Source organism: Quercus robur, chromosome 3 (assembly GCF_932294415.1).
Source record: "Quercus robur chromosome 3, dhQueRobu3.1, whole genome shotgun sequence".
Lineage (NCBI taxonomy): Eukaryota > Viridiplantae > Streptophyta > Magnoliopsida > Fagales > Fagaceae > Quercus > Quercus robur.
This window is the reverse complement of record NC_065536.1, coordinates 60,411,377-60,477,935: the sequence shown is the minus strand read 5'-3', so window position 1 is coordinate 60,477,935 and position 66,559 is coordinate 60,411,377. Positions and strand designations below refer to the sequence as shown.

Sequence of the window (66,559 nt, the reverse complement as noted above, 5' to 3'; positions counted from 1 at the left end):
GGGTTGTATACCCCAAACTTGAACGAGGTGATGGCTGAATGCTCGATGCCGACCTGAAAATGGGTTGTATACCCCAAACTTGAACGAGATGATGGTTGAATGCTCGATGCCATGTAGGAAGTAATCATCCGAGGATATATAACCCAAAATGTACAGCCCCTGTAGGTCGCTGAGTAATAAGGCGTTTCGCCATCTTCCTAATAACTTTCACAGCCTTAACATTTTCTAGTATTTGGTCCGAGGACTGGGCGACTTAGAATTCTTCTTAAGTAACTGACTTCTCCATAGGTTTGAGTCCGAGAACCATGCGATACCTTGGTTCTGTCCAAAACTTGATATTTAAATAATTGGCTTCCCCATAGGTTTGAGTCCGAGGACCATGCAATACCTTAGTTACCTTAGTTCTGTCCAAAACTTGATATCTAAGTAGTTGGTTTCCCCATAGGTTTGAGTCTGAGGACCATGCAATACCTTGGTTCTGTCAAAAACTTGATATTTAAGTAGTTGGTTTCCTCATAGGTTTGAGTCCGAGGACCATGCAATACCTTGGTTCTGTCCAAAACTTGATTTTTAAGTAGTTGGTTTCCCCATAGGTTTAAGTCCGAGGACCATGCAATACCTTGGTTCTGTCCAAAACTTGATTTTTAAGTAGTTGGTTTCCCCATAGGTTTGAGTCCGAGGACCATGCAATACCTTGATTCTGTCCAAAACTTGATATTTAAGTAGTTGGTTTCCCCATAGGTTTGAGTTCGAGGACCATGCAATACCTTGGTTCTGTCCAAAACTTGATATTTAAGTAGTTGGTTTCCCCATAGGTTTGAGTTCGAGGACCATGCAATACCTTGGTTCTGTCCAAAACTTGATTTTTAAGTAATTGGTTTCCCCATAGGTTTGAGTCCGAGGACCATGCAATACCTTGGTTCTTTTCAAAACTCAGTTTTTAAGTAGTTGATTTCCCCATAGGTTTGAGTCCGAGGACCATGCAATACCTTGGTTCTGTCCAAAACTTGATTTTTAAGTAGTTGGTTTCCCCATAGGTTTGAGTCCGAGGACCATGCAATACCTTGGTTCTGTCCAAAACTCAGTTTTTAAGTAGTTGGTTTCCCCATAGGTTTGAGTCCGAGGACCATGCAATACCTTGGTTCTGTCCAAAACTTGATTTTTAAGTAGTTGGTTTCCTCATAGGTTTGAGTCCGAGAACTATGCAATACCTTGGTTCTGTCCAAAACTCGATTTTTAAGTAGTTGGTTTCCCAATAGGTTTGAGTCCGAGGACCATGCAATACCTTGGTTCTGTCAAAAACTCAGTTTTTAAGTAGTTGGTTTCCCCATAGGTTTGAGTCCGAGGACCATGCAATACCTTGGTTCTGTCCAAAACTTGATTTCTAAGTAGTTGGGGGAATTGACCCCTCGGTTATGGCGTGGGACCTTGGTTTAGGGGGATTAGCTCCTCGGCCAAGCTCCTAGAACCATCCGTGCTGCTGACGCTACGGAGCGCAGCCCCTAGTGAAGAAACATAGCCCCTAGTGGAACTTTACGCTAGAACACTACATCCGGCTGTTGGAAATGATGTGAGGGATTGTCTCAACCCACTACCTGTGCCAAGACACAAGCCTTTCCCACAGACGGCGCCAATTGTAAGGACACAATTTGTAACAACCCCAAGATAATATTGGGCTCATACGTAAAAAGGCCCAAACAATATCATTTGTAGAGCGTGGGTTTGAAAGGCTAGGCCTTGGTCACCGGACGGTAGTTTTTCGTGGTGTTCATACATAATTAAATCGTGTTCGCTCTAAGAGTCTTTCTCCTGAAGGCGGGTTGGGAGGCTCTGGTTTTTGGCCATTTTTCCCAGCCGCCCTCTCTCGGATTGCTTGTCCCTCTTTTTATATTAGCCTGTGTTCTTTATCCTTCGTCCACGTGTAGGATCAACTTTTCCAAGACTGATACTTGTCCCATCAACCCATACCCAGAGTGGTTGGGGGTGGTTGTGAAAGTTTAAGGGCATGGCTCTGTCATATGCAGAATGCTTTATTGCAGTTTTGGCAACCTTTTACTTGTGCTGTTCCCACACTGTGATCACTTTTCCTTTTAGGGGCATTTATGGCATGCCGAGCAGGAGCTCGTCCTCGGCCATTTCCTTAGGCCGTCCATGACTCTCATGATGCGTCCTCGGCCCTGTATCTCCTCGGCGCAGGCCTTGGGCCTTAACATGCGTCCTCGGCCCTGTATCAGAGATATTACAAATTTTAACTAGATGATTGGGCCTGTTTGGTTTACTCTTAACTCAAAACTCAAAACTTAAAACTCAATTCTCATTTCTCTTCACTCAAACTCAGTTTTTATAACTCTCATCTCTGATCCGGTTTGGATTGCGCGTTTGCGTCTAGCGTCTGGCATTTTGCTTCTCTTTTCTTTCTTTTTTTCTTTTTTTTCAAGCCACTTATGTTGACTTTCAAAGACAAATTTTATTGTTCATAAACAGTGCATGCACTGTTCACATATTTAAAAATATTAAAAATGGGTCCCATAGTACTATTTACACATTTAAAAATTATTTTGCTACAATGTTTTCAGTTTTCAATTTTCAGTTTCAGAAAAAATAAGTTCAATCCAAACGTACCCTCAGTCTCTACTTTTTCCTTAACTCTATCTTATTTTTGTTTGGTTTCAAATCTGAGTGAGCTTAACTCAAAATTTTGACAAAGTGGTAGAGCTCATGTACTGTGCAGATTAGAACGGTAACATGTCTCTCTCCTCCATCTCTTTCATTTGTTTTTTCCTCTCCTATTTCACGAAGCCTAAAACATTGAAACCTTTCTCCTCCCATTTTCAGCCTCTACCACCTCCAACAACCCACCAATCGCAATTCTCAAAAACCCAACCCACCGCCATTGTTTTGCATCCACCATCGTACAAATCACCAAAAGTCAAACCCATCCACCATAGCAAATCCACCAACACCTTCAACATCACAGCAAATTCTTTTACATATATATAATGAAAAAAAAAAAAAAAATACCATAAAAAATTACCCCACAAAATCCACAACTCCAAGCCCAAAAGCACACCTTAAACCGATTAAAACGTAAATCACAACTAAAATCGAAGTCCTATGCCATCATCGCGTGAAGAAAAAGAAAGAATGAAGAAGAATAATAACAAGCTGAGAAAAGAAACCAGAGTGAAGAAGAAAAAAGAATGGCGCTGTGAAGAAACAACCCATCAGGAAAAGACCATAATAACCCAGAAAAAAAAATGGTGCTAGCCAAAAATGCCTAGAAAATATCGGTGTGAAGAAAGAAAGAAAAAAATCAGTGTGAAGAGATGAAGAAAAAAGAAGAAGCAGCAGCTGTGAAGAAACAAAGAAAGAAAAGAGAAGAGAAGAATGGCACTAGAGTGAAGAAGGAAGAAAGAAAAAGAAAAAAATAAAAAAGAAAAAGAAAAAGAAAAAAAGAAAGAAAGAGAGAACCAGGTGTGTGACTCGAAGAAGAAAGGAAGAAAGAAAGAAAAATAAGAAAGAGAATTGATGTGACAAGATTTTTTATGGGTCCCATTATTTTTATGTATTTACTAAAATGCCATGTAACTCATAACTTGAAAATCTGAAAACACCAAAATTGTGTTTTCAGTTTCCATCATCCAAACTCAAAATTTTAAGTTTTTTAGTGATGGAAACAATTATCCAAAACCAAGCCAAATACTTCATCATTTGTGAGGCCCACTCATTTTGGATGATAGATCATGAAAACTAAGTGATATCACTCCATTTTCATGCTATCCGAAGAAGAAAGAAAGAAAAATAAGAAAGAGAATTGATGTGGCAAGACTTTAGGTGGGTCCCATTATTTTTATGTATTTACTAAAATGTCATGTAACTCATAACTTAGAAATGTGAAAATACCAAAATTGTGTTTTCAGTTTCCATCATCCAAACTCAAAATTTTGAGTTTTTGAGTGATGGAAACAGTTATCCAAAACCAAGCTAAATACTTCATCATCTGTGGGACCCACTCATTTTGGATGATGGATCATGAAAACTGAGTGATATCACTCAGTTTTCATGCTATCCAAACATGCTATCTGTAGGGTCGGGGAGCTTATGATCCGGCCCACGCTTTATTCGGGCTCAAGGCCCGTGCTGAGGAGGTAGTGTGCCGAGGACGAGTGATCAAAGACCGAGGTGTTAAGGGGAACAACTGTGGACGACCCTATCCTCAGCACTCCAGGACTTCGGTGAGAAGAGCAACGTCTTGGTGAAGGATATCCCCAAACAGCCCCTTGAAGGGGATGTGAGCGGAATAGGGCCCACGTGGAGGTACAGTGCAAAATTGGTGTAAAGGAAAATACGTCCCCTCCGCATTAAATGCACCTGCCAGCATCCTGATCATATTAATGAGAAAAGACGCTTGGACGGTGTAACTTCGATCATCGCAACTAACAGAAAGTAAGATGGGACAGCTGATGGGACGGGTACAGAAGTAAGCACCTGCCTGACCAACAAGTGGAGGGCTAAGATCAACCAAGAAGGACTATATAATGTAAAAGTTAGTGCGCCAAAGAGGAGGTTGGAAAAAATGGCCAAAAACCAGAGCCTCCCAGCCCGCCTCCAGGAGAAAGACTCCTAAGGCGAAAACGACTTAATCATGTATGAACACCACGAGAGACCCACCGTCTGATAACTAAGGCCTAACCTTTCAAATCCACGCTCTACAAATGATATTGTTTGGGCCTTTTTATGTGCAAACCCAACACTGTTACGGTTCGTTACGAATCGTGTCCTTACACTATCCAAAGAAGAAAGGAAGAAAGAAAGAAAAATAAGAAAGAGAATTGATGTGACAAGACTTTAGGTGGGTCCCATTATTTTTATGTATTTACTAAAATGTCATGTAACTCATAACTTGAAAATGTGAAAACACCAAAATTATATTTTCAGTTTTCATCATCCAAACTCAAAATTTTGAATTTTTGAGTGATGGAAACAGTTATCTAAAACCAAGCCAAATACTTTGTCATATGTGAGACCCACTCATTTTGGATGATGGATCACGAAAATTGAGTGATATCACTCAGTTTTCGCGCTATCCAAACATGCTCTGAAGTTTTTTTTCTTTTTCTTTTTTCTATCTTATCTTGTTGGAATCATATTTATGTTTTGTTTAGTTGCTGAGAAAAAAAGAAAGTTATTTTGTGGTTGTATATTTCTATAGCCAAATTGAGGATTTTGTTATTGATGATGTTTTCTATGATGATTGATATATGCATGATTTTGGATTTATTTGATTATAGTATTGTGTTCTATATCTTTTGCTAATTCTTATGTTATTCAAGATTCACTACGTGGAAAGAATTAGTTATTGTTTTCTCTTAAGATGGCAAAGCATCTTCACACGATAGTTATCGCAACATTATTTTTCACATATTCTACCGAATGCTTTTCATTCACTTTTAAATATCATGTTATCAAAACATGATTTTAAAAACCTTTATTTTTCAAAACAAGTATTTTCACTACCATGCACCCTTGATGCGGTGGTCACTTTACAAGTATAAGTGTTTGTGAGGTGTGAGAAGCAATGGCCGAGATTCAAGTCTCTAGGAGGGAGCTGCACATATATGTATACTTAGATTAAAGTAGAAATTATACCTTAAAAAAAAAAAATAATAATAAAAAAAAAAAAAAAGTATTTTCAAATAGCTGACCATGAGGACACATTGCGTGTTTTCAAGCTATCATTGACCCACGCTGACAAATTCTCCATACACTCGAATCTTTTGAAGTTATTCACACCTTCAGCGAGATTTCTCCTTAATTTCATGCACCTTCGTGAACACATGCTTATACCAATGATGACATGATTAATACTAAACCATCAAATATATTAGATCAAAAAACCTCTGCTAATAATTATCCAATAGAATTATTTTAGCAAGCCTAGGAAGAGAAACTAAAAGCAGCAGGGGAAACAAAATAACAAAACCTTACATTGCTTGAATGCAGAAGAGCGTGCATATATATATATATATATATATATTTTACAACATAACCTTCGGTGAATACCACTGAGTATCATCAGAATCAGCTTCCTAGGAACCAAACAGGAACTTTATTGATGGGGGCACGAGTGCTGTTATGAGTTATGACTCCCCATCATGGCAAATAAGAGCATGTTCTTAGAGCTTTCTCAATTTAACTGTATGGATTGCCAGTACTTAACACAACAGAGTAAGATGTGTAACCTGTGACAATTTATTCCTGAATGCTTTGAGGTCGCATATGAAGCAGCATGAATCATAATTTACAGAATAGTTGTGCATTCATACGAACAAAATTGTAATGCGCCCCATGATGCTTTTCATGATGCTCGTTTTGTGAAGTCCTGTGCCACTGATGCACCAAAAACAAAAAGAGAAAAGGTAAGGCAAAAAGGTATTAGGAAATGGAAATGAGCAATAAAAAATAAAAAATAAAAATACAAAGAGTTCGCTGTAGGCCTGTAGCCCTTATAGCTGGTGAAGATGAAAGAATTAGATAATACAAGTCAAGTCATAGTTATCTCGGTGATATTATGAAAGTAATAGAGATGCAACATCTAATATCTTGATACAATCAAGAGGATCAAAATAGTAAGAATAAACTCTCATGAAATTATATTTTTGATAATGTTTATGTCATTCGATGAACCGCATTGGAAATCCTCCAAACTCACCAATAGTACAGCTCCACATACTTAGCAATATGGTCCCTCCCAACAAACTCTTGATCATTCAAATATGTTGGAAATTGCAGGTATTCTAGAGGAATGGGATAGAACCTCCAAACCAACCATATCTTTCACACCTAACGGTTACTTTCTTTTGCTAGCCTTCATTGTATAGTTATTCTCTCTATATCTATAAAACTCCTCCTAATGTAAAAATAGAAATAAGGATTGAACAAAAAAACTTTGGGTACCGATCAAAATTCAAAAGCTACGCAAGTAGATCACATGGTAATGATCATTTGATATAGAAAGCAATCTTGCCAGAGAGTGATAATTGCTCCAGTTCTGTAACAACCATTTACCATAATTAATATCCTTAATTTCCACCTTTATAAATCTTTGTACATTCCTTGTATAACCTTAATCTTCATCCATAGCTTCCCAGTATCCTTCAGCAGTCTTATCACTTATGACCACATCTTCCTAGTATGCAACAGATGACCAATGACTGAAATGAAGAGGACAATCAGAGATTCAAATGATCCCTCTAAGCACACGTGCATTTCAAATTCAATATTTAATCTACAATCATGGTTTTGATCACTCTACAATGAGCTTCACAAAGCATGGTTGTGCTATTTTTGAATCACTTTTAAGTGCCATTTGCTTGATAATAAAACATAGGGAATCAGATCAGAGCAAAGGTAATCATACAACTAGCACCCCATCCCATAATATGCCGAATCATGATTCTTGCATCCTCAACAGCCAAAGTTTCTTCGTTTTTTTTTTTTTTTTTTTCCCCCTTTTTTCCTTTTGTTTTGGTTGTTTTGTTGGGGTGGGGTGGTTGGTGGGTTGGTGTGGAAAGTTGCCATTTGAGCCAGAACTCATTAGCCAAAAAAAAGGGGGGCACAAAAATGTGTACTGTGATGCTCAACAGGTCTACTAACCTACTTAGCATACTACAAACTGATTGAGTATTCTACTTATTTAGTATTTACTCAATACAAAAGAAAAAGATTCATATCATTTATCTGTTCGATAACCACTTCCACAACCTAAATCAAGATTCAAAGCCAGTCAAGAAATCTATTAACCCTTTAATCCATCGATGCGCTAATTATCACAAAATTGATTTAAAATATAAGAAAGATCAAAACAACTGAAGGTTAAAACTTAAAACTCACCTGTTGATGAAGCTAGAACCAAAACAACATGCATAGTTGTATTGAGGAAGCTGCAATCGAAGGGGATAAAGCTTTCCATTCAAGGGACTTCGAGGTCACACAATAATACCTTCCAAACCCGTCTCTTCCTCCAATTTATGAGTCAATTCCTCAACCCCATTACCCCTGAAAGTAAAAGAATACCCCTCCACAACTTCATCATCCACTTCACCATTATCTTCAGCCACATGATAGAATATAGTCCTCCCCTCTGACCTTGGTGATGCTGCACTCACATCATTCGAACAACTAGACAGCAAACCAAAACACAAAAAAACAAAAACAAAAAACTTTTACAGCAAAACCAAAGATTTCAATTTAAAAAGTAACAAAAACAAAACAAATACAGAAAACAAAAAACAACTCAGAACCCCCATAGAATTCTGGTGTGATGGTGGGTGTGAGTTTTGACTCGGAGACTGAGCTTGAATCTCGACAATATCAACATCCCAGAGAATATAATTCTGAGAAGAGTCCCTGAAAGGAATGTCATGGGTGATAGAGTTTCTCCAAGGTGGCATACCACCATTGGCTCTCAAGAACTTGCCGAACCGGGTCTTTAGCTTGACCCGGGACCCTTCGTTGATGGGTTCCCACTCGTGCGAGGAGTCGAGCCTCTGAGGCAGAGATTGCACCACCTTGTGACCCGTCGCGCCCAAAAAGAAGGGGTGGTTCGAGGCAGTGAGGTACATGTTGTAACAGCTCTTGAGTCGGATTACGGACTGTGTGCCTTTGACAAACTCGACGGTCCACCAGGCTTTCTTGCTGGAGGTGGAGGATCCGTTTCGCTCTTGGGTCACGGACACTTGGTCTTCCTCGGCTACAAGGTACTTGTCATGGTGGCTACGGAGGCGGACCGCTTTGGCGTTGCGGAAGAGGTCCATTACTCTAAACAAAAAACTTTGTTGTTGGAATTTTTCAGAGTTTAGACAAGAAATGTTTTAATCCCCATGCATGTGAATGATCGGCCCTGAAGAGAATGGTAAAGTGAATGATGAATTTGAGCTGTTGTGCAACTGGTACTTTCTATTTAAAATGATCGCTGGTAGCTAAATGCTAAAAACATGACGGCAATATTCTTTTTCTCTATCCTCGTACATGTCGGGTCTCTTATTTTGTGGTTGAAAATTAAAGTAAGAGAGGTGAGGTGGAGTGTATCGTCGAATGTTATCTTATGATAGATAAATTAACTTTTTGATATGTTAAAATATAATTTTTTTTTTAAAACAACTATTGCTAATTATCTAACTGTGCTAAAGTAGTTGATTACAATTTTTAGAACATGAAAGCTTAGAAATTGACTTGCCGACGTCGAGAGACCCAAATGGGTCATGTGATTTGCATGTGATTGAGTTTTCCATCTAAGATAATAGAAGAATTGATGTCGGGTGAAAAGTTTAACATTGATATATTTAATAGTTCATGAAGATAAGTGATAACTGCGTATTCTGAAGATTATCGTGCAGAGTAATTCTACGGTACCCCCAAAAAAGGGGTACTAGTAAGTAACCTGCTATACCAAGTTACTGTTTTCTCACATTTGACAGTTCTATTATCACATTATATAGTTCTAACATCACATGTAACAGTTTTTTTCTCACATTTGATAGTTTCCTTACTTTTTTCACACATTTGACGGTTCCATCCTCACATTGTGCAGTTCCAACATCACATGTGACAGTTCTTTTCTCACATTTGGTGGTTCCCTTACTTTTTTTTCTCACATTTGATGGTTTCATCCTCACATTGTGCGGTTCCAACATCACATATGATAGTTCTTTTGTCACATTGAGTGGTTCTCTTATTTTTTTTCTCATACTTGATGGTTCCATCCTCACATTGTGCAGTTTCAACATCACATGTGACAGTTCTTTTCTCACATTTGGTGGTTCTCTTACTTTTTTCTCACATTTGACGGTTCTATCCTCACATTGTGCAGTTCCAATATCACATGTGACAGTTCTTTTCTCACATTTGGTGGTTCTTTTTTTTTTTCTCACATTTGACGGACAAAATGGGCTTCTGTCCTTTTCTAGCAAATTAATTAGTTTTTTGCCCTTTTTCCCAAACTAAATAGGGAAATGCCCCTCTTTTGAAAATCGACTTTCTCAGAATCGAGTTAAAAAAAAAAAAAAAAAATTCTGGAGCCCTATAGTGACGTTTTAAGAACCTATAGTGACGTTTTATAACTTGATATCCATAGTGCAATTCCATTCTCACATTGTGCAGTTCCAACATCATATGTGACAGTTCTTTTCTCACGTTGTGTGGTTCCCTTACTTTTTTCTAAAATTTGACGGTTTCATCCTCACGTTGTGCAGTTCCAATATCACATTTGACAGTTTTTTTTTTTACATATAGTGGTTCCTTTATTTATTTATTTTTTTTCAAATTTGATAGTTCCATTGTTATATTAAACAGTACCAACATCGCATTTGTTCTATTTTTGTTACATGTGACAATTCTTTTGTTACTACACCAGGTTTTATATTTTTTAGGCATTTTCATTAGATCCATGTGTACGGAAGTGTCAAATGACTATGTCCGACATGAGTATAACCACCCCAACTAAAGTGTCTACGCAGTTTTGTTTCATAAAATTATTATTATGTTCAACTCTACCTCATAAACAGGTGGCCATATTGCAAATTTAATCAGGTCAATATTGTTTTGGATTCCCATCTCATCAATACATATGATCCGTTGTCATGCAAATTAGACTAGCCTTGCAATGAAGTAATTGGTAAATAAATGAATATAGCTTTCTTCTGCAGCATTGCACAAGGGGCATTTATTCTCCCCCAAATTCCATTTTTGCTTTTAAAAGACCCAAACTATTTGGATTGACCCATTTGAGACGTGTACAATGTAATATGTAATTTTTTTAATAATAAAAAGGTTGTCACATCACTTAAAAAAATGTTATGTCAATGTCCTGTTAAACACATAGGCAATAAAATTAATGGAAGGACCAAATGTGCTCATTTTTTAAATTTCAAAGATTAAAAGGGCTTAGCAAACAAACTTTAAAAACCAATATTATATTTTTGCCAAAAAGTAACTTACCTCAAAACCCACTTTTTATGGATTATGGTAAATGTCAATTCCCTTTTCACTTCACTTTCTTTGAGAATATATTTTCTTCAAGTAACTTTTTTCAGCATGCAGTGAAATTACAAACCAAACAAAGCCCAAAAGAGCTGTGGCTAACTTGTACAAGAATAGTAAGAGATAGAGACGATGCAGGTTTTATCTGTTACAAAATTGGTTATTTTCTATGATTTAGTATATTATACACACCTGTAATGGCAAAACCATGTCAATTACACTACAAAGCCAAAAAGCAAGAGGCTAGGCTAGGGAGATGCTCATCTGAAATATGAAAAGATACAGAACCACTGCCATTGCCAAATGAATGGTTCTATATTGAATGTTAAAAAATGGATACAATGAAATGATGTTATCTATGGTTACAAATTGGATTGAGGACCGGAGTATAGAAAACACTGGGCCTCCTAAAGCCACCCCCATGTTTTAGATCTGGAGACCATTTATTGAAAGCTCATGTGCTATCAGCATCTTCAATTTTTGCAATCAAAAATGAATTTTTAAGGTTTAGTTGGTCGGGAAAATAAGAGGTGGAGTTGCTAAATCAAAAATGGAACTGAAATTAATCACTGTAATAAATTGTGGAGGATCATCAATACTTGATGAGCCCAGAACAACTTCCCTCTTCAATTTAGTTGTAAGCTTGTGACAAACTCTAAGTTGAGGATCAATAAATTTTATGAGTACAAATAATCCAGAAAGACAATTGTCGAAACTATACAAAATGCATAAAAAATTTCATACCTCAGATCTAGTAGCTCCACCAATGATGAATACAAAAATCCGTTGGCCCATCTTCTAGAAATCGCTAGATGCATGTCTTAGAATTGAATCACTATAGACCAGGGAAAAAAAAACATTATGACGATGAGAATCTACAGAAAGATATTAGAAAAGGCTCCTATCAATCTATGTCAGTTCCACCAATGCCTACCAGTCCTCTAAGTAAGTATCTACATAGATCAAGATAACATAAAAATATAAGGCATCACTTTGTTAAGACAAACAACATATAGAAGATAACTATCGACATATTGGGGAAAGAGAAAGAAAGGAAGGGGTGGAAGGCTTGTATAATGCAGGCTATTATTGAGTTTATTGGACTACTCAAACCCATGTGAGGGAAGCATGAAAATAGCACCTTGAATACCCATCATTAGAGTTCCGAGGCCGAGCCCATTTATGTGTCTGCTTTGATTGAGCTGGATTAGCAATTGAAGCATGATTTATTGCAGCAGTCTGAGACGTCCCATGAAAAGTTTGACTCGGGTCATTCAAACATGGGTAATCATCTTTTGACAGTTCACCTTTGTGAAGTTTTTCAATAAGTTCCTGAAAGATGTCAAGAATTTGGGCCTAGTAAGCCATTGATTCCATATAGCTTTAATTCAAAGTTACAGGATAACTAAATTGATCACATTATGACAATGTAGAAAAGATATTGGTCACACATAAGTCCTCCATTGCCACGATACTCTCAAGGTAGCAAGATATATTTAAGACATGCAAACGTCAACTAATATGGTTTTTCTCTCAGGTCTTAAATCACTAACAAAAACAAACAACCTTAAGCAGATATAATTGTGGGAGCAAATTGTAAACATCACCATTAGCCAAAACAAAGACCACAAAGGTACTCCCAAATACAGGATATCTACTGATAACAGGCATGTCCTATATACATAGAACCATCTGAAAGGAAGTTAGTGTTTATTTTACCTCAATCGTGGGGTAAAAACGTGATAGTTGCCATGTTTCTTCTTCACCAGTACGGTCTTTCTAGCACCACGCTTTTTCTGACATTCAAAAAGTTCAGTTAGGCAAAAATCATCAACCAAGCTGCATTCAAAACTAACATAAAGCAATTACCTTATGCATATCAAACTTCAAAGAGAAACTTCCACAAGAGGGACTAAGAAGTAATAAAACAGAATCTATATTAATGTTTGCAATATATTATAGCGTTTGCTAGTTCATCTTGAATCAACAGAAGCCCAAATAGATGAATATGGTCCCTACTAATGAGAGAAATGAAAAAAGTAGGCCATATTATCAATAATCAAAAAGATTGAACAAGATACAATACAAGCAGCGCTGGAAATAGTGTAAAATGCCAATGACCCAATTGGTCTAAAGCTTAAGAGATTTCTAACCATTTCAAAAAATAATAATAGGGGAAAACTTTCATCTGCCTTCATTTTCATTTCCCCCTTCCCATTCTCTATCTTTCAAGTTTCAAATAGGAATTGTTTTTCTCCTAAATGTAAGTTTCAACAAACTAATTTCTCAATAAATAAATATAGTTTATATAATCCACAGAATTACTCTAAAAATTATAGCGGATTTTATTCCATAATTCTAAAGCTTGGGGCACATCATGAGCCAGAAATTATACCCCCTGAAATGGACAATCATCTTCCTTGATTTCCTTTTCTAATGGCTTTAATTTTTGTGAATAGCCATTATAGAGGTTTTGGTTTTTGTTAAAATAATGGCAAGCAAATCATTGTCACAGAAACCACTATTGTACTTTGTAAACTTGGAGTGCAGCAGCTAGGTATTTTGAGTTTTCTGACTAATTTGTTTCATTTTGTTTAGTTACTATTTAACTTTATAGTTTATTTTGGTCACTTTTTCCCTTATTCTCCTCTCTTTTACTCTCCCATCCTTCGAACATAGAGCTCGGGTGAATGGGAAGCCCAACAAACTTAAAAACACTAACAATAAACATTGAAAGTAACTGTAGGCAGTGCTCTCCTCTCTTTTACTCACCTTTGTTTATACCAGAAGATAAACCCCTTCACACTCTAATGACCAAGAATACATATATTCTTCTTTTCAATACGCCTACACACTTATGTTTATACCATAACATAAACCCCCTTCACACTCTAATGACCAGGGTCAAAGCAAGGCACTTCACTGCTTCAACTGATAATTTGGCCCAAAGGTTATCAATATATATATACACACACATATATTTTATTTTTTTTCTTCTTTTCAGTAAGCAATTTAAATTTGATTGTAAGCGGTTTACCCAAAGAAATTATCCAACTCCTGCCAAGCCAGAGAAAAAAACCCAAATTGTTCAACCCAACTAGAAAAACCTATGATAAATAACCCAAATAGTATAAAAGGCAATACTAACAAACCCAGCCAGACAAAATAAAGAAAGATAAACCAAATTGAAATCAGTATTAAACATATAATTAGAAGTTTTACTAAAGAAAGAATTGTTACTAAAACTTATAATAAATTGTAACAAATCTCTCTCCCTATTGTGGAGCTCTTCCTCTCGCTCCAGTGCGAGTTCTTTCTCCCTTGGCTGTGTGCGAAGGGTAATTGGTCAGTGATAACCTAATGGAGGATGCTGTGTGTGATACGCTGGATAAGATGAAGTTGACTACAGAAGAAGAAGAAACTATAGCCATCTCGGATGACGGAAGATTGGAAGCTATTGAGAGTTGCAGTTTGAGTTTGATAGGAAAATTCCTTACATGTAAGTCATTCAACAAAGTTGCAGCAAAGAATACGATTCGGCGCGCGTGGGGATTGAATGACTCTATGCAAATCCTTGAAGTAGGGCCAAATCTATTCCAATTCAAATTTCAATCTGAGTTTGATTTGGAGAGGATCATGAGAGGAGGCCCTTGGTCCTTTGATAATCAGCTACTATTACTTCAACGGTGGAAAAAGGGTATGACGGTGGGAAATATTCGATTCGAGTCAGCATCCCTATGGATTCAAATATGGGATGCACCTTTCGACATGATTTCACCTCATGTAGCAAGGGAAGTGGGGAGCCGGTTGGGAAAGGTTGAGGAGGTGGAATGGAGGAAACGGAAAGATGATATAAGTATGTTTATGAGAGTCCGGGTAGCCCTTCCAATTGCAAAACCTATTCGACGGGGAGGGTTTATTGCTGGTTCGGATGGTGTCAAAACGTGGGTAGCTTTCAAGTATGAGAGATTACCCATCTTCTGCCACTACTGTGGACTTTTAGGCCATGATTTGAGGCACTGTGCAGGCCATTATGCAGTGGAGAAAAAGGGTGAAAGAGTTGAGTATCAATATGGGGACTTTCTCAGAGCGGTAGGTGGTCGCTCTAAAACACTTTCTGCTAAAGCTTCAGGTCAGTCGGCAGACACAGAGGAGGTAACGGATTATGCAGCAGAGACGAGATCGAAAGACGGTATGCAGAAGGGTCCGATGAGTACAACGGCGGCGGAGGTAAACTTGGATGATGATAGAAACCCTAGCGCCGTTGAAAACCCTAGAAGAGTGCTTAATGATGAGGTCGTGAACCCTGGAACAGTTGCTGAAATCACGCTCAATAATATTCAGCATATCCACTCCCATGCAAACGTACAGGGCGCTAAATTAACTGCTAAAGTAACGGGTCAGAAAAATAAAGAGAAGGGACAGGTCAGCATGGATGTAAACGGAATTGATGAGAACGTGGGGGCTAGTTTGAAATCCAAGGAGGACAACTTGGTGGATGTTGTGATCCAAACTCAAGGGCAGGGGCTGGACGCTTCTGCATTAAGCCCGGGTATGAATGGGCCAGCTAATGTTAAGCCCAAAGGTTCTTGGACCCGTGTGAATAGAATGGACTTTGGCTTGGGAGATTTCAGCAATACTCCTATGCTACCTAGATTGGGAAAGAGAGGTCCATGTGAATATTTTGAAGAGCCGGCTGAGAAGCAGACTTGCAAGAAAGGAAAATTGAATTGTGGTGATGAAAATAATGACCATGGATCGGCGAGGGTGGAAAGCCACCCTTGCCGGGAGCAATGAAGCTTATAAGTTGGAACTGCCAAGGGCTTGGGAACCCTTGGACAGGTCGAAGCCTTCGCAAGATTGTGAGGGAGCAAGTTCCCACGGTATGTTTCTTGATGGAAACTAGACTTGATAAGGAGGGTTTTGAAAATTTGTATGGAAACTTACCGTTTCAGAATAAAATTATAGTCAAACATCCGGATTCTGGAGGAGGATTGGCTTTCTTGTGGAAGAATGATGTAGGATTGGAGGTTATTAATTTCACGGCTAACCATGTCTTAGCTAAAGTAACTGAAGAGGATGGCTTTGTTTGGTATCTGACAGGATTTTATGGATGGCCGAATGCACAGCAAAAGGAAAATTCATGGAGATTGTTAAAACACTTACAGACATTCGTTGTGGGTCCATGGGTGGTGATTGGAGATTTTAATGCGTATCTACATGCATCTGAAAAGATGAGTGCAAGACAACCGCAATTTTCTCAGATCGAAGCATTTAGGGAGGCATTGAGCTCTTGTCAACTGCATGATCTTGGCTTTAAGGGATATCCCTACACTTGGAGTAATAAGAGGCCTGGAGAAGCTAATACTAAGATTCGGCTGGATAGGGGGGTTGCCAATAAAGAATGGACTGACAGATTTCAGATGAGTAGAGTTGTGCACTTGTCATCTCATGCATCAGATCACCTTCCACTTTTATTGCATGTTCAATCCTTTTCACAACCAAGGCAGCACCGTGGGAGAAGTTTCAGGTTTGAGGAGTCATGGCTGCTGCGGGATGAATGTGCAGATGTTATCAGGGAGGCTTGGGGGAATGGAGATGTGAATAGGGATGGGTTGGCTGCAGTACATGAAAAAATAAAGGCTTGTGGGGTGGATCTTATGGCTTGGGGTTCTTCCATAACTGACCCGGATACAGGAGCTATTAAGGAAACTCAGAAGCAACTGGACAGGTTGAATGAGACTGAACTTACTGAAGCTTCTAAAGCTGAATTTTTGAGTCTGAGCAAAAAGATGGATGACCTTTTGCAAAAGCAAGAAATTTACTGGGCTCAGCGGTCTAGAATAAATTGGATGAGACATGGTGATCGAAATACAAAATTTTTTCATGCCAAAGCTTCACAAAGAAGAAGGAAAAATTTTATTAGAGGCATCCGGAATTCACAAGGGCAGTGGGTGGAGAATTTGGAGGAGGTGGTACAGGTAGCTTCAGATTACTTTGATAATCTGTTTTAGGCAGGTGCAGGGGATCAGATGGAGGAGTGTTTAGATGCAGTGGATACTAAAGTGACTGAGGACATGCGGGAATTTTTGTCCACTCAATTTACTGCTGAAGAAGTGCAAGCGGCCTTATTTCAGATGGGACCAACAAAAGCTCCAGGACCTGATGGTATGAATGCCCTTTTCTATCAAAAATTCTGGCATATTGTGGGTGATTCTGTTGTTTTAGCTGTTTTGGATTTTTTAAATAATGGTAACATGCTCCCTGAAATTAATCATACAAATATTGTGCTTATTCCTAAAGTACAAAACCCGGAGAGAATGTCTGAATTCAGGCCTATAAGTTTATGTAATGTTATTTATAAAATTATTTCCAAGGTGCTGGCAAACAGGTTGAAACAGGTACTGCCACAGATAATTTCATCCACACAGAGTGCCTTTGTACCAGGGCGATTGATCACTGATAATGTATTGGTGGCCTATGAGACACTTCATACAATGCATGCCAGGAAAAAAGGGAAAAAGGGCGCTATGGCTTTGAAGCTTGATATTAGCAAGGCTTATGATCGGGTTGAGTGGCACTTCCTGCAAAGTATTATGGAGAAAATGGGATTCCCAGCTGGTTGGATAGAAAGGGTGATGAGCTGTGTCACAACTCCATCCTTCTCTATTTTAGTGAATGGAAAACCTTATGGGATGATTCAGCCATCTAGAGGAATTCGTCAAGGGGATCCAATATCACCATACTTATTTCTTTTGTGTGCTGAAGGCCTTACTGCTTTGTTAAATAAAGCAGAATCGAATGGGAGGATTACGAGAGTGTCTATCTGTAGAGGTGCACCAAAGATTACGAATCTGATGTTTGCAGATGATTCATTACTGTTTTGTCAGGCTACTCGGGCTGAGGGAGAAACCATAGCAGAAATCCTCCAAGTTTATGAGAGAGCTTCTGGGCAAAATATCAATCTAGAAAAGTCTTCAGCTTATTTCAGTACTAATACTTCGGAAACGCAGAAGGGACAGATTTTGGAGATTTTGGGAGTAAAGGAAGTGGACCGGTTTGTTAAATATTTGGGTCTACCAACTTTAATTGGCCGGGCTAAGTATAATACCTTCTCTGAGTTGAAGGACAGAGTTTGGAAGAAACTCCAAGGGTGGAAAGGAATGTTGTTGTCTAGGGCTGGCAAGGAAATTCTCATCAAAGCTGTGGTTCAAGCTATACCCACATACACTATGAGTGTATTCCAAATCCCTTTGAAATTATGCTCTGAACTTGAAGGGTTGTGTGCAAGATTTTGGTGGGGTCAAGTTGGCAATGAACGAAAAATTCATTGGAAGAGTTGGGACAAGTTAACGGCTCCAAAGAAAGAGGGGGGAATGGGATTTAAAGACTTGAGAGCCTTCAACTTGGCTATGTTGGCCAAGCAAGGGTGGAGGCTGGTCCAAGGCATTGATTCACTGCTATATCGATGTTTTAAGGCAAGATACTTTCCGAGATCTTCATTCCTAGAGGCTAAAGAATCTCCTAATTGTTCTTTTGTGTGGAGGAGTTTGATGGCAGCACAACCAATTCTTCAAGCAGGCTATTGTTGGAGGGTTGGGAATGGATATTCAATCAATGCTATGAAGGATAGATGGTTGCCTAACTTCCCAACTAACAAAGTCCTCAATTCGGTCCAGAGAGATGGGAGTGAGATGCTGGTAGCAGAGTTGATTAACCCGGATTTGAACATCTGGAATTATGAGGAAATCAGGGCAATATTCCATAGGGATGAAGCTGAAGCAATTTGCCAAATCCCATTGAGTCGAAGACATGTACCTGACTCTATTTTTTGGCTGTATGATCCAAGGGGACTGTTTAGTGTTAAGTCCGCTTATCATGTAGCAAGAAGGGTCCTATCTGATGCTAACCGAGGAGGAACATCAATGGAAGATGCTGCAAAAAATATATGGAGTGCCATATGGAAGCTTCGGCTCCCAAATAAAGTGAAAATCATTGCATGGAGAGCTTGCCATGAAATACTCCCAACTGCTGTGAACCTGACCACAAGGAAGATTATTCAGGAGGATAAACGCTTGATTTGTACAAGGGAATCAGAATCCATTGTTCACGCCCTATGGGATTGTGCTGCGGTCCAAGACATATGGTCTGGTAGCTCTAGAAAGTTGCAGAAAGCTAGACATGGTCAGGCGGACATGGTGCAATTGATGGAGGAGTTGCTGGAGTGCCTTAATCATGATGAGCTTGACTTATTTTGGACCCAAGCTTGGCTCGTGTGGTGTCAACGTAACAGCTTGCTGCATGGTGGTCGACTGAAGGTGCCAAGTAGTTTAAATCTTCGGGCAGAGGAGTATATCACAGAATTTAGAAGTGCGCAAAACCGGCTGGTTGTGCAACGAACTCAGCAATCAATCAGTGATATCTGGCAGCCACCGCCACCTGGAGAATTTAAACTGAACTTTGATGCTGCTGTGTTTTCCGACTTAGGAAGAACAGGGTATGGAGCAATTATTCGAAATGAAACAGGGGAAGTAATGGCTGCTATGTCTGCTAGCGGTCCGATGGTGCGCAACAGTGATGAAGCTGAATTTCTTGCTTGCCGAAAAGCTATAGAGTTTGGAGTGGATGCTGGATTTTCGAGGTTGATAGTTGAAGGGGACAATATCAATGTTACTCGGGCTATCTCTTCTTCTTTGGAAAACACTTCTCCATTTGGCATTGTTTTGGATGACATTCGTCATTTGTTACAGAGCTTGCAATGGGTTAGTGTTGGCTGTACTAGGAGGGGTGGGAATCAAGTAGCACATGTTTTGGCCCAATATGCCAGAAACTCTTTAGAGGAGGATGTTTACTGGATGGAGGACTCTCCCCCACCAGCAGTTGAAGCCTTGTATCGTGATTTCTCTCTTATTTAATTGAATGAATATCCCCATTTCAAAAAAAAAAAAAAAAAAGTTTTACTAATTCAAGTATATACAACATATAGTTTCCAAAAAATATTTTCTAAATTATTTAATTTTCCTATATTTGGTAATGACTTTACATTAAGTTGGAAAACTATCTTTCTACTTTCTTTATTTAGCTTGGAGTGAGATAGAGTTGATTTCCAAAAAAAATTAGTGATAAAAACAATTCTATCTCACGCTGAGCTAAATAAAAGAAGTTAGATAGTTTTTCTTTGATTTTTTTTATTCTTTTTTATACTTCCAAACATAGGAAAATGCAAAAACTATTTTCATATAAGGTTTTTTTTATTTTTTATTTTTTATTAAAACTTAACAATATAATAAATGAATGTTTGACTTACTTTTTATGATTCTTGATACTACAGTTTGTACTAAAAACTACATTAATATTCTCAAAAAAAAAAAAAAAAAAGCTACATAAATATTTCATATTTTAAAATTGTAAGGACACGATTCGTGACAAACCACAACAGTGTTGGGTTCGCACGTAAAAAGGCCCAAACAATATCATTTGTAGAGCGTGGGTTTGAAAGGCTAGGCCTTAGTCACCAGGCGGTGAGTCTTTCGTGGTGTTTATACATGGTTAGGTCATTTTCGCCCTAGGAGTCTTTCTCCAGGAGGCGGGCTGGGAGGCTCTGGTTTTTGGCCATTTTTCCCAGCCCCCCTTATGAATTACTTTCTTTTCCTTTTATACTAGTCGGTGTTTTTCTATCCTTCGTCCACGTGTAGGATCGACATTCCAAGACTGATACTTGTCCCATCAGCCCATACCAGAGTGGTTGGGGGTGGTTGAAAAAGCTGGAGAGTATGGCTCTGTCAGGTGCAGAGTATTGAATGGCAGTAAGGGCAGCTTTCCTCGGTCGTTTACACTTTCCAGCATACCCTTTTCTGTTGGCACAGATATTTTAGATTTTTTCCCAAGTTGTTTCTATACCATTTTTGCCCTTTCTTCCGAGGAGACTTTGGATTGGCCGAGGACTGAATCGTCCTCGACTGTATCCCAATGCTATTTTGTACTTGCATTACAGTGTCTGGGCCATGACCTTCCTCGGCTTGGGCCTTTGGGCCCCAACGAATAAATGGAGCTGGCCCAAAAATTGCTGGGCCCCACAAAAATCAAACTCTAAAATTTTTAAATTATTTTAATTGAAATTGCCAATCAAACTTTCCTTTTCTCTAAATATCAAGCCAATTTCCTTTTCTCTCTCCTCTTACATGTCAGGTCTCTTATTTTGTGGTTGAAAATTGAGGTGGAGTACTGTATCGTCGAATGTTATATACTTATATTATAATAGTTAAATTAACTTTTTGATACGTTAAAATATGATTTTTTTTTTTTAAACCAGTTAATGCTAGTTCTCTAACTATGCTAGAGTTAACTACAATATTTAGAACATGAAAGCTCCTTTTGGATACAGCTTATTTAGCTGAAAATTGAAAACATTGTAGTAAAATAATTTTTGAATGTATAAATAGTGCCGTGGTACCCATTTTTAATATTTTTTTTTCTTGAATAAAGTGGTTGTGGGTCCCGTGAATAGTGCATGAACAGTTCACTTTGTCTCCTGCACAGTGAATCTATGTGCATGAATAGTGCAGTTACTATTCATACGTGCTAAAAAGGAAACGTAAAACTCTAAACGCAAATGCGCAATAAGCCCAATCCAAATGGGCATGAATGCTTAGAAATTGACTTGCCGACACCGTGAATTGGTCTATATTAGAAGAAATTACATTTAACCACTATGAACTATATCCTAAATTAAATTTTGCATCATACACTTTCAAAATACAAAATGCACAATTAGCACTATAAATTATAACTTATGTTATACTTTGCATCCTGACGTAAATTTTGCCATTATCTTGGATAGAAAACCTAATCACATGTAAATCGCATGAATGTTGCTTAAGTGGCACAAGGTCAAGTGATTCACACGTGATTGAGTTTTCCATCTAAGATAATAGAAGAATTGACATTGGGGTGAAAACTATAATATTGGTAAATTAATAGTCCATGAAGATAAGTGATAACTACGTATTTTGAAGTTTAGAGTATAAAGTATAATTTGGAATATAGTTTAAAGTGTAAAATGTAATTTCCACTTGATATTACTTTAAGTTTGTTTGTTTCAACATTAACATTTTCTTGAAAATGAATTTAGTTTCCAAATAATATTTTCTAGAAAATTATTTAATTTTCCTATGTTTGGTAACGTCTTTACAATGAGTTGGAAAACTATCTTTTTACTTTCCTTATCTAGCTTGAAGTGAGATAGAGTTGGTTTCTAGAAAAAATTAGCGATAAAAACAATTCTATCTCATGTTGAGAACACTAGAAATAGTAAAGCTAAATAGCTATATTGCAATTTTAGTTTCACCAAAATACAAAAATTGCTCTACAATATTGAAGGTATAGCTAAAAATTTTAGCTTTAGAGCTACAGTAGGTAGCTATTTTTGGTTGCATACTGTAGCCGAAGCTAAATAGAAATTTTTTTTTTTTTATTCCAATTAGCATTAAAATAATATTTCTTCTCTTTCTTTATTTAATTCTTTTTCTATTTCTTTTCTTTCTTCCGATTCCCATCATCCTCGTCACAAACTCTCACCGATTCACATCATCCTCGTGGTTGTGCTTGCTCGTGGGTTTCAGTTTTGGGTTGCTGGAAAGAATTAGTTATTGTTTTCTCATGCAGTTGGTATCATTGTTAACCTCTGTAACTCAGTTTGGTTCAATAATACATGATATTAAATCGCATCTCTTAAGATGGCAAAGCAGATTCACACGATAGTTTTCGCAACATTATTTTTCACAGATTCTACCGAATGCTTTTCATTCACTTTTAAATATCATGTTATCAAAACGTGATTTTAAAATCCTTTTTCTAAACAAGTATTTTCAAATAGCTGACCATAAGGACACATTGCGTGTTTTCAAGTTATCTTTGAACCTACGGGATTTCTCAATCACTGACAAATTCTCCATACACTCAAATCTTTTGAAGTTGTTCACACCTTCAGCGGGATTTTCTCCTCAATTTCATGCACCTTCGTGAAACACTTGTTTATACCAATGATGACATGATTAATACTAAACCATCAAATATATTAGATCAAAAAACCTCTGCCAATAATTGTACAATAGAATTATTTTAGCAAGCCTAGGAAGAGAAACTAAAAGCAGCAGGGGAAACAAAATCACAAAACCTTTTTTTTTTTTTTTTTGAGAAGCAAATCACAAAACCTTACATTGCTTGAATGCAGAAGAGTGTGCATGTATATATTTTACAACATAAACTTTGATGAATACCACAGGAGTATCATCAGAATCAGCTTCCTAGAAGAACCAAACAGGAACTTTATTGATGGGGCACGAGTGCCGATATGAGTTATGACTCCCCATCATGGCAAATAAAAGCATGTGCTTAGAGCTTTCTCGATTTAACTGTATGGATTGCCAGTACTTAACACAACAGAGTAAGATGTGTAACCTGTGACAATTTATTCCTGAATGCTTTGAGGTGGCATATGAAGCAGCATGAATCATAATTTACAGAATAGTTGTGAATTCATATGAACAAAATTGTAATGCGCCCCAGGATGCTTTTCATGACGCTCGTTTTGTGAAGTCCTGTGCCACTGATGCACCAAAAACAAAAAGAGAAAAGGTAAGGCAAAAAGGTATTAGGAAATGGAAATGAGCAATTAAAAATAAAAAATAAGAACACAAAGAGTTCGCTATAGCCCTTAAAGCTGGTGAAGATGAAAGAATTAGATAATACAAGTCAAGTCATAGTTATCTCAGTGATATTATGAAAGTAATAGAGATGCAACATCTAATATCTTGATACAATCAAGAGGATCAAAATAGTAAGAATAAACTCTCATGAAATTACATTTTTGATAATGTTTATGTCATTTGATGAACTGCATTGGAAATCCTCCAAACTCACCAATAGTACAGCTCCACATACTAGCACTATGGTCCCTCCCAACAAACTCTTGATCTTACAAATATGTTGGTAATTGCAGGTATTCTAGAGGAATGGGATAGAACCTCCAAACCAACCATATCTTTGACAACTAATGGCTAACGGTTACTTTCTTTTGCTAGCCTTCATTGTATAGTTATTCTCTCTATATCTATAAAACTCCTACTAACGTAAAAATAGAATTAAGGATTGAACAAAAAAACTTTGGGTACCTTTCAAAATTCAAAAGCTATGCGAGTAGATCACATGGTAATGATCATTTGATATAGAAAGCAATCTTGCCAGAGAGTGATAATTGCTCCAGCTAAGTAACAACCATTTACCATAATTAACATCCTTAATTTCCACCTTTACAAATCTTTGTACATTCCTTGTATAACCTTAATCTTCATCCATAATTTCCCAGTATCCTTCAACAGTCTTATCACTTATGACCACATCTTCCTAGTATGCAATAGATGACCAATGACTGAAATGAAGAGGACAATCAGAGACTCAAATGATCCCTCCAAGCACACATGTGCATTTCAAATTCAATATTTAATCTACAATCATGGTTTTGATCACTCTACAATGAGCTTCACAAAGCATGGTTGTGCTATTATTGAATCACTTTTAAGTGCCATTTGCTTGATAATAAAACATAGGGAATCAGATCAGAGCAAAGGTAATCATACAATTAGCACCCCATCCCATAATATGCCGAATCATGATTCTTGCATTCTCAACAGCCAAAGTTTCTTCGTTTTTTTTTTCATTTTTCCTTTTCTTTTGGTTGTTTTGTTGGGGTGGGGTGGTTGGTGGGGTTGGTGTGGAAAGTTGCCATTTGAGCCAGAACTCATTAGCACAAAAAAAGGGGGGACAAAAATGTGTACTGTGATGCTAAACAGGTCTACTAACCTACTTAGCATACTACAAACTGATTGAGTATTCTACTTATTTAGTATTTACTCAATACAAAAGAAAAAGATTCATATTATTTATCTGTTCGATAACCACTTCCACAACCTAAATCAAGATTCAAAGCCAGTCAAGAAATCTATTAACCCTTTAATCCATCGATGCACTAATTATCACAAAATCGATTTAAAATTTAAGAAAGACCAAACCAACTGAAGGTTAAAACTTAAAACTCACCTGTTGATGAAGCTAGAACCAAAACAACATGCATAGTTGTATTGTTTGGAGGAAGCTGCAACCGAAGGGGATAAAGATTTCCATTCAAGGGACTTCGAGAACACACAATTATACCTTCCAAACCCGTCTCTTCCTCCAATTTACGAGTCAATTCCTCAACCCCATTACCCTTGAAAGTAAAAGAATACCCCTCCACAACTCCATCATCCACTTCACCATTATCTTCAGCCACATGATAGTATATAGTCCTCCCTTCCGTTTTTGGTGGTGAACTCTGATTCGATTCACTAGACTGCAGAGCAAGAAAAGCATAAAAAGTAAAAAACTTTTACAACTAAACCACACAAGATTGATAATAACTTCTACAAAGATTCAATTTTTATATAAAAAAAAATCTCAAACCTCTTGTCTAGAAAACTTCTCGGATTTGATTGAACCCGAAGAGGGTGAATTGGGATCGTAATCCAAAGAATCCTGATGTGAAAGTGGTTGAGATGGGGGCCGCTGTGAGATCTGTCTCGGAGACTGGACTTGAATCTCGATAATATCAACATCCCAGAGAATCCAATCCTGAGTGGCGGTCCTGTGAGGAACATCATGGGTGATAGAGTTTCTCCAAGGTGGTACACCACCATTGGCTCTCAAGAAGTTACCATACCGAGTCTTGAGCTTGACTTGGGACCCTTCTTTAACGGGTTCCCACTCGAGCGAAGAGTCGAGCCTCCGAGGCAGAGATTGGATCGCTTTTCGACCAGTCATCCCAAGCAAAAAGGGCTGGTTCGAGGCAGTGAGGTACTTGTTGTAGCAACTCTTGAGCCGGATTATGCTATCTGTGCCTTCGACAAACTCCACAGTCCACCTTGCGTTTTTGGAAGACCCGTTTCGATCTTGGGTCACCGACTCTTCATCTTCATCAGCTAGAAGGTACTTGTCATGGTGGCTACGGAGACGCACCGCCTTGGCGTTGTAGAAAAGGTCCATTCCTGAGCGAAACATGTTGGATTTGCTCTGTGTGTGCGTAAGAAAGTTTGAAACTTTTAGTTTTGTGTTCAGACTTCAGACAAGAGTTTAATGTTATGCAAAAATATTGAAAAGTCAGTGATTCAAGAGTTGTACTTGGTATATTTATTATGTAAGAAAGTGTAACAGACTAGCGGATGTGAAAACTGGAAAAAGTATTAGTATAATATTTACCGACGAGAAATGCCAGGGTCACAAATAAAATCACAATTTTTTGCACAATTCAGTATCACAAATTATGAACGATGAAAATGTAAACTGTAAACACTAATGAATTTACTATTTTTTTTTTCACTCACGTGATAAATTAACTTAATTATCACACGCAATAAAACGCGGCAAAAATTGTGCTTTTTTTTTTTTTTTTTTGGTGTTGCTGCCATTTCTTTAGCTAGAAAGAAATCAAATTGAATGTGTAACAGTCAAAGCAATGAAAGCAGCCAAGTTGTCACAAGTCACAACACGGTTTGATACACGTATATCCATCTCTTTTTTGGTTCCTTACTTGTGTGGACAATCAACAATGTGATATACACGCCTCAATGCCTCATTCCTCATGACTCTTTGACACGGGTCTAAGTTTCTATATAATAACACCAAAAGTCCTGTCTAACTAGGTGTCCTAGAATTATCACATGTCAATAGTTTCTAGTTTCTTCTAGAGTATTTCGTTTCTACACAAAAATTTACCCTGTTTTTTTCTGCCGAAAGGCCAAGTAAAACAAGGAAAACAAAACAAAAGGAAACTTTGATTATTGATTTTTATGGAGGATGGTAGGGGTATAAGTTGAAATCTGTAAAATGTTTTTTGTTTTATACTTTTGTAACGTTTTGTTTATAATTTAGCAAATAAATATAGGAAAAAAAAAAAGCCAAGTGGTATTATCAAGGAGATAAAACGTAGGTCTTTGGTCATTCCTTAGCCGAATAGGAACTTTTGGATATACCTCATCTTTTTATTTTGTCGATTTCAAGTGGTGAGGTTAGGCCATGTCAATTTCTTTTTCTTTTTCTTTTTTTTATGAGAGAAAAAATACATTTTGAGATTGCCACATCACTTAAAATAGACAAAACAGTGGATGATACAAAAACGTCAATTTCTTTTTAAATGCGGCTGATGTTCAACATTTTTTTTAAAATATATATATATAATAAAATGGAAAGAAATCATAGTCTCATAGACTTTATTAATATTTTTTGTGAAGCCAACTGAAGATGGGATAAAAGAATAAACGGCACTCTACGTCTTCAATGATGAATAAATTAGAAAGAGAAAAGATGTAAAGCAATTCTTATATTGACAGGTAAAACTTGAAAACAAACAAAAAATAATAAAAGCAAAAACAAAAACCGTCTGATACAAAATCATAGTAAAGTTTATTATATTATTTTCACCAGAAGAAGAGGATAAAAAAGATTAAATTTTTTAAAAAACCCAATAAATCCAATTATTAAGAAGTAATCTTAGATTCTTAATTTCACCAAAAAAATCTTAGATTCTTAATCCCCATAAATCCCACACCTATACATGTCGAGTGTGACACCTATACAAGGAAGATAAATTATTAATTTGACAACAAGACAAAATAGTGATTCTATTTTTTTATTCTCTTTTTCTTTTTTAATAAGCAAATAAATCAACAAGGATACCAGTTACCAAAACCATGTGATATGCATGATCCATTTGGCCATTTCATAAATTTTTAGGCAAATTGTTGGCCTATTGGCCATTTCTTATAAGGAAAAATTCGAAGGCAAAAAATTGAGGATACAACTGTACTTTTCTTTTGATCTATCTGTTTATCATGCAGACGTATAACAGCCAAGGAGACTTTATTTCTTTTTGGGTCTCAAAATAAATCACTACCCCCAATACCATATAATGTACAGAGTACTAAAAAACCATTAAATCACACAACTCTATTAAATACCACAAGGAGTGCACGATTGACCAAAGTTTACAGTGAGAACTTTAAACTAGTGCGGAAGGTTTGGTGGACATGTATGATTTATCTTTAGCTAGAACAGCATAGCAGATTCATTCATTCATAATTTTGTTCTGGACTGATTGAAGCCAGGCGTGAAAGTTTGGAAAGTGATCCAACTCAATCACCATTAAATTACATTAAAGTGGCTTTCGCTATGTTTACAAGATTTTTTAATGGTCCAGGCATGCCCATTTGGCCATGACCACTAGTGACCATCTATTACTATTTCTTGAGTTGACCAAAGTAGTTACTTTTTTTATTTGAGCAATTTCCTCGGTGCTCAATTATTGTTTTACTGTTTTTGAAATGACACATTGCATGCTAAAAGTTTTATAGTTCCATTAATTAGTTAACAATTTACGCGCTTTTTTTTCTTTTTAATTTTATTGTTAAAATTCCCACTTTCGTAGATAGTGCCACACCTACAATTTCTGTCCTCTAGAAAAGATAATCTAACATTTCCTACCCATTGCTAAAATATGTATTAAAAACCATAATTTTAGACTTTTAGCCATGAAAAAAAAAAAATAACAATTTTATGAATACATTCTGGTAAGATTTGATGATGATGTACTTTTATGATTGTCATAACGCCAGCATGAACATATTCTAAATTCCAAAGAGAGACCTTTCTCGACAAAAACATACACTAAAAATCAATTTTACCAATCACTATACACCAAAATGATCCCCATGGATTCACACCAAGATTAAAAAGAAGGCTTATCTTATCCTTTCCATGTCGAAAAGATTGCAATTCAGAACATTTCTGAATCATTTTTCAGTCCTAGAAGATAACACTATTTTAACTTTTAAACCCTACCATAAGTCTTCTCCTATCGTTAACAACAAGCTTTGTCACATGGAATTAAAATAGAAAACGAGCTTATTAATCATAAACCAAAACAACCACACAAAACTAATACCAGATATATGAATTATTATCACAAACATGAATTAAAAAGTTAAAAAAACATACCAGCTTATTATTAGAAATCGACTTCGGCGAAATCGAGGAAATAACAGACATAGGCGAGCCGGGTTCAGAACCAAAAACATCATCGGACAAAGAAGACAAACTCGACTTCGTATGGAGAAAATCGATAACCAAGTCAGTCCCAGAGACCTCGACAGCCTCGACATCCCAGAGAACCCAGTTCTGAGTCGACGAGGTATGTGGGTCATCGTGCGTGATCGAGTTCCGCCACGGTGGCGTGCCACCATTGGCTCTAAGGTAGGTACCGCACCAAGTCCTGAACTTGACCTGAAAGCCGTCTCGAATCGGCTCCCACTCGTACTTCCACTCGTACCCACGATCTGGCACGGTCTGCAACACCTTGTTCCCAGTCATGCCTAGCAAGAACGGCAAATCAGTTGCCGTTAGGTACATGCCGTTCCAGCTTTTCAACCGGATAGCGTGGCTCTTCCCTTCCACTAGTTCTACGAACCACCTGGCCTTCCTCGATGTGCCGTTTCGGCTCTGCCGGACCGTTTTGTTGTCGTCGTCGGCAACTAGGTACTTGTCAAGGTGGCTCTTGAGAGTCACAGCTTGTACTTTGTTGAATTTCTCCATGAAACCCCTATTCCAAAGTCTTTCTTTAGAGTCTAGACTGACCAGGAAGAACTAAAACTAAAGCCCCACTTGCTTGTTGTTTTAGTTTTTGGTTTTTACTTTTTAGAGAGACGGGCCTTGAATATTCAAAGGATTTATATGAGTGAAGACTGAAGAGACTGTATAGTGTGAACGCAGAATAGATTATTATTATTATTATTATTATTATTTTAATTTTTAATGATTGAAAAAAAGGTTAATTGTGTTGGGTTTTGCTTGTTTATGTTGAATTGCTTTATGTATTATTTGGATTCTTTTGGTTAGGCGTATTATTTGTTTTCTTAATTGACAAGATCTTGAAAAGTATCAAATACACAGTGCCATAAACTTTTGCAACTTTTTAAGAGTAATATAAGGGAAATAATTTGTTTCACAATAATGGATATTACTAGTTTATTGTAATTGAAACAATATTACTTTTTATCTGAGTCCATTACTAATGATACTTTCATTATCTTACACACACCTTTGGGGCACTGTGGCGAGCTAAGGCTTTATAGGAAGATGTTAGTTTTGCATGGAATGTAGGTATACATAAGTGATGCAGAATTCAAATGTGACTCCAAAATAGTTTCAAACACATAATCGGGCTATAGTAATCCACCTGTGGCTATTGATAATGTTATTGTAAGGGTTTGTCAAAAGTTACTAGAGTTTAAATTGGCACAGATTTCACATGCAAAGCGATAATGTAATCATTCAGCACATATCTTGGTATAATACGTCAAGGAGTAGTAATAGCTATTACTAATATCTTGAGATGGGAGACAAAGCATACTAATTCAAAAACAATAAACATCTAACGACAATAAAAAATCTAATAAATAATGTATTTTTTAATCAAAATCATTGATGATATTACTTTTTTCTTATTAATGGTATATAATAAAAACAGCGTCCTCCAAATGATTTTGCACCCGTCACAACTTACAACTTAAGAAGGTATTGAAGCAAGTGGTGAAATTTAGTGTCTCAACTCTCGAGCATTATTCGTTGAGAAATAAAATGCACATGCCACTAGTTTAAAGGTAGCAAACTTATGAGCGCTCTCACTTTCCTAAGAAGTGGTCTAATTAGGTGTCAATGATAGGTCATGTGAAAACAATGTTACTTTAATTAAAATTTATAACATTATTAAAAAAAAAATACTTATCTAATTGGGTTTAATTTATCTCCAGTACTTTTTTTAATTGGAATTTCCTTTTGTTTTAAGAGAAATTGCCACATCATCCAATAACTAAATAAAAGATGGAGACTTGTCATTGTATATTTAAAACAAAAGGACATATCCAATTAGAAAAGTACTAGAAATAAGCCAAACCTTATCTAATTATTTCCACCAACTTAGATTTGATTATGTTTCCATTGTCGTCAAAGTAATTAAACTTGAGCAATAATACCACAATTCCTAATAAATTGTCTCAATTTTGTTTCCACTGTTGTCAAAGTAACTAAATTTGTGCAATAAAACCATAAATCCTAATCAATTAATTCTCAATTATCTTTTAGAAATATATATATATATATATATATATATAACTTTATTTTACATAGATAATTACTCCTATAGCCTTAGTTCAAATTATACATGTTGCATTTTATTATGCTTGCAAAATAGAGATGGCAATGGGGCGCAGCGGAGTTGAAGGATGGGGTTTTCGTCTTTGTCCCCGCCTCCCATGGTTTTGTTTTGCCCCATGCCCGCCCCACCTCGCATGACGAGGAAAATTTTCTCACCACATCCCTACCTTTTGGGGCCCCGTGAACCCCTGCCTCACCCCGTAAAACTCTACCTTTTGTTAATTTGCCCTACAACTAGTACAATTTTTTTTAATGAAACCTATTTCATTAATAAAAATATACTTAAAATTACAACTAAATTAATCCCGTCGAATCAAATCAATTTTTAGAAAAATTGAATAATATATCCAAGTGTTTAACAAGACAATTATAAAATAAAATAAAAAATAAAAAAAATCTCATAGTATAACACATAACAAAATAAAGGCAGAGAACTACATTGAGTAAAATAAAATAAGTTAATATTAATATATTTGTTTAGATAGTAGGGTTTTAGGGTATGAAAAAATTACAATTATAACCCTTAGCAGCGTGGGGCGGGCAGGGATGAGGAGGGGCAGGGGTGGGGCGGGTCTAAAAAGTTTAAACCCATCCCTGTCCCGCTCCGTGGTACGGGGCTAAAATATTGCCCCATCCCCACCCCACCACCTTTGCGGGGCGGGGAAAACTTGCGTGGGGTGAAGCGGGGTGGGGAAAATTGTCATTCTTATTGCAAAATATTAAGGTGATAAACTATCAATAATTATTTTCTTTGCAAAGTATTTAAATTATAGGTTTTTTATATTTTATACTAAAAACAAAACGTGAGGTTACTAATTAACGGTAAATAATCTATGATTAACACAAAAATTTGGCATGTATGTCAAGGACAATGAAAATGTGTTATCCAAACAGTATTAATTTGTTTTTAAATTTGGTTTGAATAATTGAAAAAATAATCTTTAAATAATTTCTAATGTTACAAATATGAAACAAATGTTGCTTTTGGAGAGTTAAAGACAATTTTCAAATAATAATGGACAAAAAGACTAAAATGACTGTATTGTTAGAGCTAACGAACTAACACAAAAACTTTAAATTAGTGGACTAAAATAAAAATTCACCAAACTTTGAAATAAATGCTAAATTTTGATAAGGTGGAAGTTTAAATGTAAAGGATCTCATAAAATGCACTACAGTATTCTCAAAAAGAAAAAATAGTAGGTTAATTCCACATTAGAAAATGAGTGTGAGTTAAAGAGATTTAAAGTTTATGTTGTGTATCAAAGAGTTAGGCCCTTTTAAATATATCCTACTGTCAGTCTCTTTAAGACCTTCTTCCCTCTCCCTGTGTGTGTATGTGAAAATATTTAATATTCTAAAAAAGAAAAAATGGTGGGTTAATCCCATATTGGAAAACGAGTGTGAGTTAAAGAGGTTTAAAGTCTGTACTGTGTATCCAATAGTTAGGCCCTTTTGAATATACATCACTGTCAGTTTCTTTAAAACCTTCTTCCCCCTCCCCGAGTGTGTATGTGTCTTAAAATATTTAGTATTCTCTAAAAGAAAAAATTGTGGGTTAATCCTACATTAGAAAATGAATGTAAATTAAAGATGTTTAAAACCTATGCTGTGTATCTAAGAGTTAGGTCATTTTGAATATACACCACTGTCAATTTTTTTAAGACATTTTCCCCTCTCCCCATGTGTGTATTAAAATATTTAGTATTCTTAAAATATATATATATATATATATATATATATATATATATATATATATTTGATGAGTAATGTGATTTAATAATGGTTTACATACCGTTTTGGTCCCCAACGTTTATTCTACGAGTCAAAATGATCAATAATGTTTCAAATGTATAAGTTTAATCCCTAACTTTTTGGTACTGTGTTAAAACAATCTTTGACATTAAGAAATAGATTCAAAAAGCTAATGAACAAACAGTGTTACTAAAAATATTATTTTTTGGACAAATTTTAGCTTCAAACATGTTTGAAACCTTGGGATGTAGTTATTAGTAAAAAGATGACATTAGTCATTGCCATGTGCAATGCATATGACTCACTTGACTCAACCAACCAAGATTTGCATTGCACAAGACGAGACACATGTTATCTTCCTATTGGCGGTTGGAGTCAAAGGCTCTAAACATTTTTGGAACAAAGCATTATTCCTGCCATATGATCTTAATAAAAAGAGAAATGTTGCATCCACAACAATTTCATAACAAATCTTAAGTGATAAGTCGTTAATGACTATTATTGGTGGGCAAAAAAATAATATTAGTAGTGGACCCATATTAAAATTAGTAATAACTTGTCACATAGAATTTGTTGTAAAATTATTATGAAAATATTGTGGACATTGTATTTTTCTAGTAAAAAAAAAAATAAACTAAGCTAATATCTCTAAATATAATCGATTTGGGATTAAAAACCCTGAGATATTTTAGATAGTGTTGAAATCCATTAGGGTTATTTATTTATTAAATTATATATATATATATATATATATATATATATGCACACACACACACAATTGTGGAACCCCACAAGATTTTTTGGGTTAGAGTTGTGACATCCCTCATATTTGGGGATTGAAATCCAATTGAGAAAATGAGAGAGTTGTGAAATCTTTTAGAAGAGGAAATAAAAAAAATAAAAAATAAAAAAGGAAAGAGAGAAAAAGTGAGAAAACTTACCCTAAGGGAGAGAAAGTGCAAAAAAATTATGTTTTCCACAACTATAAACGAAGATAATATTTATAGGAGATGCAACGCGTGAGAGAGAAATTGTTTTCCAAAAAACAATTTTGGAAAACAACCTATAGAAAATAAGCCTTATTTTTATTAGGGTTTTCCATTGATCAAAGATAGTTTTCCATTGACAATGTTTTTTTTATGTTACCAAACACTGAAAAATGTGAAAAACTATCTTTACAGAAGATTTTCCAATGAAATGAACAAAGCACAAAAGAAAAGTGGGCAGAACTTGAAGTTTGAAGAGAGAAAAAAGTATAGACTAAGCTAACACATTTGAAATGTTAGAGACTTTTTAAATACAAATAATGAATATTAGAGACCAAAATGATAATTAAAACTTTAATATTTAATACACATAAATGATTTTATAAATTGTCATCTATTATCTCAGAGAAAATTTTTTCAATTCAGAAGAAAATTTTATCCATTTAATAAATAAATAAAAAATTCTTTTTCTGGGTAGGTATAAAAGAAAATGAAGAGAGTAGGAAATGGGAAGGAAATGTCCAATGACTAATTAATTGATCTTTCCTGGAATGATCGGAAAGTCTAAAAGTGACGCGTAGGCTTAGTCTCGTGGGGCACGAAGGTCACCATCTAGAAGGTGCGAGCGCTTAGACTAACATACGTTGGAACTTGGAAATGTTCTTCTAAATTTTGTGATAATTTCCTGGAAGTTGGTTATTGGTTACATTTATGTATGCAGTCAATTGTGAAAGGTGAGAATACGAGAATTTTTTTTGACCAGCTGCCAAGGCAACAGGAATCGTTGGTCCAATCTATTGGATTTAAATGCAATTTATGTATATAGGAAAATGTTAAAAGTTAGTTGTTATTAATAAATTAAAATATGATGTTAATAGTGGCTGTATACATAACTAATAATAATTTTTCATATCATAAATTTGTAAATGTAAAATAGTTTTGTTCATGTAGTATTACTTTAGACAAAAAGACTTTTTGGTGTTTGATAACCCCATGCATTTTGATAACTTTTTTTATTTTTCCTTTTTTGCTGAGAACATGTATTTTGATTTTTGACAACTTTAGAGTTCATTTGAGAACAATTTATTTAGTTGTAATTGAAAACTTTTTATTGAAAATATTGTAGATAAAGGTAAAAGATAGCTGAAATAGTATAATGGAACTCATGAATAGTATTAAAAAGTGGATCTCACTATATTATTTCAACTATTTTTTATTTTTTAGCTTTATCTACTGTATTTTCAACAAAAAAAATTTTAGTTTCAACTAAATAAATTGTTCCAAACATACTCTTAGTTATTAAATTTTGACAAACACGGTTTGTCTAAACACCTTGTTGTTTAGTCCTTTATGAATCTGGCATTATTACCAAAAACAAAACAAAAACTATGCTGTAATATGCAAGGAAAGGTTCAAAAGTAGGAATGGTGAAATTCCTTCTATTGAAATTCCTACACGGTTTGTCTAAATACCTTGTTGTGATTGATCATCATGGATAGTCTTCTGATTGACTGACCACATAATAGGTTGGAAGAAATTCCTTTAAAAGGATTTGAACATTTGTTCTCCAATCCAATCTACTATTGGATTGTACAAAGTCCCAAACGTTCCTAATATAACCTTAAAATTTATAAACCAAAAAATAATTGTCCTTTAAGTCAAGTTGAAGTTGTGAAGCAAATGAGTATTAGTAGTAATAGTACCTGAAGATTAGAGAACTTCCCAAGCAAGCCAGACCCAGCTGCCATTAGCTGATTACGAGCCCAGTTTTTCCCTTCCACCAATTCCTCCTTGTCTCCTTTATCACCAAATTTCTTCAATGCTCCCAATGGACATTTTGGCATATCCTTCAAGGGCCTATTTTTTTTTTTTTTTTTGTAAAAAGGAATATATTACTAGAACTAAACAGCCAGAATAGGCTCAGTACAAAGTCTATTTAAGTACAAGCCTTCAAGGGCCTATTATTATTACAACATAATATTCCAAATTCAATTACAACCAAAAGAGAAAAAAAGAAGTAATAATTCATCTTTGAAACATACTTAATTGTTCTTAATGTTTTCTCTTATTCCACAGATGATTTCGTATTTCAAGAAATTCCCTTTCATCTTAGCTGTCCTTTGATTAATATTGCTAAAATGATCTGAATTTTGCTGATGACAATTATACCTTGCAGAATTCTAAGTTGCTGCCGAAATTGAAGCCTTATGATGGCTTGTCACTTGTGTTTGTAGTTGCTTTCAAGTCACGGACCCTGAAGAAATTGTAGATGGATCCAGTCATGGAAACAGCAGCCATCATAATTCCCCCATTCACAACTTCTTTGACAAGGTACGTGTATTAGATTTCCTTAGCATTTTCCAATTGTTACTAGAGGAACTCTTTCTGCCTTTTTTAAGCAGAGTTTATGATAAGTTCTCGTCATCAACATCAATATGAGAGAGAGAGAGAGAGAGAGAGAGAGAGATCCAAAGTGACCACTCTTAAGAATTACCACATTTCAATTTTTGTCTATTTTCGCTTACAGCATAACTGGAATAACTTATCTATAAGTACAACCTATAGATAACATTTTAATACCATGTATAAAATATAGGGGCCATTTGATATGGTAGTTTAAGCAACACTTTTTAGTTTTTAAACAACATTACACGTATTTTTACACATTTTTTCATCCACACATATTTTCAAAAAATACAAACAACGTTACTAGAACAACGTTATCAAATGACCCCTGCCAGAATACAAGGTCGTCTAAGAGGGTGTTTGTGTTTGGATAGGATTTATTGGAAAAAGAAAAGAATGGAAAGGAAGGAAAGCTGTGAGTTATTTCTAATTTGGAGTTTTGGGCATGCAATGGACAAGGATATTAAGGAAATGACATGTTGGACAGTAACATCATACTGTAATAATGTTTCAATGCCTCTCATGTTAAGGGGATTGAGAAGAAGAAAGAAAATCTGTCATGAAAGTGGTAGAATGCTCTTGGTACAGTCTACTAACCACACAATTTAGCACACGAATCCCATGCCTATATACAAAAAACTCCAACTACTGCCCATTAATTTATTTTTATGGCAATAGAACAGCAGCACATGGAAACAAGGTTGAACAGAACACAAAATTGTGGCTTGGCTAGAAGACGCATGTCATGATGAATACTAGAATGTGAAAAAGCCATCTTTCTAAACTTGTAAGCAAAAATCTCAATGGCACAATCAATTTCACAAAAACTAGCAATCACTGAGGTTTAGACAACCCATCGGGTGCTTTCAGAACTAATTGAAATGCAAAGGACCACAAAACCTATAATAAGGTCAGATAGCCACTTGAAACAATCTCTATTAAATTCGTCAACCTATACTAACTGTGTTTTCCATCAAAGTATATGAAATTTAATTTGTAACATTACCCAGTGGTAGGGACCTTCACTGGCCAAAAGTGACCAAGTCTTTGTGAATTTCCCACACCAAAGCAAGCAATAGGCAATAGCTGAGATGCTATTGCAGAAAAATCTACTAGCTCTCACTCTACATAGATTAATAACAAAACCTCCCCCGAAATTCTATCACAATTCCGATGCATAACAAAAATCAATAATTTACTGATCCTTGGAGAGGAATAAAAAATTGAAATTCAACAGAGGCATCATCCATAAAGGATGCAATATCATCTTCTCTGAATTACATAACATTATTGCTAAGGATAGATTAAAAAAATAAAAAATAGTTTATGGTATACAAATAATTAGGAGCACAATAACTCTAAAACACATTTCCACCATTTAATGAAACTAGGCTCTCCACATAGAGCCGAGCATGGAGTGAGCGAAATGAGTTTGGAAGCCCTGAATGTTGAAAATTCTTAATTTCTTGAGAACCAGTGTTATACAAGGCTATTGTTTGATCTTCATCGTCACAAAGTAGAATAAGCTCTTCATTCTTCACAAATCCTAGTGGTTTCTGAATTCCTTCGAGGGGTCCTACAACCAGTTGTTTGGTCCAAGAATCCTCGACCCCATATTCACGCATCACCCATATATTGAAGTATTTCTTTGGTATGGTACGGTTAACAATAAAAGCAAGGCAATCATCTAACAAAGCAAGCGTTTCCATAAAACCTGAATTATGCAAGGGACACAACTTTTGGCATAACTTTGTGTCACAACTCGCTATATGACGAGTTATGATTGATAAGAGTATGTCAGTGGGCCATGTGAGGACACACCCTTATCAATCACAACTCGTTAGCAAGTTGTGGCACAAAGTTGTGCCAAAAGTTGTGTCCCTAACATAATTCATAAAACCTACAAGCCTGTCCTGCTGTGGGAGACTTTGTTTATTAAACACCTCACTTGGATACCTCATTAATCCACACACCTCACGGCTCATGCCAAAGGATATGATTACCTTAGTAAACTTACGATTTCCATCGTCGTCAGTGACAAAGATGGAACCACACCAATGATGAACTCCATTTAAGTATGCAAATTTTAAAAAATCTGGTATTATAATGTTTGAATGATCAATAGGAGTGTTCGTTATTTGCCTCCAGGAACCTGTACTTAGGGAGTAGACATGAACAAGATTGCGGCTTTGTTGGTTTCTCTCAGATGCACCCTTATAATTGACAATTCCAAGCACCTTATAGTCATTAGAATTGTGATCATGACCAAATGCATATCTGGCAATAGGGTTGGCTGGAGAAGGTTTTATTGCAAGATGGGCAGGAGATTTAGGGAGTTTGGGATGAGGAACAACCTTAGATTCTGCAATTGCCGGATTCCATAAGAAAAAGCCGGAGAAACCACTATAGAATAGAAGTAACCACCAACGCAAATTAGGGCGTTGATGCAAGCAAACATGTCCATCCTATGAAGTTCGGCCACACGGCCCACACCCGTGATCTCCTGCATGTCCACACTGCATGCGTACTCCTTGATGAGAATCAACATTTTCACTTTTCAGAATGAGAGTGCAGAGACAGTGCCCAAACCCAAGGCTCAAAGTCAAGGTTCGCGACAACAAGATCTGGATTTGTTTGGGAACGGTGGCGCTGGTGTTTGGCGATCGATGAAACTCGGGTTTTGGAAGAAAATAGCAGTGGACCATGACTTTTTTACGCACTTAAAACGTGCTAGAGATTTCACTGGAAGCCATGACAGTATCTCTTCCAACATGTCTTCTGTTAAATAGGGTGTCAACCTCGATGACCTCTTGGATTACGATGATTTGAAACATGTTAGAGATTTCGGCTGAAAACATGTTAGTCGAAAAAGTACTAAAAGTAAGTCAAACTATTTCTAAAAAAGAGAGGAAGGCATCTATCCCTTACTACTTTTTTTTTTTTTTTTTTTTTTTTCCTAAGCCAACCCAAGGCCTAGGCCTAAGACCCTCACCAAAAAAAGAAAAAAAAAAAAAAAAAAAAAAAAAAAGCTAGGAAAAAAGACCCCTCTCCAATGGTAAAAGGCCCAAAATTTTTATAAAATTACAAATATTTAATGGTTGTGCATTTTTTTTTATTAGTGATGTTAAAAATACCACAAATTTTATTATAAGTATAAAAATTAACATGTTACCAATCACAAAAAAGTAATTTAAACATTCATTAATTAGGTGGTTGAAATTCATCATAGTCATTGTCACATCATATTGTAAATATTTTGTAATACCTTTAGTGCATTTCCATTTTCATTTCTATCGTGACTTCCAAAATATATGACCAATAGAAATCTAACCCAATTGAAACCCTAAAATATTTCAAAAAAATTGTTGTAAATGTGTTAAATCATCAATTATAGATTAATTTCCCCTAATAGTTTGATACTTTAATTTTTATAAACCGATACTACAAAGCTACACATCAAATAATCTCTCTCTCTCTCTCTCTCTCTCTCTCTCTCTCTCTCTCTCTCTTACAAACAAGATATAAAATAAAAAATTAGATTACAACTTTACTTATCTATGCATCATAATATATCCAAAATAAAGTATATTTTTTAATCATAATATATTTTAATTAAAATTCATGGATCAACTATGATATTCAATTCTCTATATGAGATTAAGATTAATTTAGCTGATATTATTCATCAAATTATGTATTTAATGTATCAAATTAACTTTGATTTGATTAATATTAAATAATTTTATTTAATTAGTACTTATATATAACATTCACAGAAAGAGCATTCACAACCAAAAATGCCATCCTATTCTATTTTACCATATCAAAAAGTTACTTTATTAATTATGCCATACCATTTTACAATACGCCCAACATCCCAATTTTTATTTTACAATACAACACATTAAAATAATATAAATTATACAATAAAATAAATTATTAATTTTTTTTTTTTTTACTATTTCTCTCTCACCACCAAACAATGGCCAAACAACCATAACAACACAGTGAACATACTGCCACCCCCCATATATCCCAGCACCACCACCAAATCATCAAACCAAAAGCAAAACCACTAACAGAGCCACCATCAAAGCCAACAACAGAGCCACACACACAGCTCCATGCTGATTTTCCACAGCCACCACAACTCCACACTGATTCCCACCACAACCCACCTGACCCACGCCAAACAAACCCACCACCTGAACCACGCCACCAGAGAAACCCACGCCAAAATAACCCACGCCTCCAAAGAAACCCACCACCGATTTGCCATGCTCTCCACCACTAACCCACCACAAACTCACTCAATCTTCAACCACAAACACAACAAATACCCACCAATGCAAGACCCACCACCACCATAAGATTTAACACCACCAAATAAAGCATATAGTACTCACCACCACAACCACAGCGAGATCAGCCTCCACCTGGTTTGTGAGCATCGCACAGCCTAGAGGAATTTTGGTACTAGATTGAAGAGAGAGGCTGAGAGTTTGGGGTTGGAAAGATTAACCACCAGTCATGATCCTCCACGAACAACCCATCAACAAACTTCCATACCACGCCGATCGCCATGAGAGACCCATCAAACCATTCCGGGTGAGACAGTGGCCAATGACGGCCTGGGCTTGGGCGTCGCTAGGTGAGATGTGGCCTGGGCTTGGCATTGCTAGGCAATGGTGGCCAATGGTGGCCTAAGGAGAGCAAAGGGAGATGGAGAAATCACTGAGAGAGAGCAAAGGGAGAGGGAGAAATCTGAGAGAGAAAGAGAGAGAGAAGTGGGAGACAGAGTGGGAGAGTCAGGGAGACAGTTGAGAGAGAAAAAGAATAAAATAATATTTTTTTGTTTTACAATTGAGCACAGTGCGATTCTACATTTAGAATCGCATTGTAGCACAATTGCAAATTTTTTTGCAATAGTCAGATTTTGCAAGACTAATTGTTGGGGGGTTTTAAGGCTTAGACTCTAAATACTACCAACATATGACATATGCCATCTCTAAGAGCATTAGCATTCCAATGCTAATGCCAAATTTAAGGACAATTTGGCATTTTAAATCTCAAAATGCTTTGCATCAGAGAATGGTAAACCCAACTATTGCAAATTTTTTTGCAATACTACTACAATACAATTCTAAAGTTAGAATTGTACTGTAGCAGTATTCTAAAAAAAAAAAAAATTTATTCACTTTTTCCCCCGAAATTTCTCTCTCTTTTATCTCATTATTTCAGTTCTCTTATCTCTCTTTCTTCTCTGTTTCTCCATCTGCTCTCTCCTCTCTTCAGACCTAAACACCATTCTCCTCCCAACATCAACATCACACATCATAGTGGCTCATTTTTTCTGGTGGGTTACAATTCGGCGAGTTCTGTGGTTGTTGTTGTTGTTGTTTTTTTTTTTTTACTGTGACCGGTGCTTAAAAGGGTTGTGGGTCGTGGTTGGGTCCGGTGTTTGGGTCGTGGCTGAAGTGAGTTGTTGGTTGTGGATCGGCGAAACTTCACACAGCCTCTTTCTCATCTCTCATTGTGGATTGGCGAGCTGGGTTTGGATCAGTTGATGGTGGGTTTGAAACGGTGGATCTGTTGATCGGTGGGTGGATCGGTTGGGTTGATCATCGGTAGCTCCGATGGTGGCTCCGATGATGATTTTTTTTTAATGGGTTTGCTCCGGTGGGTTTCAAATCGGCGGCGTGGGTTTGCTGATCGGTGGCTTGGGTGGTGGGTGTGGTGGTCATTGTTGGCTCCAACTGGTTTGATGGTTTGTGTGTGTATGTGGCTCTGTTGATGGTTTGATGGTTTGTGTTTGTGTGTATGGCTTTGTTGATGGTTTGTGTTTGTGTGTGTCTGGTGATGGGTTTGGATAGGTTGATTGGTGTATCATGGGTCTATGTGTTGAACCGGTGCTAGAGGTTGAGGGAGAAAGAGAGGAAAAAAATTACTGTTGGAAAGCCCAGGAAAACCAAGTTTGAAAAAAAGTGATGGTTGGAAAGAAATAATAAAAAAAGATTAAAAATAATATTTTAATAAAAATAAAGTTTTAGGATGCTGGAGGTATTGTAAAATGAGATGGTATAATGATAAAGTGACTTTTTGGAATGGTAAAATAGAGTAGAATTGGAATTTCCCAATGCTAATGCTTGAGAGAGCTAAAAAATTTAGTTTTTAACAACTCAAAAACTTACTTTATATATTTTAACAATACACTTTACAATACACTCAACATCAAAATTTCTATTTTAACATACACCACATTAAAATAATATAAACAAACTAATAAAATAAATATAATAAACCATAACACACAACCACCATCAACCTTAACAACCTACTGCCACTATCACCCATTGCAAACCACTGCCTCCATCAACCACCACAACCCATAAACACCCATAGCAACCCACTACCACAATAAAAACCAACACAACAGCAACAACCACCTCCACCATCGCCCCACCAGCCACTAGCCACAACCACAAACCACAACAGCAAAAAAAAAAAAAAAAAAAAAAAAAAAAAAAAAAAAAAACCTCCACTGTTGCCCCACCTTCCTCTTCCACTTCTTAACAGCCACTAACAACCTAACAATCCATCAACAACCCATCAACAACCACCGTGCCACCAGCCCCATCAAAAACACCACCAAGACCCATCATCACCGTCGTTGAGGCGCCACCGATACAAACAACCAAGACCCACAAGCACCAACCTACTCACCCACCAAATCAAACCCACGAACCACCGGACCACAACCGCCACCGAGACCCACAAAACCCATCAAATCAAACCCACATCACCATCGTGCCTCTTAACCACAATCGCCAAACCATAATTGCTAAACCACCAAGCACAACCAAAGGCACAGGAGTGAGTAAAGAGAAAAGAGATTGAGGGGAAAAAAAAAAGTTGTTGGTGAAAAAAAAAATTGTTTTTGTGTTTACCTTCATTAATAACAGCTTACTGTAGCATGAAGGTAAAATATAGCAAAAATTTTTAGCTATAGCAACTTTATTGTAGGCCCCTTTTTAGTGTTTGGGCCTCACTATGAGTGCTCTTAAGCCCCATGTTAAGTTGGGCCACCTCTATCTGAGAAACCAATACGTGTCGTTGGATAAAAGATTAAGCCAATACCAATCATTTGAAGATTTCTTCTAAAGACTTAGTCCTTTTACACGTGTGAAAGTATCCTTGCTTTGTTGTCTCGTAATGGCTGTAAGAGACTAAAGAGGAGTTGAAGCTTCGTGAGAGAGAGATGGGCTAAGAATAAATATTCACGGGTTTCTTCTTGGTTAATGGTTGTATGGGTTATCATGGGCCAGAATATTGGGCATCTAAGTAGGTACAATGATTTATGGTAAGCTTTCAAGTTGAGGTTAGGCTCAAGAGTCAAGAGAGGTCCTTATTGTACAAGATCAAAGCAAGCAACTATCTAAGACAGGCTTTGGAAGATTATAAGCTGCATGAAATATCTGACCCAGTAACAAAAAGAAACCTTAGGCAGGGTGTCAATTATGCATCTTTTTTTTATATGAAATAAAATAAAATAAAAATCAACAAATCTATGAGGATAACAAATTTTACAATTTGTTTCAAAATGCATTAAAGTGTTAGATTATAATTAGTATAATATCATTTTCATGAGATTATAATTAAACATTAATGATGAAAGATTTTGTGAAATTTATAGTGTGTTTAGACTTAAATGTTAATAACTACAATTGAATTGAACTATTACATTCAGGACATATGTGACCACAAGGACTAGTAAAATCTTTTGCCCCTCACCGCGGAACCATGACCAATCCATTGACAAAACTGTAACTTTGGTGGACGAGGTGCTCAAGAAAAAGTGAGAAACCTTTAAAATAATTTTTGGCAGAGAACTCTATGTCTATGGCCTATAGAATTATAGATCAGACCCCAACAAGGGTCACAACTTACACAGCACATAGGCCAACAGGATCAAAAACAGGATATCATTTCAGTTTGTCAGGTATTATTGAGAAGCTGTTGAAATGTTTATGGATGGTTGGGGCTCTTTACCCTCAGCACTGTTGAGGGTTGACCTTATAGGAAAATTCTGTAATTTGATTCTATAAAATTCATTATTTGATTTTGATTAAGTGAGACCCATCTGAAACTTTAAACTTGTCGAAGAAAAACCTGTTTCACCTTCTTGCCATTATATAAAAAATCTTTTGAGCTGGGTTGGACTTGAGAATTGACTTTAACATAAATTAGGAGTGTCAAGTTCTTATTAATGGTGGTTACTTGTTAGGTACCCCAATCTTGCAGACAAGGAAAGGACAACCCACCCACCCAAAAAAAAAAAAACCTCCAATCTTGTAAGAAAAATGATAATATATCATATTCTTAGGCTAATTTCAACTTGAAATGTGAAGAAGTTTGTAATTTATTGGTATTATTTGATTTTTCTTTATAAGAAAAATAACAGTTTGAATTTTCCTTTCCATTTCTTGTAAAAATGGGAAAAAAATAAATCAAAATGAAATTTATGGAATCCTATATATCTATTTTGGAAGTAGCATATTGAATTTTAACATAAATCTTCAATAATTTAAGTGAATAATAAAGTGCTGGTGTCTTTATAAAATTACCTTAAAAAGACACTGTATCTATTGAATTCCTAACTTTTCTCATTTAATTATGGTGAATCAAGAATACCAAATCCATAATTATCACCTTCTCAAAAAAAAAAAAAAATTCATAATTATCATTTTTAAATGCCATGGTCACATATCCATGAGCTTCATTATATTCCAAATCTTTAGTAGATAATTACTTAACTAAGCATATCGTCTATCAAATTAGGCATATACACCTTTCTAAAAAAAAAAACTAAGCAAATCCTTTTTACTCTATCCCTTAGAGCACCCGCAGCAGATGTGCTAAATGTGCCAAATGCCAAATTTTTGGCACATTTAGCACACCAAACACAAAAATAGAGCTTTATCAGATGTTCCAAATGGTAAAAATTATACCACATATGAACAGTAGCGTTTTATATTTGCCACTGTACGGACAAAAATGGTATACTGAATAATATTTTTTTATTCTCTTCTCTCTCTCCTCTCTCTTCAGTTTATTATTTTCTCTCCTCTCTCACCTCTGTTCTCTCTCACCGATTCTCTTCTCTCTCACGTCTGTCATCGCCGATCGTCATCGCCAATCCATCATCGCCGATCGTCATCGCCGATCCTTCATCGCCGATCGTCATCGTCGATCTCTCACCGGTTGCATTTTGCATCGTCATCGCCGATCTCTCCAGGCATCGTCATCGTCATCATCGATCGGAATCGACGTGGGCATCAACGTTGAGGTGAGATCGGTGTGTTCGTCACGATCGTGGGCATCGACGTTGAGGTGAGGTGAGATCTTGATCGTGGGTCGCCGGTGCTAGTGGGTTTGAGTTGATCGGATTGTTTTCTGGGTTTTGTTTTGCAATGGATTGTGGCTGCGGCGGCAGAGGCGGCGGCGGCGGTGGCGACGACGATGGCAGTAGTGTTGGGGTGATTTGTATGGGGTCCGGCGTGGGGCCGTGGTTGTTTGGGGTGATTTTGTAATGGGTTTGTGTCGTTGATTGTTTGGGTTGTGGTGGTGCAGTGGCGGCGATCGTGCCTGGGTTTGTGTCGTTGATTGTTTGGGTCGTAGTGGTGCAGTGGCGGCGATCGTGCCTGGGTTGGTGTCGTTGATCGTTGGGGTGATTTGTAATGGGGTCCGGCGTGGGGCCGTGGTTGTTTGGGGTGATTTTGTAATGGGTTTGTGTCGTTGATTGTTTGGGTCGTGGTGGTGCAGTGGCGGCGTGGGGCCGTGGTTGTGGCTGGGTATTGATCAATCAAAGTGGTGGTGGTTGTGTGGTGGTGGCTGTTGGTTGTTTGCAGTGGCTGTTGATTGTGTTTGGTGAGTTGTATATATTATTTTAATGTGTAGGAAATATTATTTTAATGTATAGAATTGTATAATAAAACATCTGATAAATGGGATGTTGTAAAATGGTGTGGTAAAATAATAAAGTAGGTCTTTGATGTTGTAAAATAGCATAATTTTTGCCACATCTGCTGTGGATGCTCTTATGTAACTGTAGGGACACGATTCGCGTTGGACCACAGCAGGGTTGGGTTCACACGTAAATGGACCCATACAATATCATTTGTAGAGAGTGGGGTCGAGAGGCTAAGCCATGTTTACTCGGCCGTGGTTTTGTTGGGTTGTTCCTGCATGATCTAGAGGTGTTCGCCCCTTTAGGTCTTATTCTTTCCGGAAGAATCCCCCCTCCTTTAGGTTGTATATTTTCCTTTTATATTAGCATGCATTCAATTTCCTTCGTCCACGTGTAGGATCGGACTTTCCAAGACTGACACCTGTCCCATCAGTTTCAGACCTGAGTTGCTGGGAGTGGTTGAGTAGGCCAAAGAAACACGACTCTGTCAGAGGCAAAGCTCTGTCTAGGGCCGGTAGTATGGGCAGCCTTTCCTAGATATTTTAGATTTCTTACAAGATTATCCCTATACCACTTTTGCCCCTTTCCTTAGTGTAGCTCTGGGCTGACCGAGGGCTGTACCTTCCTCGGCGACTTCTATGGCCCATTAGTGCTTTGGGTTTATTGGGCTGGGACTACTATCCTCCTCGGCTTGGGCCTTAAGTATCCCCGTGAATAGGTGGATCTGGCCCATCTGTTGTCGGGCCTCACAATAGCCCCTCAAAACCCTGCTATCCAAATCCTCGGTTGGAAAGGTGGGTTTTGATGATACCGAGACTCTATCGCGGCTCATTAAGTTCGGCCCTTAATCAACGTCTGCGACTTTTCACCTCCCCAAGGAATGCGCCAGTCTACGAGGTATTTCCCTTGACTTACGCGTGATGTGTTTATTCCGTTTGGTTAGCCGTAGTGCGCTTTTAATGTCTTCCTTTTACGAGGCCTCCTAAATCCAGCGGTTATGGATAGCTTGGAGAAACGAAACGGTTTTGCATTTACTAGCAGATTTCTTAGAGGATCGGAGCGTGTCACGTACCCTCGTCTTTTTCCCTATATAAAGAGAGAAGATAAGAAGGTGATTCTCTCATATGCGAATCCCTTAGACCCTTCTCAGAATCCACTTCTTCCCCCTGGTTATTCCTCAGTCGATAACACGTCCCCCATAGTGATCAACCATGAATGAATCCCTCCTTTCCCAGAAACACCATACCTTAGCGAAACTTGACATGGCTCGGTCGGGGCAAGGGTGGTGGAGACTCAAGGTTTGTCTCCCTATTCTTTTAGCCAAAATCCGAAGCAGGGGCTCGTCACACCCTATTTCTGGTGTGGCCGAGTCAAATACTTCCCTTGCCATCTCCATCTGCTCTCTCATGAGCATACCTAATATGGCTCCCCTTTTCCCTCTTTTGCTCCTTTTACTTTCTTTTCATTGCTTCCCTCTTCTTCTCCTCCTTCCCGCTCATGTCTTCCATCTTCTTTTTCCCTTACTTTTTTCAGCAACAAGAGCTTGCTGCAGTGCTTCCATGTGTTCCAATTCTTCTTCCTTGTCCTTCATTATTTTTGTATAAGGATCTTCTCCTGATGTGAACAGTACTGAGGCATAGATTTCAGAAAGACTTTGAAGGCGAATTCAGAAGACACCTGATGGTTTAATTATTCGTGTTATGGATGTTGTTACTGTTTTAGTAGTTCATTTTTTGTATTGGCTCATTTAAGCCCTCCCTTGTAGGTTGTGACAATTTTTCATATTAATAAAAGTGATTGTTACTCTATTTCGTATGTCTTGTTTATATACTTTAACAAATGTGAATGCGCTGCTCGGCATAATAGTATAGCATTTCAATTAATAATAAATAAGGCCAAAGTAATCGTTGATAAAAAGATGCCGCGATGACTTTAATAAAATAATCATTCAACGTAGCAATCCGACCAGTGTGGAATGAGACTTATCTTAAAATTAGCCGTGATGGGTATTAAATGTTCCGATTAGATATAAGAAGTAGATATCCGAGGACGTGTTACCCCACCGGATGAATGGCCTCTTTAAGTTGACGATCATTAGGTTGTTCTGCCATCTCGATGATACGCGAGCCTTAACCTTTTTCAGTATCTAAGCCGAGAAGTTTCTTCATTTGGGCAGTTGATTTCCCGGGCAGCCTGAGTCCGAGGACTTTGCAAAACCTGGGTTTTGTTCAGGACTTATGCGTTTTACCTTATGTATTTGACTTTTCCTTTTAGTTTGAGCCCGCGGACCATGCAAGCCTTAAGTTCTGTCCGAGACCAATGTCCGCATTAGCACTTGGTTTTCCCTTTTAGCTTGAGTCCGAGGACCATGCAAGCCTTAGGTTCTGTCCAAGACCTTGAGTTCAAATTTTTCCCTTAGTTTGAGCATTTCCCGAGGTGCTTAACAGTGGTTGTTCTCGGCCATGGTCATTGCTCGGCGTCGGCCAAAGTACTTGGGCCCTTACCCAAAGCGGGCCCGGGGCCACGAATCCACCTAGCCCCTGATTTAAGAGATATTTCTGCAACTTCTGGCCACGTGGTACTTTCTGATGTCATGGGGACCGAGGTGCACCTTTACGAGGCTCTTTAATCTTGTGGTTGCGGTTGATGTTGGAAGTTGAGCCAAGACTGTTTTGTCTGTAGCGTTTCTTGGGAAGCCACATGAATTGACTGCCATCACCTTGTCTTTTCCAATAAATGGGAAGGAGAGATAGTTGCTTTATATACGCACAAATCCTTCAGATTTTCTCCCACACCACAGCTTCCATATTCGGAGTTCTCCCTTCTTGGCATTATATGTTGAAAGTGAGGGTTGGGAAGAAAGAAATGTCTCCGCCGCAGAAGCGCCGTGTCTTCATGAGGCTTATAACAGTAAGGTATGGACACAGGAAGCACAAGTTCAGGAGAGTTTTCCATCTCCACCGAGGGAGAACGGCGTCTCTCCCTCTTTTAGCCAAAATCCGAAGCAGTCTCTGTTCATGCCAACACTTTGGTATGGCAGAAAAAGGGTTTTCCTCCATCAGCGCCTCTGCTTTGCGGCAGGTGTATATTTAGAGAAAGCCCCATCACCTTCAACTCCCTGCACCTTTTTTTCAACGGTGTCAGGTTCAAGTTGGGTCTTTTTGGCTGCCTGAGTTATGGGCAGGTAAGGGTGCGGGGGAAGAATAAGGTCTTGGAGCTGTAGCCAACCTTTCCTCCGACATACCTCCTCGGCTTTCTACAGCTTTCTTGTATTTTTCTTTTTCTTGCTTATATAGTACTCATGTAGTAAGCTTTGACGTAGGCGGATTCCAGCTTTTCATTGCACGATGTACTATTTCTTCATCGTAATAAAAATAGCCGTTTATATATTTGTTTTTGGGTATGGTTCTTTTGGCACATCACTTCGTAAATGAGTGTACTCCCCGTATGTGCTTTCTCTCAGCGCTACTTAGGGCAGGAGCCCCTTGAAACACGATTCAACTCGTTCTAATTCGTTCTAACTTACCTACACTACCAAGCATAATAATAATTGACAATAAGTTAAATTCAGGAAACTAACCTAGGTATCGGTTGAACGTCCCATGATATGTGCGGGAATGCTGTCCGAGAAACGATGAACTCTAAATAATTCATTGAAGGGGGTGACTGTGCATCGAGCGACTTTGATTATGTTTTTAGAAACATGTTACTCCATTTCATATCGGCCCTTTTGGTGTTGAGGGTCCGAGACTTGTATGCTTCCCTTTAAGTAGTTGGTTTTCCCAGAGGCTTGGGTCCGAGGACCATGCAAGGCCTTAGTTCTGTCCAAAACTTGTATATTCTTCTTAAGTAGTTGGTTTCCCCAGAGGCTTGAGTCCGAGGACCATGCAAGGCCTTGGTTCTGTCCAAAACTTGTATATTCTTCTTAAGTAGTTGGTTTCCCCAGAGGCTTGAGTCCGAGGACCATGCAAGGCCTTGGTTCTGTCCAAAACTTGTATGATTCTTCTTAAGTAGTTGGTTTCCCCAGAGGCTTGGGTCCGAGGACCATGCAAGGCCTTGGTTCTGTCCAAAACTTGTATGATTCTTCTTAAGTAGTTGGTTTCCCCAGAGGCTTGGGTCCGAGGACCATGCAAGGCCTTGGTTCTGTCCAAAACTTGTATGATTCTTCTTAAGTAGTTGGTTTCCCCAGAGGCTTGGGTCCGAGGACCATGCAAGGCCTTGGTTCTGTCCAAAACTTGTATGATTCTTCTTAAGTAGTTGGTTTCCCCAGAGGCTTGGGTCCGAGGACCATGCAAGGCCTTGGTTCTGTCCAAAACTTGTATGATTCTTCTTAAGTAGTTGGTTTCCCCAGAGGCTTGGGTCCGAGGACCATGCAAGGCCTTGGTTCTGTCCAAAACTTGTACGATTCTTTTTAAGTAGTTGGTTTCCCCAGAGGCTTGGGTCCGAGGACCATGCAAGGCCTTGGTTCTGTCCAAAACTTGTATGATTCTTTTTAAGTAGTTGGTTTCCCCAGAGGCTTGGGTCCGAGGACCATGCAAGGCCTTGGTTCTGTCCAAAACTTGTATGATTCTTCTTAAGTAGTTGGTTTCCCCAGAGGCTTGGGTCCGAGGACCATGCAAGGCCTTGGTTCTGTCCAAAACTTGTATGATTCTTCTTAAGTAGTTGGTTTCCCCAGAGGCTTGGGTCCGAGGACCATGCAAGGCCTTGGTTCTGTCCAAAACTTGTATGATTCTTCTTAAGTAGTTGGTTTCCCCAGAGGCTTGGGTCCGAGGACCATGCAAGGCCTTGGTTCTGTCCAAAACTTGTACGATTCTTTTTAAGTAGTTGGTTTCCCCAGAGGCTTGGGTCCGAGGACCATGCAAGGCCTTGGTTCTGTCCAAAACTTGTATGATTCTTCTTAAGTAGTTGGTTTCCCCAGAGGCTTGGGTCCGAGGACCATGCAAGGCCTTGGTTCTGTCCAAAACTTGTACGATTCTTTTTAAGTAGTTGGTTTCCCCAGAGGCTTGGGTCCGAGGACCATGCAAGGCCTTGGTTCTGTCCAAAACTTGTATGATTCTTTTTAAGTAGTTGGTTTCCCCAGAGGCTTGGGTCCGAGGACCATGCAAGGCCTTGGTTCTGTCCAAAACTTGTATGATTCTTTTTAAGTAGTTGGTTTTCTGAAGGTTTAGCTCCTCAAATAAGGTGAGGGGAGCTGGCCTGGTGTTTGAAGCCCCTAGTAAGAGCTTATGTTAGAACACCAGCAATACGTCGCCGGTGATATAGGCACCTTCATAGCCCCTTGTTCGACAGAAGCTCAACTTCACCATCGCTCGAGCTAACATGCAAGCCGCCCCACGGTGGGCGCCAATTGTAGGGACACGATTCGCGTTGGACCACAGCAGGGTTGGGTTCACACGTAAATGGACCCATACAATATCATTTGTAGAGAGTGGGGTCGAGAGGCTAAGCCATGTTTACTCGGCCGTGGTTTTGTTGGGTTGTTCCTGCATGATCTAGAGGTGTTCGCCCCTTTAGGTCTTATTCTTTCCGGAAGAATCCCCCCTCCTTTAGGTTGTATATTTTCCTTTTATATTAGCATGCATTCAATTTCCTTCGTCCACGTGTAGGATCGGACTTTCCAAGACTGACACCTGTCCCATCAGTTTCAGACCTGAGTTGCTGGGAGTGGTTGAGTAGGCCAAAGAAACACGACTCTGTCAGAGGCAAAGCTCTGTCTAGGGCCGGTAGTATGGGCAGCCTTTCCTAGATATTTTAGATTTCTTACAAGATTATCCCTATACCACTTTTGCCCCTTTCCTTAGTGTAGCTCTGGGCTGACCGAGGGCTGTACCTTCCTCGGCGACTTCTATGGCCCATTAGTGCTTTGGGTTTATTGGGCTGGGACTACTATCCTCCTCGGCTTGGGCCTTAAGTATCCCCGTGAATAGGTGGATCTGGCCCATCTGTTGTCGGGCCTCACAGTAACTAATATAATTATACATTTAGCACTTTACTTTCCTCACTCTAATAATTACTTTATTTGTTTTTAACTTTTTTTACCAATAAATCGATTCTCAGTTAAGGGTATACCTCAAGCCTCAAGGTCAACATTCAGTCACCTACCATGTCCCAAAAAAATGAAAGAGAAAGGCTGAAGGTGAGAGCAAATTGCCAAATTCTAAAAGCACAAAGACATTAATTATTATAAAAAGGAAAAGAATGGCCAAGATTTTCCAATTCGGCAATTTCCACACACCACACCTCCTCCGGACCCCAATTCCCATGTCTCCTAGGCAAACTGGCCAGCCTTTTCTACTGAGGCGTTTTTGTCTTCACTCAACCTCACTTCACGTGACTTTCTCAATTCTCTAAGCTCATTCCCTCTCTCTCTCTCTCTCTCTCTGCAACTCCAAGAACCTATGCTCACAAATCTGCATTAATATTCTTTAGAGATCAGATTTCAGATCTCACATTTGATGACTGCAATACAACAAATCTAGCTCAGCTTCTTTTTCTTCTTCTTCTTCCATGCCTCCACTACATTCCACCAAACTAGTTTTCCTCTTTCTGATATTGCATCTGTACCTATACTTCACAACTTGTGTGTTAGCTCAAAGATGCAATTCAGAGCCAGAGATTTTCAGATCTCCATGCCCACCATTCACTTCCACCCTTTCTTTTCCTTTCTCAACTTTACAAGGCTGTGGCCACCCTTCATTTCAAATCAAATGCTCCACTCCACACTCTACCATCTCCATCAACAACCTCACCTTCTCTATTCTTCACTACGACCCCAACTCTTTCTCTCTCACAATCACCCCACATCTCTTAAACACTACCACAAAAGCCAATGATTTACAGGCTCACTCAAACTGTTCCTCCTCTCACTTCCCCTCCATTCCCAATCGCTCTATCAACCTCTCAGGCTCACCATTTCGAGCCTCAGACTCTTCTTGTTCTCGACTCGCTTTTCTTCAACCTTGTTCCCATCTAAAACCCGCATACTGTGAGCATTGCGCTTGGGAATGCAACCTCATCGAGAACCCACTTCAGCTACTCCAGGGTTGCACTTCTAGCTCCGCACAAAGTCCTATCTCAGACCAACGCTGCCAAGACGACATCTTGGGCTACCTCGACAAATTCTTCAGCAGCATTGGGATCGAACTCGAGTGGGACGAAGCTCAAGGCACTTACTTCTCGAGCTGCAAAGATTGTGAGTCCAAAAACGGTGTCTGTGGCTTCAACTCCACCGACCCAGAAAAGCAGTTCATTTGCTCTCACTATGATCAGAACACTCACTCCTCCCCATGGCCTCGACAACACAGCCCAAAAAGACTAGCTATTTTGTGCTCGATATTCTTGTTCGCAACCTTACTCCTCGTTGCTACAGCGATTTTCAGGTCCAAGCGTTTGAAACTTTCATCCCCTTCAGATTTAGAAGACCCCAACACTCTCTTCCTTCATCGACACCGCTCAGCTAGTCTCCTCCCACCAGTTTTCACCTACGAAGACCTCGAGTCCTCGACCAACAAGTTCGACCCGAAACGCAAAATCGGCGACGGTGGGTTCGGGTCAGTCTACTTAGGCCAACTCCACGATAATCGAATCGTCGCTGTCAAATACCTTCACCACCACAAAGCCACTAGCAAAGCCTTCTCGACCAAGTCCTTTTGCAACGAAATCTTGATCTTGTCCTCAATCCAACACCCGAATCTCGTCAAACTCCACGGCTATTGCAGTGACCCAAGAGGCTTAATCTTAGTCTATGACTATGTTCCAAATGGCACTCTAGCTGATCACCTTCATAGCAGAAACAAAGCCTCTTTGTCATGGAATATACGTGTCGACATTGCTCTACAAACTGCTTTGGCTATTGAGTACTTGCACTTCTCAGTGAAACCAGCTATAGTTCACAGAGACATTACTTCCTCTAACATTTTCGTTGAAAGAGATATGAGAATCAAAGTTGGTGACTTTGGGTTGTCTAGGCTGCTAGTCTTTCCAGAAACGACATCGTCTTCTTCTTCATCTGGGTATGTTTGGACAGGTCCACAAGGTACACCTGGGTATTTAGACCCGGATTATCACAGGTCGTTCAGGCTAACAGAGAAGAGCGACGTGTACAGTTTTGGTGTGGTGCTTTTGGAGCTCATATCTGGGTTGAGACCAGTGGATCAGAGCCGTGACAAGAGGGAGTTCGCTCTTGCTGATCTTGTTGTGTCGAAGATTCAAATGGGTCTGTTGCATCAAGTGGTGGACCCAGCTCTGAGGCTCGATCATCATCATCATAATGGGGGTGTAATGGACGGCGTTGATGCAGTGGCAGAGCTTGCATTCAGGTGTGTCGCGGCTGACAAGGATGATCGTCCTGATGCTAAGGAAGTTGTGGAAGAGCTTAAGAGGATTAGGAGTTGTACAACAAGGGACATTGGGCGTGATGACGTGGCAAAGAGTTGAGTTCGAAGGTTTTTGATTTGATTTGAGAAAAAAAGTGGGGTCAGTTTGCACATGTGGGAGAGTTTGACTGATGAACTAAAAAACACATTTTGTCAGAGGGTTTTTTTTTTTTAATAATATTTGTTTGGAAGCATATATAGAAGTTTATTAATATGATATGTGTAATAGCATTAAGAAAGAAGAATGTGAATAGATCTGTCAGCTTTTTTCAGCATTCTCGACTGTGCTCAGTCTTTGCTTTGTTTATTGTTCTGTGTCTATCCATACCTTTTTCTTTTCAATCTTATCAGAATTCAGAACTGCATTGCTATTTGCAATGCTGTTTAGCTTTTTGTCCTTTGCTTAGTTCACATGAACAAGAATATCATGAGTGATAATTATTACATTATTCGATTATAACTTTGTGTTATGTTATGATAAAGCTTTAAAAAAATTCCATTGGGTTATTCATGAATTTGCAATGATTGAGATGCTAGTAAAAATGTATTGGGGGTTCATATTTGTAGGAAGCCACAGCCTATAGATTTAAGAAAATGAGCAATGTTAATGTCTTAAAGATTCTCATGATTTATAAGGAAAATGAATTTTGATTGTAATAATAGTATCATTTTTTCACTTTATTGCCGACAACTTTTGTTAGCATCAATTAAAGTTATTGTTAAACAACAATGTTTAACATACTTAACAAATTTTATGACTTTTTAAGATGATAGATTTTGATTGTGCAACAACAATTGCATTGGGATCATCACTTACCATCAATTTTAATGTTAGCTAAGAGCATGTGTTATTAAAAAATTATTTTAACACTTCATTTCATTTCATAGTGCATCTAATATTAAAAGTTCTATTTTTTTTACTATTTTATTAATTATTTTTATTACCTTTATGTTACAATAACGAGGGAAAATTCACATTAAAAAAAAATAAAAAATAAAAAAATAAAAAAAATAAAAAAAAGAAGAAGAAGAAGGGAAAATCTCATGAGACCTATGTCTCATATAATGAGAAGATGTGACCCCATTGGAATAAACTAATATTTTTAATCACTTTATACTACAGTAAACTGCCGGTAGCTAGTTTGTATAAATTTTTAACTTTTTACCACTGCACATGTAGTGTTAGTTTGAATTGCACTGAAAACGTTTTTCAGCGCGTTTATGTTTTGTTAGTGGGTTTGATGCACTGTTCACAAGACCTATAAATATTCTTTTTAACAAAATTTTGATTAAAACTGAGTCCCATGATATTATTTAAATATTTAAAAATTATTTTGCTACAATATTTTCTATTTTTAGTTTTCAACAATAAACGATATCTAAACTGACCCGTAGTGTGCTTTTTAGTGTTTTGTTTGGGGGCTAAAATAGCGACCAATGTGAATGTGAATGTGAGTGCTCTAATGGTAACTTATCATCTGTGAAATTTGTTGTCATTATACTTGTTTATGAATTTTTGTGTGACTAGACTTGTTTGGAAGAAAATTCTAACAAAAAGACTGATTCGTATGTGCACAACCCAAGTCACCCCATATGCTGCTAGCCTGCTAGTGAGATGACTTTTAATAAGACTTAGTCCCTCGAAACAAAAGGCTATTGCGCCTGAGATCGAACATGCAATAATTTTTGTCTTCTTTTTCCAAAGCTGCGTTTGACTACATGCTATCATCACTTGATCACATCCATCCAAACACTCCACTAGTGCTTTATTCAATTGTGGCCTATATCTTGATTTCAACAAGCCAATATTTTCTACACCTTCCCCTTTAACTTGAATGGCTTAAGGTCAAAAGCAGATTAAAATGCAATGTCACTTAGTAGGGTTCTTGACTTCCCCTTCTTCTCTTTCCTCTCATTTTTCCTTAATGCCAATCCACGTGCACCCAAAGCTACAAAAAGGTATGGAGGAAAATGAACTAAAGTTTAGAATGCTTTACAAGGTCACTCTACACCGAATGAGTCATTATTCACTTCAGGATTACATTATTTTTACATAAAGTATGGTATGGAGCAAGTGTACACTTGATAGATTAGTACCTTTTTATTAGCACACGTTTGAAGAAGCACAATTAAGTGCAACTTACATAGTGTGCGAAATATACTGCAGGGTATTTGTGTGATTAGCTACTCAAATATCTTGAACCGCTGAGACCAAAGATGAGAAAATAACATATCTGGCTGTAACTTGTGGTCATACTGGCTATTTGAAATATGCAGTCTCCAAAGCCCTGGCCTTCTCCCCTATGATTGCGGCTTCCTTTTTTCCTGCGAGGTTATAAGCTCTTTCCTGAAGCACAGATTCAAGAACTTATATTACTTCATGTGACTATGCCAGGTGCAAAACTTCTTAAAGCTCTTATACAGAACTACTAAGCATGAAATTCATAGATAAGGCAGAGTTATACCAAAAGTCGCCACAAGAAAGGGACTCCTTCTCGCTTCTTGATCTGCTTCTCAATTACTTCAATTGCTAGAATTAAAAATTTACAGTTAAAACAAAACCATGTTGAAGTTTGATGGCAACAGAAAAATTTATGTCTTACCCTCCACAGCTTGTCCAGTATTAAGCAACATACTGTACCAGATTTCATTGAATACATCAACTTGTTCATCAGATGCACCGATCACCTAGCATAAAGGAGTAAAATTCATATTATAAACTCCAACATGTGAAAATACTGGCCAGATTCTGGAGCACCCAGATCAAGTTGTTCAGTAATAGATGACCATACCTTGCAGTTATTGGCATCAAAATCTGGACCAAGCAATTGCAATGCTTCTTTGTCATTTCCCCTCCCATACTCATATAAGGCTTCTGCAAGCTGAGAACAACAAATTTGAAAATGGAAAAATAAAATAAAATAAAAAAATAAAAAAAATAAATTTAAAAATAGAGAGCTTTAATTTGTTCTTAGTTTTTTTTTGGGGGGAAGGGGGGAGGAATGAAACCAACTCCTAAGTTTGAAAATATTATCAGGTCTAAACTATAAACAATAACAATGAATAAACACACACACACACACACAACAATCATGATTTCCTGATCTCTCTCATTGATGAATGATAATAGCAATAGAGCTGAAGTTTCCAGAATTTTCTTTTTCTTTTTTGGGCAAGTTTGTTCAGAGTACATGTTATAAGGCCAGTTCTAATTTCTCCTAAAAGAGTGAAAAAGCTCTATCCCCATGTGGTTAGAATTTAGTAGAGCCTATTAATGTGAATAATAGACCACTAATGCTCCGTTTGTTTTAGTGAAACCTGTTTTCCACATTTCCCAATGTTTGGTATGGTAGGAAACTCTGGTCCACGAAAAACTTGTTGCATGGTCAATAAAAAATAAAGAGTTTTGAGAGGAAAATGTTTTCTGCCTTTAAACCAAAGCTGCCAGAGTTAAAATATTTTCCGTTTTTGCACGTTTAACTATTTTTTATGGTTATGTACATGTTGGGAATACATGTGTGAGTAAAATCCCACATTGAATAAGAATAACAAGATTGAGTGGTTAATATAACATAGTCATAGGCTGAAGTCTTCTTTTTTCTTTTTTCAAGCTTAAGTCTTTTGGGTCAAGTGATGTCCTTCTATGTTATATTAAGTTCATAAGTGGTATGATATGTTTAACAATTTTGGACATTTCATTTATACATATATTTATACTTTCATGTTTTGTGAACTAGTTAAAGTGTATTTGAGAAAAAATTAATTAATTTTAGATCAATTCTCTAGTTGCTTTACATAATATTCATGCTATAAATGAAAGTTTTGGTTCATATAATTATTTGGAATTACAAGAAAAATTAATATTATGGAACCATGAAAATGAGCTGAAAAAGTCATGGTTGGAACTAAACACAAGAAAATGATCTAGTTCTCTAAAAAATATTTCCCAAAAAAAGAGTCGTTTTCCAGAAAGGTTTTACTGCTGAAACAAAAGGAGAATAAAGGTAGCTTATGAACAGACAATAGAGAAGTGTACAAATAATAGAACATAGATAATGTCATTATATGGCAAAGGAAGCAACAATCAGTACAAACCAGCATTCCTCTGTGCATTTTCTGTTGCTTCTTCTTGCTCATCCTAGAAAATCTACAGGATAACAGAATTTCATTAATTGCTGGACTACATTTTAATAGGTGTGGATGAAAGAGGACAAGATCCATCTAACCTGGATTTCAATCCCTTTAGTAAATCCTCTGCTTTGGACAGCTCTCCGGTACTAGCCAAGGCCCATAATATCAAGCAATCAAAGTGCCACTCTATGTACCAATTCACCTGAACATTTTGGGGCACACATCCAAATATTGCATTATAATTAAATTATGCTCACATGATATCTACCATGGTATATACGGATACTGTTTTGAGGATGACTACCAATACAACATTAAACACGCCAACTGAGAAAATTTACATTTGATATGTGTGTTTCATATCAAGTTCATATAGACCTAGCACACATTACAGTGGCAATCTTTTAAGTGATTTATTAGTCCTTTCACAAACCTTTTTGTTACCTTGTCAACAGATGGTACTTTAAATTTCATTGTCTTTGGTCCATATAACAAGGGTAGCTTCATAACAAGATGAACTGCAATGCACTTATGGGGGCTTGAACAACATGAAAGAAACATTGTAGTTGTTGAGTGTGATAAAGAAAAAGAATTTTCTGTCGTACATTGCCAACAATACTTAGAATGAAGAAAGTAAGCACTACAATCAACAAAATCTGTGTAGAAGTTGAGAAACTATTTACACTTTCAACATCTACCAGCTTTCATGGTTTAGAGTTTCATTGCAATTTGATGTAGTGGCATGATATTGCATGTTACTGTTGTTCCACAAATGCCCAAATACACGAGAATATTATGATATACTCTTAAAATACAACACATGACACAAATGCATGCTTGATTTTTCAGTTTCTGCTAAGGGACTGTTTAGTAAGCCAATAATTAAGCCAGCATGTAACATTTGAGAATGATTATTTATTGTTTTAGATTCTGTTGAGGGCCTATCTGGAAGCCTTTTACAATCTATATAGGTAACACCATGCTCCATAAACAGAGAAACATGTGATGCCTTGATAAATATCATAGCATTTTTTCTGAGGGAGGAAAAAAAAAAAAAAAAATATATATATATATATATATACACACACACACATATTAAAGAATCAATTGCCTGACAGTATATAACTCCAATGAAGTCATTTTCAAGAAATTAAGCAATCAAATATACAATTATTTTGCAAGGATGATATATTGTAGCTCACTTCATCTGTTAGGCAACCTGCTAAGATCTTGAGTCGGTCATCAGCAGCATCAATTTCGCCACGTACATACAACCGCAATAATAAACCAACGGCATTTAAGTACACCTAGAAGCAGAAGAAGTAGGACTTAGGACTCATAGTATCTATATATAAATATAATAAATAATAAATAAAAAGGGGGCTGTGTTGAATTTGCACAAAACAATATACCTCTGGACATGCAGCATCACTTCTTTCCAACTCCTTCAAAATACAATGATCATATATTTCTAAGACTCTCTGAATTGGAGAACTACCTTCCAAGTAACAAAGAGCTACATGCCACCAATTGTGTGTCAGCCTGGAGATAACAAGGTTTTTAGGACATCCAAAAAAGCAAGAAAAGAGACTAAAATTCATGACCAAGATTATTTAGAAAACTAACTATACATACATAAATGATCCACAAGAACTCCAAGAAGATGAGCATCCTTCCATGAACTCCACCGCTTCCTTAAAGTGGCACTCATACTGTAGAACATGGCACAACTGCATGGAAAATCAATATTATGGTAATCGATCAGGGGCTGGTACTTAATTAAATCCTTCTTACTGCGACAATTTATTTACAGTAATATGAACTGACAATGTATTGATTCTTAATTTTAACTAGGTTGGCCGCATAATGAAAATTTGAAACCACACTTGTATAAATGATCAATCTTTTCTCAATTCATCAAAACTTTTTCCATGATCAGGAATTGCAAAGTATAATTATCAACTCTACAGAGCTGTGTTAAGAGTATTGAACCACTATCCTTGTATATAAAAAATCCAAGAAGCTCAATATTCCATTTTATATTGAATGATGGGAAACCAAAATTTTGACTCATGTAAAAATCTTGAGCAGGCAATCTGGTTTAATTATAAACAGGAGATAAAATTATATATCTTTTTAATTAAACTAAAATAGAGATAGCTTACAGCATGTTGTGCCCAATAGTCTTGCTTGTTGATCTCGAATCCCTTTTTTGCAGCTTTCTCAGCATCTGCCATTTTGCCAAGCTCCAGCAAAGGAAAAGCAAGCATGCCATATATGTAATTCTCTTCTTGATTTATGGGTAGAACCTGTTGAATTTACAAATCATGAATCAAATTGAGATGAGGTGACTGATTTCAGAACCTTAAGTTAAAATGTCATATATCAAGTCATATAACATTATGCTTTGTCAACATTGCTCTGCATACATCCCCAAGGAACCTGATAGAAAATACTCTTCCAACAATTTCAGGAAATAATGATAAAATTGAACCTGTTGAACAAGATCCAAGGACAGATCAGCTCGAGCCATGTAAAAGCATAGCCCTTGGGCCCTCTTCAGGGATACTAGATCTCTTGGGAAATCTTTTAAGAGCTGCCAAAAATAGAGATATCACATTAAACAAGAAAAATTTGAACACACTAAAGAGCAAACCTAGACCAAATGACCATGGAGACTGGAGCTTATATCAATTACATAATACAGAGTATAAATTCAATCATTTATCACTAGTGCCAAATGCTTAAATATAACAAATTTGTGCATAAACCATGAAATTTTTATAATTTAATCATAAACATAGATCAAACCTTAAACCATTAAAAGCAACTCTCAGCAAGATCAATTTTTTGAAAGCCACCATTGATAAGTTTTATCTATAACCTCTTTAAATATAAAAATTGTAAGAGGGAAGAGGGAAATATTAAAAAGCCAAGGGGGCATGCACCCCCCCCCCCCCCCTCCCCCTCCCACCACTTATTTTTATTCACCTAGAATTAGTATCATAATTTTGTAGGAAAATGGTTGAAAATAATTTTTTAGGTGAATAAAAAGATCACTCGGTTATATCATAACTAGAGGACCAGAGAGGTTCATCATGAAAAATTACATTTTGTTAAATTACCGATTGCTTCAAAAGCTTAAGATGTTGGGAAATGGTGAATTTATTAATTAACCACAATTCTAACACATTTTAACAGATCATTAGAGCAAAATCAGTGACTTTACTGGTTACATTTTTTAGGTGATAAATGGAATTATTTATTTTGTTCCAAACAATATGATGCTAAAACCATCAAATATTTGTTTTAATCCACTATTCACTAATAGCTATCACATGATTCAATTCAAGTAAGTTTTCAATCTAAAAGCTGGTATTGAATTATGAATAAAGATACATTGGACATAAGATACAAAGCAACATGAGAACTAAACAAACATATTAGCATAAAAGGAAAACTATGTCTCAATAATGAGTTGAGATCCTCACAAACCTTAAAATATAATTCGACAGCGACATCATCATCTCTGTCTTGAGATATCAAATAAATAACAGCATCAAAAACAGCTTTCTCGTACTTGGTCGCTTGCTCCTTTTGCAGAATAACGAAATTTCAGATAGAACCCCCACAAAAAACAAAAAAAAAAAAACTAGTAAAAACAAAGAAGGGCCATGTGCCCATGTCTAACCAAAACAAAAGACTCACAAGGAGGGACTTAGCGGCTTGGATATGAGAAGGAGCTCGTGAAGGATCAGAGGAGCATAGGAAACTAGCAGCCAAAATATTGGCCAACACACAGTCCTTGTCATGGACCAGCGCTTCTAGAATCACTGATCGCTCTCTCCCATAACTAAGCACCTTCATATCATCCATAAACCATAACCCATTTCAGAAAAGAAACCAAGTCAGACACCAAGAGAGTAAGAGAGAGAGACAGACAGACAGACCTGGTGATAGTAGGAGTTGATGGCAGAGATACAAGAATCCGAAGATGTCCTAACCTCGTACCCCCACATGTCCAGCTTCACTCCCTCCATCTCTATGTGTGTGTTTCTGAATTAGAAGTACAGGTGCAGAGATTGGAGAACTCTCAAAGAGAAAAAAAAAAAAAAGTCTTTCTCAGGAAATGGTATTTCTAGGACTCAAACGGGAACTGGGTTTTCATAGTTTCTACGAAATTTGGATTTTTGGTCGGCATAAAATGAGTAAATCCATCACAAGGTTTTTGTCACAGAGATTGGCAGTTCAGATGGAGATTTTTTTTTTTTTTTTTTGATGGGACAGATGGAGATGTTTTAGTTGTCTCAGTCGGTTGCCTAATTGGGTAGCATCTTGTCTTGTTTTAACAAGATTCTATTGGCTTTGTGCATTTTGGATAGTGGGCATCGATTCTTTTATCCTAAGTAGTGACTTTTATTCTTTGGAATCAGCTTAATCGAATATTAAAAATTTAGATTATTTTTATTTTTTATTTTTGAACATAAATTGAGTTCAAGTTTATCTCGCAAATAAATTATAAGTTTAAATTTGGTTAATTTTCTTATCGAACAAATTCAAATTTATTTAAGAATTACTTTATTAACTTTTTTTTTTATATATAGTAAAATCAAAACTAAAATGTTTTACCCCTACATAAATTTATAAACTTTTTCTATAAATAGACAATCTATATTATTAATAAATTACAAATAATAATATTAACCTATTTACAAACTTATAGTTTATATAAATATATTTTTAGATAAGTATACATATAAAAATATAATATTATAATAGTTAAATCAAGTTCTTGTATTCATGAGCTTGTTCACAAACACATTATTGTGTATGATCTTAACTTGTTTAACAATCAAGCCTAAACTTGCGCTTGAGCTTGACTTGTTTACTAAACAAACGAATAAATTAAATTTTTTGCAAGTCAAAAACTATTCATAAATGACTTGATTCATTTACTGTCCTATTCCTGAATTGCAATTAAATTTGGTATCTCCTACTTCTCATAGCTTATTTTGCATAGTACTTATCAAAAGATATAGTTTTTTTTTCAAAAAAAACTTTTATCAAGTGTGACAAAAAGTTAAAAACTAACTTATTTTCAAAAAAAAAAAATATATTTATTTTGGAAAAAATTTAGTTTTGCTAAATTTAAATTAAAAAAAGGAAGATAAAAGCTAATTAGTTTTTGCCAAACAAACACTTGTAACCGGTACACAAGATTATTTATGGATTATAAACATGGTGTGCATAACAAAATATGTTTTTTTTTTTTTTTTTATATTTGGAGAAAGTAAAATATGTTAATGCTTATTAAAAAGAAAAAGAAAAATAACTATCAAAAATAAAATGTGCTAATTATGGACCTATGTAAAAGTGATGGTTCATAATTAACATATTTTACTATGCACAAATAATATCGTGTTACAATTTTTTTCCGTGAAAATCATTTGTGCATAATACGAAATTGTGAAGCTTAAACCGATTTGAGGCAGTGTGATTATAATTAGATGAAAAGAGTTGGGAAGTAGTTAGTCAAAGTATGGAAATCCAAGGCACATGTAGACTCGACTACATTTCAAATAGTCTAGAAAAATATTTTGGGAACCGTGAAGGGCATTGTGGCTAGAAAATAAAAGAAATACATAAACTAATCTCACCTTTTTAACCAGCCTGTGTCCCAAAGAGATGGATAGCAAGGAATTCAGAATTGTATCATTGGTTAGTAAATAGTCCTGACCTTCGAGAAGAAGCATATTTCTTGTGAATTGTTGGGTTTAAAAGTTGATATGCAAAAGGGCTTTGATAGAAATAGAATTGAGTGGTCTTTTCATTTATTTAGAAGGTGTCCATTAGCAAAAAGACCTTTACTTCATATCCAAATGTGGGTTTTATTTGAAGGAAAATGCTAAATCCATAAACTTTTTACAAATTACTGTTGTAATAAATTATTATTTTTAAGTAAAAAAAGTAATATTAGTTATGAACCTAAATGTGAATTAGTAAGAATTTTCCATATCAATATTTGATAAAAATATTGTAAGACAGGCCTTTGTAAGACTTCATCCTCTGCATTATTAAATAAAAAACAACATAAACAAAAATCCCAGCCAAGAGTAGTTTTCAAAACAGCTAATGCATCAGCAGCTATTGATCTGGAACCATGCTTTTAATGTGACACGCAAAAGTCCAAAAGGAAATTATAAAAACTACAGCTTAGTTCACACTGCATCATCCTTTAGCATGTCAAATTATTTCTCACAACATTTCTTTTCAGGTACCCCATAAACCAAAAGGCCATTTCAGCTAAAACAACAAAACAGTGGCCATAATTAAGGTACTTCCATGATCAACACTAAAGTTGTTCACAAAAACTTAATTCTTAGGGGGAGGAGCCCCTTTCATTTTGGCCGCAAGAACCTTAGAAAACTCTAAAAGCTTCTCTGTCTCAGGCATGACACTCTTAACAGCAGCATCAGCACAAAACCTCTCAGCCCACTTGACCAACCCAGGAGTCTTTGCTTCATCAAGCAGCTTCACACCATTTACCTTCTCTGTCACCTTCAGCCAGCCCAAGAAGGACCCAAAAGCAATATCAAGGAGCCCAATTCGATCTCCACCAAAGAAAGCCTTCCCTTTGCTACATTTCCCAAATGCTTCCTCCAACAGTGCAAGTCCTTCAGTAACTTGATCCAGAAAAGGCTTCCTCTCCTCTCCTTGCGCACTCCTAAGGCCTTTCATGGCAGCGAACCACTGCACCCATTTGCAATTCATAATGACTTGAAAACTAAATGTTGTCCCCAAAAAAAAAGAAAGGAAAAATGATATGCCCCCTATATATTTTGAAAAACAAACACACACACAAAAGGGAGAAGGAAGGGATATGCAACATATATTGATTTAATTGGAGTGACCAAACAAGAAGCAACATCCGTTATTATTAACCATTAGTCTGTATTTAAACCTAAATTGCACATGCTAAGAATGTAATCAATTAGTCTCACTGTCTCACTGTGGGATGAGTCGTCATAAAATATTTACGAAAAATTATTGTGGTTTAAGCATATCAGCAAGCCATCAACCAGGATAATATAGCAGCCTTGTACACAAAATTTTATAAGAGTAATGCTACATACATAATATTTTTCACATCACGTGAGTTAGCAAATTTTTATCAGTTCTCATTTGAGTCCAGTCACCCTTTTACCTATTATAAATAACTTGCCACTTCAGTCGTTATGAAATTTTTTGTATCTTTAGAGTTATTGAGATTATAAAGCATCAACTACTATGATCCATGGATCATAAGACAAGCTACCAACCCTTTTTTCGCACTCCATAGACCTTATACTCATAATGAAATTTGTCATCTCTAGTTTCTAAGGATTGCCTTTGTTGAATATAGAAGAAATATTTGAATTAACCTTATAATATCAATATGTTCACTAAACAGTAACACCACCACCACAACCAACGACTACGCTTTAGTTCCAAAATTTTAGAATCAGTTATAGATCCTCAAAAGACTAATCATCATTAGCACATCTTCTTCTTCTTTCTTTTTTATTATTTTTATTTTTTTTATCATTCTACTCTATCTGAAA

The 66,559-nt window shown here is 36.9% G+C and overlaps 5 protein-coding genes, 1 long non-coding RNA gene and 1 pseudogene across 9 annotated transcripts in view; 1 reads left to right on the top strand and 6 right to left on the bottom strand.

Moving 5' to 3' along the window:
* Positions 1–5,861: 5,861 nt before the first annotated feature.
* On the bottom strand, positions 5,862–8,974 carry LOC126718685 (uncharacterized; annotated as a pseudogene).
* Positions 5,862–29,822, bottom strand: LOC126718683 (uncharacterized). Of its 2 annotated transcripts, none has more exons than XM_050420999.1 (4): positions 29,125–29,822; positions 25,540–26,145; positions 25,138–25,429; positions 5,862–6,390 (listed from the first exon to the last, which is right to left on the bottom strand). In XM_050420999.1, exons 1-4 carry the CDS (start codon positions 29,716–29,718, stop codon positions 6,359–6,361), a joined length of 1,524 nt encoding a protein of 507 aa, XP_050276956.1. In that variant the 5' UTR covers positions 29,719–29,822; the 3' UTR covers positions 5,862–6,358. The 2 variants fall into 2 exon arrangements, with proteins under 2 accessions (XP_050276956.1, XP_050276955.1); XM_050420998.1 differs by lacking the exon at positions 5,862–6,390 and adding an exon at positions 23,094–23,647.
* Positions 11,236–13,772, bottom strand: LOC126718686 (uncharacterized). The gene is made up of 4 exons (XR_007653014.1): positions 12,760–13,772; positions 12,182–12,372; positions 11,785–11,875; positions 11,236–11,695 (listed from the first exon to the last, which is right to left on the bottom strand). It is a non-coding gene; the product is annotated as an uncharacterized LOC126718686 (long non-coding RNA).
* An 8,021-nt stretch (positions 29,823–37,843) lies between the features above and the next one.
* LOC126719881 (F-box/kelch-repeat protein At3g23880-like) lies at positions 37,844–39,033 on the bottom strand. The gene is made up of 3 exons (XM_050422387.1): positions 38,942–39,033; positions 38,503–38,888; positions 37,844–38,199 (listed from the first exon to the last, which is right to left on the bottom strand). Exons 1-3 carry the CDS (start codon positions 39,031–39,033, stop codon positions 37,844–37,846), a joined length of 834 nt encoding a protein of 277 aa, XP_050278344.1.
* A 13,626-nt stretch (positions 39,034–52,659) lies between these two features.
* Positions 52,660–55,102, top strand: LOC126718682 (LEAF RUST 10 DISEASE-RESISTANCE LOCUS RECEPTOR-LIKE PROTEIN KINASE-like 1.5). Its single transcript, XM_050420997.1, has one exon. The coding sequence runs from the start codon at positions 52,960–52,962 to the stop codon at positions 54,886–54,888; it is 1,929 nt and encodes a 642-aa protein (XP_050276954.1). The 5' UTR covers positions 52,660–52,959; the 3' UTR covers positions 54,889–55,102.
* Positions 55,103–56,306: 1,204 nt separating this feature from the next.
* LOC126718680 (uncharacterized) lies at positions 56,307–63,313 on the bottom strand. Of its 3 annotated transcripts, XR_007653012.1 has the most exons (15): positions 62,909–63,312; positions 62,667–62,819; positions 62,454–62,552; positions 61,453–61,554; positions 61,124–61,267; positions 60,594–60,688; positions 60,371–60,500; positions 60,161–60,265; positions 59,054–59,160; positions 58,923–58,974; positions 57,620–57,709; positions 57,431–57,515; positions 57,293–57,357; positions 56,925–57,174; positions 56,307–56,776 (listed from the first exon to the last, which is right to left on the bottom strand). XR_007653012.1 is itself a non-coding variant. In XM_050420995.1 (14 exons), exons 1-14 carry the CDS (start codon positions 62,996–62,998, stop codon positions 57,088–57,090), a joined length of 1,404 nt encoding a protein of 467 aa, XP_050276952.1. In that variant the 5' UTR covers positions 62,999–63,312; the 3' UTR covers positions 56,778–57,087. The 3 variants fall into 3 exon arrangements, 2 of the variants coding, with proteins under 2 accessions (XP_050276952.1, XP_050276953.1); XM_050420995.1 differs by lacking the exon at positions 56,307–56,776 and having other exon boundaries at positions 56,778–57,174; XM_050420996.1 differs by lacking the exons at positions 56,307–56,776; positions 62,667–62,819 and having other exon boundaries at positions 56,778–57,174; positions 62,909–63,313.
* A 1,759-nt stretch (positions 63,314–65,072) lies between these two features.
* LOC126718675 (glutathione S-transferase U17-like) overlaps positions 65,073–66,559 on the bottom strand; it is a 2,803-nt gene continuing 1,316 nt past the window's right edge. Inside the window, exon 2 of the mRNA XM_050420992.1 lies at positions 65,073–65,708. Within this exon, the coding sequence (XP_050276949.1) occupies positions 65,331–65,708 (378 nt within the window). The 3' untranslated portion in view covers positions 65,073–65,330. The remainder of the gene's footprint in view (positions 65,709–66,559) is intronic.

Bases quoted from the DNA above. Each gene is read 5' to 3' on its own strand.
- LOC126718682 (XM_050420997.1), top strand. From the start codon at position 52,960: ATGCCTCCACTACATTCCACCAAACTAGTTTTCCTCTTTCTGATATTG.
- LOC126718683 (XM_050420999.1), bottom strand. From the start codon at position 29,718: ATGGAGAAATTCAACAAAGTACAAGCTGTGACTCTCAAGAGCCACCTT. The intron at 26,146-29,124 runs GTATGTTTTTTT...ACGCACACACAG, and splicing joins CGATTTCTAATAATAAGCTG to AGCAAATCCAACATGTTTCG. The intron at 25,430-25,539 runs GTTTGAGATTTT...CTTGCTCTGCAG, and splicing joins AGAAGTTTTCTAGACAAGAG to TCTAGTGAATCGAATCAGAG.
- LOC126718680 (XM_050420995.1), bottom strand. From the start codon at position 62,998: ATGGAGGGAGTGAAGCTGGACATGTGGGGGTACGAGGTTAGGACATCT. The intron at 60,689-61,123 runs GTAAGCTATCTC...TTTTCCATGCAG, and splicing joins ACTATTGGGCACAACATGCT to TTGTGCCATGTTCTACAGTA. The intron at 58,975-59,053 runs GTTAGATGGATC...GTTATCCTGTAG, and splicing joins CTAAAGGGATTGAAATCCAG to ATTTTCTAGGATGAGCAAGA.
- LOC126719881 (XM_050422387.1), bottom strand. From the start codon at position 39,033: ATGTTGATTCTCATCAAGGAGTACGCATGCAGTGTGGACATGCAGGAG. The intron at 38,889-38,941 runs GTTTGCTTGCAT...TCTATTCTATAG, and splicing joins GAACTTCATAGGATGGACAT to TGGTTTCTCCGGCTTTTTCT. The intron at 38,200-38,502 runs GTAAGTTTACTA...TGCATAATTCAG, and splicing joins CACTGACGACGATGGAAATC to GTTTTATGGAAACGCTTGCT.